Source organism: Pelophylax lessonae (genome assembly GCF_965119305.1).
Source record: "Pelophylax lessonae genome assembly, chromosome: 9".
In the NCBI taxonomy this organism is placed as follows: Eukaryota; Metazoa; Chordata; class Amphibia; order Anura; family Ranidae; genus Pelophylax; species Pelophylax lessonae.
Window position 1 is genome coordinate 1,875,751 of NC_138776.1, and position 72,089 is coordinate 1,947,839.

A 72,089-nucleotide genomic window follows, 5' to 3' on the forward strand; every position below is an offset into this window, starting at 1 on the left:
AGTCCACACTGCTCAACCGGTGGGAAAGCTGGAATGAGTTCAGGCTTTAGTGTCTCCGTACTTTCTCTGTTGAAGCATACATATGTAGCTCCCTCTAGTGTGCTAGAATTGTAGATAGATTTTTGTTTAGTGAAGGTACATTTTTGCAGGCTTGGCTGGCAGCCAAGTCTGTCTGTGTTTTTTCCTGGGTTGGGTGGAGATCCAGGGAGAGCTGGATGACTCACCGTTCGCATCACTGAGACCTCCCCCCTACCTACTTCTCAAACTTACTGGAAACTTCCAGAAGAATGGGAGGGGAGGTAAGGTGGAGCTGCCTGGAGTATTCTGAGGGCCCTGACCAATCCCCAACCTGGGTTGGCAGGGAGCAGGACCCCTCAAAAACTCTGGGTCAGCCCAGCTGGGGAGAAGTATGTTCGAGGTTGAAGCTGGAGATGGAGTGTTAGGCTGTCGGTGGCCTATAAGGGAGCTCCCCAGTCTGGGGGGGGGGTTGATCTTGGGCCTGGGATCGAGTGCGGACAGGACCCATTTCAAGACACACATAGGTGCCCTGGCCAGGATCCACAGGAGCAAAGAGGGGGCAGAGGGATAATATTGCCAGGCAAGTCTCCAGGAGGGCTGGTGAGTGACACACAGTCATGAGGACTGGATGGAGCAGTCTGGGATGGATGCAGAGCCATTCAGGAGGACTGTGGTGGCATGAGCAGGAGAAAGGGGCAGCCAGAAGGGCTTACAAGGCCTGAAGAAGTGGTGCTGGGAGCAGTATCCACAGATAGGACAGCTATCACCATAGACTTTTATTCTTGCTACACCAAAGGGGCCCGCAGTCCCTGCCTGCAAAGGGCATTTGTCCAGATTCAGCTGAGACGGTGCTGGATCTGAAACTTGTGTTAGCTGGTCCTGGGAATTGTTGTTCTGCAATTAAGATTTTGCTGGAAGTAGAATAGAAAAGTGTGCGTACATACCGGGGTGTATATAGTTCTAGTCCCTCACAAGTTCTGCTGACCAAATGGACATCCCATATTATCCCTTCCCTATCCAAGTTAAATTCCCCGGAAAAAAACAAACAAACAAAGCTGCAAGGACTGTTTCTTGAATTTGAAGTGAGTGAAAAATCTGCATGCCTGGCTTTGCAGGGTGGGAGATGACCACATTCACCAGCAGCCCCTATGGGGGTAGCGCTACACATATTAGTATAATCCAAAATACGGCAACCTTAATCGGCTACATCATCAGTACAGAGTAAAATATGCTAATGCATGTCAGGACCTGGATCTCCTGCTGGTGGCACTGTGGTTCCCTGGGTGGAGGATTGTAGTTCCAGTATCCACAAGCAGTTATCTCCCAGCAGCCAGCAGATTCCAGTAATAAGGCTCCACCTAGTGCTGGCTGATGGGAGGGTATTTACTTCCTCCTTTTCTAGTGCCTTACGCTTAGGGTTGTGCAACATTTATTTTGATCCTGACCCTGAGCTTGCTCCTGCCCTGCATCCTGTACCTTGCTGCCTGTTATCTGCTCCCCTTTTTTTCTGATCCCAGTCCTGGTTCCCCCTTCCCATCTGCTCCCTTCTTCTCCAGTTTCCTCTGTTGGTCTGTCTTCCTTAATTTGTATATTTTGTATATAGCTTGTTTCTTTGTGCTTTTGCTCAGTCAGGTTGTTAGGTATTTGTCACTGGGGTATTTTTTTCACTTGTATCTTTATGTTATGCTGCGATTTGCTGGTGTTTGGAAGTATTTTGTTTCACTAAAGGCAAACACAGTCTGGTCCCAGTTTCCTACGTGGATTTGGCCATCTCTGCTGTTGACTTCTGACAATGCATTTCGGCCGTCAGCTTAAAACGCATTAGCGTATTTTACTCTGTACTTACAACGAAGACAATAAAATGTACTCTATCATTATATGTGTAGCACCTTTAGTGTGCTAGATTAGGTAGGTATATAGGGTATTGTAGTGTAGGTAAATGTAGGAGGGTTAGTGAAAGGGGCAGGCAGGCTGGCAGTGCCAGAAGAGGTGGTGCTGGAAACAGTAGCCATAGGAATATAGCTGGACAATGGGACCTTCTTCTCTACACACCAGAGGGGTGTTCTAAGTCCTAACATCCCCCAAAGGGTGTTCCCAGTCCCAACATCCCCCGAGGGGTATTCCCAATCCCAATATCCCCTGAAGGGTGTTCCCAGTCTCAACATCCCCCGAAGGGTGTTCCCAGTCTCAACATCCCGAGGGGTGTTCCCAGTCTCAACATCCCAAGGGGTGTTCCCAGTACCAACATCCCCTGAGAGGTGTTCCCAGTCCCAACAACCCCTGAAGGGTGTTCCGAGTCCTTACATCCCCGAGGGAATTTCCCAGTCCCAACATCCCAGAGGGATGTTCTCAGTACAAACATCCCCTGAGGGTTGTTCCTAGTCCCAACATCCCCCCAAAGGATGTTCCCAGTCCCAAAATCCCTCTGAAGGGTGTTCCTAGTCCCAACATCCCCCAAAGGTGTTCCCAGTCCACACATCCCCCGAAGGGTATTCCCAGTCCCAACATCCCCGCTAGCGGTGTTCCCAGTCTCAGCATCCCCCCAGGGGTGTTCTCAGTCTCAGCATCCCCTGAACCTCCCCGCTAGGGGTGTTCCCAGTCTCAGCATCCCCCGAGGGGTGTCCGCAGTCCCAACATTCCCCGATGGGTATTTCCAGTCCCAACATCCCTCGAAGTTTGTGTTCCCAGTCCCAATGTTCCCTGAAGGGTGTTCCCAGTGCCAACATTCCCTGAGGGGTGTTCCCAGCCCTAACATCCCCCTAGGGGTGTCCCCAGTCCCAACGTCGCTCAAGGAGTGTTCCCAGTCTTATTACCCAAAAACAGTCCACCCTACGGCTTGCAGCAGCTGGCAGTTCATCGTGCCATTAAGATTTGACAGTATTTATCCCTGACATAGGTCTCCTATTGCTTCTCATTGTGATTCTAATAACATTTATTGCTCAAAATTGTTTGTGGACCAACTTGGCTGTCATTTTTGTATTGGTTCCCATGGAAGCTTTGACGTCATTACGCACAAGCGCTGCCCTGCCTTGGCAACGATACAGTTCATGCAAGGTCTTCCCTGGACAAGAATGAAGTGACTGTACGTCACCCAGACACTCTGAGCTAGGGAGTGCATGATAGGCAGGCAATGCATATGCTAGGCAAGTAAAGCATATTTCAAGTAAACAATGCCCATGCTAGACAAGAAAAGCACATCGTAGGCACACAATGAACATGCTAGACAAGAACAGCACATGCTAGGCAAGCAATGCACATTCTAGGGAGACAGAGCACATAGTAGGCAAGCAATGCACATGTCTAGACAAACAGGGCACATTCTAGGCAAGCAATGCACATGCTAGGAAAACAGTGCATATTATAGAAAAGCAATGGACATGCTAGGTAAGCAATTTGCATGCTGGGCAAAAAATGTAAATGCTAGGAGAGCAATGGACATGTTATGCAAGCAATGCGTATGCTAAGTAAATAACTCACATGGCAAGCAAGTAATGCATATGCAAGGCGCACAATGGATATGCTAGACAAGAAAAGCACATGCTAGGCAAATGGTGCACATGCTAGGAAAGCAATAGACTTGCTAGGCAAGCAATCTGCATGATGGGCAAACAATGTACATGCTAAGAAAACAATGGATGCATTAGGCAAACAATGCACATGCTGGGCAAGCAATGGACATGCTAGGCAAGCAATTTGCATGCTAAGAAAGCAAAGGATGCACTAGGCAAACAATGCACATGCTAGGAAGCAATGAACATGCTAGGTAAGCAATTTGCATGCTAAGAAAGCAAAGGATGCACTAGGCAAACAATGCACATGCTAGGAAGCAATGAACATGCTAGGTAAGCAATTTGCATGATAGGCAAGCAATTTGCAATCTAAGAAAGCAAAGGACGCACTAGGTAAACAATGCATATGCTAGGAAAGCAATAGACTTGCTAGGCAAACAGTGCACATGCTAGGCAAGCAATTTGCAGTCGAAGAAAGCAACGGATGCACTAGGCAAACAGTGCACATGCTAGGAAAGTAATGAACATGCTAGGCAAACAGTGCACATACTAGGCAAGCAATCTGCATGCTGGGCAAACAATGTACATGCTGGGAAAGCAATTTGCATGCTAAGAAAAAAAAAACAGACGCACTAGGCAAACAATGCACATTCTAGACAAGCAATGGACATGCTACGCACGCAATTTGCATACTAAGAAAGCAACAGATGCACTAGGTAAACAATGCACATGCAAGGAAAGCAATGGACATGCTAGGTAAGCAATTTGCATGATAGGCAAGCAATTTCAAATCTAAGAAAGCAACGGATGCACTAAGCAAACAGTGTACATGCTAGGCAAGCAATGGACACACTAGGCAAACATTGCACATGCTAGGAAAGCAACGGACACACTAGGCAGACATTGCACATGCTAGGCAAGCAATGGGCATGCTAGGCAAACAGTGCACATGCTAGGCAAGCAATCTGCATGCTGGGCAAACAATGTACATGCTGGGAAAGCAATTTGCATGCTAAGAAAACCACGGACGCACTAGGCAAACAATGCACATTCTAGGCAAGCAATGGACATGCTAGGCACGCAAATTGCATACTAATAAAGCAACAGATGCACTAGGCAAACAATGCACATGCAAGGAAAGCAATGGACATGCTAGGTAAGCAATTTGCATGATAGGCAAGCAATTTAAAATCCAAGAAAGCAACAGACGCACTAAGCAAACAGTGCACATGCTAGGCAGGCAACGGACACACTAGGCAAATATTGCACATGCTAGGCAAGCAATGGTCATGCTAGGCAAACAGTGCACATGCTAGGCAAGCAATCTGCATGCTGGGCAAACAGTGCACATGCTAGGCAAGCAATCTGCATGCTGTGCAAACACTGTACATGCTGGGAAAGCAATTTGCATGTTAAGAAAGCAACGGACGCACTAAGCAAACAGTGCACATGCTAGGCAAGCAATGGACACACTAGGCAAACAGTGCACATGCTAGGCAAGCAATGGGCATGCTAGGCAAATAGTGCACATGCTAGGCAAGCAATCTGCATGCTGGGCAAACAGTGCACATGCTGGGAAAGCAATTTGCATGCTAGGAAAGCAACGGACGCTCTAGGCAAACAATGCACATTCTAGGAAACCAATTGACATGCTAGGCAAACAGTGTACATGCTAGGCAAGCAATGGACACACTAGGCAAACATTGCACATGCTAGGAAAGCAACGGACACACTAGGCAGACATTGCACATGCTAGGCAAGCAATGGGCATGCTAGGCAAACAGTGCACATGCTAGGCAAGCAATCTGCATGCTGGGCAAACAATGTACATGCTGGGAAAGCAATTTGCATGCTAAGAAAACCACGGACGCACTAGGCAAACAATGCACATTCTAGGCAAGCAATGGACATGCTAGGCACGCAAATTGCATACTAAGAAAGCAACAGATGCACTAGGCAAACAATGCACATGCAAGGAAAGCAATGGACATGCTAGGTAAGCAATTTGCATGATAGGCAAGCAATTTAAAATCCAAGAAAGCAACAGACGCACTAAGCAAACAGTGCACATGCTAGGCAGGCAACGGACACACTAGGCAAATATTGCACATGCTAGGCAAGCAATGGTCATGCTAGGCAAACAGTGCACATGCTAGGCAAGCAATCTGCATGCTGGGCAAACAGTGCACATGCTAGGCAAGCAATCTGCATGCTGTGCAAACACTGTACATGCTGGGAAAGCAATTTGCATGTTAAGAAAGCAACGGACGCACTAAGCAAACAGTGCACATGCTAGGCAAGCAATGGACACACTAGGCAAACAGTGCACATGCTAGGCAAGCAATGGGCATGCTAGGCAAATAGTGCACATGCTAGGCAAGCAATCTGCATGCTGGGCAAACAGTGCACATGCTGGGAAAGCAATTTGCATGCTAGGAAAGCAACGGACGCTCTAGGCAAACAATGCACATTCTAGGAAACCAATTGACATGCTAGGCAAACAGTGCACATGCTAGGCAAGCAATGGACATGCTAGGCAAACAGTGCACATGCTAGGCAAACATTTGCATGATAGGCACGCAATTTGCATGCTAAGAAAGCAACGGATGCACTAGGAAAACAGTGCACATGCTAGGCAAGTAATGGACATGTTAGGCAAATAGTGCAAATGCTAGACAAGCAATGGACATGCTAGAAAAACAGTGCACATGCTGGGCAAGCTGTGAACATGCTAGACAAGCAATCTGCATGCTGGGCAAACAATGTACATGCTGGGAAAGCAATTTGCATGCTAAGAAAACAACGGACGCACTAGGCAAACAATACACATTCTAGGCAAGCAATGGACATGCTAGGCACGCAATTTGCATACTAAGAAAGCAACAGATGCACTAGGCAAACAATGCACATGCAAGGAAAGCAATGGACATGCTAGGTAAGCAATTTGCATGATAGGCAAGCAATTTCAAATCTAAGAAAGCAACCTACGCACTAAGCAAACAGTGCACATTCTAGGCAAGCAACGGACACACTAGGCAAACAATGCACATGCTAGGCAAGCAATCTGCATGCTAGGCAAACAGTGCACATGCTAGGCAAGCAATCTGCATGCTGGGCAAACAGTGCACATGCTAGGCAAACAGTGCACATGATATGAAGAGTAAAGTGCGCTGGTCTGTGATATGCTGCTACCAGATGAAAAAATATGTGATAGAATAATTGATGGTGCGCTATATCAAAACTTATAAAGTGTGTATTCCAATCAATACAAAACAATTCCAAATATAAACAAAATATATATACAGAAATGGTGAAGAAAAGTCCCACGACACAACTGTGTCGATAGTGAGACCACCAACAGTGATGGTGACAAGTGAATGTGTCTTCTATACAATACAAATCAATGTATAAATGTAAATAAACAGTGCATAAGTCCCAACACAATTTTATCAATGGTGAAACCACCAGCAATGGTGAGGTGCTGACAGGTGATAGTTAATTCGCTTCGTGAATTGAAGTTCCCTCCACCTGTTGGAAAGCCTCCTTACCGGACGGAATAGGGCAAGTGCTTTTCTATAGTGAAAATAAACAATCCTGGTGCCCAAACTGAACAAAGTGCTCCCCGCCGTGCATTCACAAGAGCCCGTCAGGCCTCTTACCAGATCAAATGGGTATATCAAGCACTGCTCACTGCTCTCAGGTTCAACCGATATTGGCAGCCACAATGGATGTAGAAGTCATATACCACTCCACTGTTCACAGTCGGGTAGATTTCTGTGTTCAGATAGTACTCATGGCCACTTGTTATGGGTGATTATGAGGATCATTTCACTCCAGCATTAACATGTAAAAGAATAACTGCCCATGGTGCATTACCCTTGATATTGCTTTATTGAATAAAAATTGCACTTACATGTATGCGGAATAGACTTCACATAAAGTTAGAAAGCGTTGAAGGATTCCTAGATGCCTGGGTCCGGCTGCAGCTCGGATCCTAAGCGACGTGGTGACGGCACGCCTCCTGCCTTTGTTCAGTTTGGGCACCAGGATTGTTTATTTTCACTATAGAAAAGCACTTGCCCTATTCCGTCCGGTAAGGAGGCTTTCCAGCAGGTGGAGGGAACTTCAATTCACAAAGCGAATTAACTATCACCTGTCAGCACCTCACCATTGCTGGTGGTTTCACCATTGATAAAATTGTGTTGGGACTTATGCACTGTTTATTTACATTTATACATTGATTTGTATTGTATAGAAGACACATTCACTTGTCACCATCACTGTTGGTGGTCTCACTTTTGACACAGTTGTGTCGTGGGACTTTTCTTCACCATTTCTGTATATATATTTTGTTTATATTTGGAATTGTTTTGTATTGATTGGAATACACACTTTATAAGTTTTGATATAGCGCACCATCAATTAAACAGTGCACATGCTAGGCAAGCAATGGGCATGCTAGGCAAATAGTGCACATGCTAGGCAAGCAATCTGCATGCTGGGCAAACAGTGCACATGCTGGGAAAGCAATTTGCATGCTAGGAAAGCAACGGACGCTCTAGGCAAACAATGCACATTCTAGGAAACCAATTGACATGCTAGGCAAGCAATGGACATGCTAGGCAAACAGTGCACATGCTAGGCAAAAGATTTGCATGATAGCCAAGCAATTTGCATGCTAAGAAAGCAACGGAGGCACTAGGAAAACAGTGCACATGCTAGGCAAGCAATGGACACGCTAGGCAAATAATGCAAATGCTAGACAAGCAATGGACATGCTAGAAAAACAGTGCACATGCTGGGCAAGCAGTGAACATGCTAGGCAAGCAATCTGCATGCTGGCCAAACAATGTACATGCTGGGAAAGCAATTTGCATGCTAAGAAAACAACGGACGCTCTAGGCAAACAATGCACATTCTAGGAAACCAATTGACATGCTAGGCAAACAGTGCACATGCTAGGCAAGCAATGGACATGCAAGGCAAACAGTGCACATGCTAGGCAAAAGATTTGCATGATAGGCAAAAGATTTGCATGCTAAGAAAGCAACGGATGCACTAGGAAAACAGTGCAAATGCTAGACAAGCAATGGACATGCTAGAAAAACAGTGCACATGCTAGGCAAGCAATCTGCATGCTGGGCAAACAATGTACATGCTGGGAAAGCAATTTGCATGCTAAGAAAACAACAGACGCACTAGGCAAACAATGCACATTCTAGGCAAGCAATGGACATGCTAGGCACGCAATTTGCATACTAAGAAAGCAACAGATGCACTAGGCAAACAATGCACATGCAAGGAAAGCAATGGACATGCTAGGTAAGCAATTTGCATGATAGGCAAGCAATTTCAAATCTAAGAAAGCAACGTACGCACTAAGCAAACAGTGCACATTCTAGGCAAGCAACGGACACACTAGGCAAACAATGCACATGCTAGGCAAGCAATCTGCATGCTAGGCAAACAGTGCACATGCTAGGCAAGCAATCTGCATGCTGGGCAAACAGTGCACATGCTAGGCAAGCAATCTGCATGCTGTGCAAACACTGTACATGCTGGGACAGCAAATTGCATGTTAAGAAAGCAACGGACGCACTAAGCAAACAGTGGACATGCTAGGCAAGCAATGGACACACTAGGCAAACAGTGCACATGCTAGGCAAGCAATGGGCATGCTAGGCAAATAATGCACATGCTAGGCAAGCAATCTGCATGCTGGGCAAACAGTGCACATGCTGGGAAAGCAATTTGCATACTAGGAAAGCAACGGACGCTCTAGGCAAACAATGCACATTCTAGGAAACCAATTGACATGCTAGGCAAGCAATGGACATGCTAGGCAAACAGTGCACATGCTAGGCAAAAGATTTGCATGATAGCCAAGCAATTTGCATGCTAAGAAAGCAACGGAGGCACTAGGAAAACAGTGCAAATGCTAGACAAGCAATGGACATGCTAGAAAAACAGTGCACATGCTGGGCAAGCAGTGAACATGCTAGGCAAGCAATCTGCATGCTGGCCAAACAATGTACATGCTGGGAAAGCAATTTGCATGCTAAGAAAACAACGGACACACTAGGCAAACAATGCACATTCTAGGCAAGCAATTGACATGCTAGGCACGCAAATTGCATACTAAGAAAGCAACAGATGCACTAGGCAAACAATGCACATGCAAGGAAAGCAATGGACATGCTAGGCAAACAGTGCACATGCTAGGCAAGCAATCTGCATGCTAGGAAAACAGTGCACATGCTAGGCAAGCAATCTGCATGCTGTGCAAACACTGTACATGCTGGGAAAGCAATTTGCATGTTAAGAAAGCAACGGACGCACTAAGCAAACAGTGCGCATGCTAGGCAAGCAATGGACACACTAGGCAAACAGTGCACATGCTAGGCAAGCAATGGGCATGCTAGGCAAATAGTGCACATGCTAGGCAAGCAATCTGCATGCTGGGCAAACAGTGCACATGCTGGGAAAGCAATTTGCATGCTAGGAAAGCAACGGACGCTCTAGGCAAACGATGCACATTCTAGGAAACCAATTGACATGCTAGGCAAACAGTGCACATGCTAGGCAAGCAATGGACATGCTAGGCAAACAGTGCACATGCTAGGCAAAAGATTTGCATGATAGGCAAGCAATTGGCATGCTAAGAAAACAATGGACACACTAGGCAAACAATGCACATTCTAGGCAAGCAATGGACATGCCGGGAAGCAAATTGCATACTAAGAAAGCAACAGATGCACTAGGCAAACAATGCACATGCAAGGAAAGCAATGGACATGCTAGGTAAGCAATTTGCATGATAGGCAAGCAATTTCAAATCTAAGAAAGCAAGGTACGCACTAAGCAAACAGTGCACATTCTAGGCAAGCAACGGACACACTAGGCAAACAATGCACATGCTAGGCAAGCAATCTGCATGCTGGGCAAACAGTGCACATGCTAGGCAAGTAATCTGCATGCTGGGCAAACAGTGCACATGCTAGGCAAGCAATCTGCATGCTGTGCAAACACTGTACATGCTGGGAAAGCAATTTGAATGTTAAGAAACCAACGGACGCACTAAGCAAACAGTGGACATGCTAGGCAAGCAATGAACACACTAGGCAAACAGTGCACATGCTAGGCAAGCAATGGGCATGCTAGGCAAATAGTGCACATGCTAGGCAAGCAATCTGCATGCTGGGCAAACAGTGCACATGCTGGGAAAGCAATTTGCATGCTAGGAAAGTAACGGACGCTCTAGGCAAACAATGCATAGTCTAGGAAACCAATTGACATGCTAGGCAAGCAATGGACATTCTAGGCAAACAGTGCACATGCTAGGCAAAAGATTTGCATGATAGCCAAGCAATTTGCATGCTAAGATAGCAACGGAGGCACTAGGAAAACAGTGCACATGCTAGGCAAGCAATGGACACGCTAGGCAAATAGTGCAAATGCTAGACAAGCAATGGACATGCTAGAAAAACAGTGCACATGCTGGGCAAGCAGTGAACATGCTAGGCAAGCAATCTGCATGCTGGGCAAACAATGTACATGCTGGGAAAGCAATTTGCATGCTAAGAAAACAACGGACGCTCTAGGCAAACAATGCACATTCTAGGAAACCAATTGACATGCTAGGCAAACAGTGCACATGCTAGGCAAGCAATGGACATGCTAGGCAAACAGTGCACATGCTAGGCAAAAGATTTACATGATAGGCATGCAATTTGCATGCTAAGAAAGCAACGGATGCACTAGGAAAACAGTGCACATGCTAGGCAAGCAATGGACATGTTAGGCAAATAGTGCAAATGCTAGACAAGCAATGGACATGCTAGAAAAACAGTGCACATGCTGGGCAAGCAGTGAACATGCTAGGCAAGCAATCTGCATGCTGGGCAAACAATGTACATGCTGGGAAAGCAATTTGCATGCTAAGAAAACAACGGACGCACTAGGCAAACAATACACATTCTAGGCAAGCAATGGACATGCTAGGCACGCAATTTGCATACTAAGAAAGCAACAGATGCACTAGGCAAACAATGCACATGCAAGGAAAGCAATGGACATGCTAGGTAAGCAATTTGCATGATAGGCAAGCAATTTCAAATCTAAGAAAGCAACGTACGCACTAAGCAAACAGTGCACATTCTAGGCAAGCAACGGACACACTAGGTAAACAATGCACATGCTAGGCAAGCAATCTGCATGCTAGGCAAACAGTGCACATGCTAGGCAAGCAATCTGCATGCTGGGCAAACAGTGCACATGCTAGGCAAGCAATCTGCATGCTGTGCAAACACTGTACATGCTGGGAAAGCAATTTGCATGTTAAGAAAGCAACGGACGCACTAAGCAAACAGTGGACATGCTAGGCAAGCCATTTGGCATGCTAGGCAAATAGTGCACATGCTAGGCAAGCAATCTGCATGCTGGGCAAACAGTGCACATGCTGGGAAAGCAATTTGCATGCTAGGAAAGCAACGGACGCTCTAGGCAAACAATGCACATTCTAGGAAACCAATTGACATGCTAGGCAAGCAATGGACATGCTAGGCAAGCAATGGACATGCTAGGCAAAAGATTTGCATGATAGCCAAGCAATTTGCATGCTAAGAAAGCAACGGAGGCACTAGGAAAACAGTGCAAATGCTAGACAAGCAATGGACATGCTAGAAAAACAGTGCACATGCTGGGCAAGCAGTGAACATGCTAGGCAAGCAATCTGCATGCTGGCCAAACAATGTGCATGCTGGGAAAGCAATTTGCATGCTAAGAAAACAACGGACACACTAGACAAACAATGCACATTCTAGGCAAGCAATGGACATGCTAGGCACGCAAATTTCATACTAAGAAAGCAACAGATGCACTAGGCAAACAATGCACATGCAAGGAAAGCAATGGACATGCTAGGCAAACAGTGCACATGCTAGGCAAGCAATCTGCATGCTGGGAAAACAGTGCACATGCTAGGCAAGCAATCTGCATGCTGTGCAAACACTGTACATGCTGGGAAAGCAATTTGCATGTTAAGAAAGCAACGGACGCTCTAGGCAAACGATGCATATTCTAGGAAACCAATTGACATGCTAGGCAAGCAATGGACATGCTAGGCAAACAGTGCACATGCTAGGCAAAAGATTTGCATGATAGGCAAGCAATTTGCATGCTAAGAAAACAACGGACACACTAGGCAAACAATGCACATTCTAGGCAAGCAATGGACATGCTAGGCACGCAATGGACATGCTAGGCAAACAGTGCACATGCTAGGCAAAAGATTTGCATGATAGGCAAGCAATTTGTATGCTAAGAAAACAACGGACACACTAGGCAAACAATGCACATTCTAGGCAAGCAATGGACATGCTAGGCAAGCAAATTGCATACTAAGAAAGCAACAGATGCACTAGGCAAACAATGCACATGCAAGGAAAGCAATGGACATGCTAGGTAAGCAATTTGCATGATAGGAAAGCAATTTCAAATCTAAGAAAGCAAGGTACGCACTAAGCAAACAGTGCACATTCTAGGCAAGCAACGGACACACTAGGCAAACAATGCACATGCTAGGCAAGCAATCTGCATGCTGGGCAAACAGTGCACATGCTAGGCAAGTAATCTGCATGCTGGGCAAACAGTGCACATGCTAGGCAAGCAATCTGCATGCTGTGCAAACACTGTACATGCTGGGAAAGCAATTTGCATGTTAAGAAACCAACGGACGCACTAAGCAAACAGTGGACATGCTAGGCAAGCAATGGACACACTAGGCAAACAGTGCACATGCTAGGCAAGCAATGGGCATGCAAGGCAAATAGTGCACATGCTAGGCAAGCAATCTGCATGCTGGGCAAACAGTGCACATGCTGGGAAAGCAATTTGCATGCTAGGAAAGTAACGGACGCTCTAGGCAAACAATGCACATTCTAGGAAACCAATTGACATGCTAGGCAAACAGTGCACATGCTAGGCAAAAGATGTGCATGCTAGGCACACAATTTGCATACTAAGAAAGCAACAGATGCACTAGGCAAGCAATGCACATGCAAGGAAAGCAATGGACATGCTAGGTAAGCAATTTGCATGATAGGCAAGCAATTTCAAATCTAAGAAAGCAACGTACGCACTAAGCAAACAATGCACATGCTAGGCAAGCAACGGACACACTAGGCAAACAATGCACATGCTAGGCAAGCAATGGACATGCTAGGCACGCAATTTGCATACTAAGAAAGTAACGGATGCACTAGGCAGACAATGCACGTGCTTGGCAAGGAGGGCCCCATATTATGTCACATAGAGCATCATGGCTTTCTTAAAGGAAACATGTCATAGGAGGAAAAGCTGGCATCGCTCGGCACTCCTTCTGGAAAAGCTTGTTGCTTGGCTGTCATTCTATCCTGGAATAGGTCGGCAGATAGATACTTCTGCTGCTCTGCATACAGGTTGAAGGTTAATGAAGCCGAGAGGTCAGCATAACAGCCAGGCAACTAGCATTTTTTAGAAGAATGGAAAAACTATCCCTGTCTATCATGCCAGGAAATGTAAACTGCAAGAAGGAAATGACTGTTTGTTATATTTTGGTTTCTCTTTACATTTATGTTCACGCATTGCACGCACATACAATCTATGAATGAGAAATCATTTTCTGTTTCTACGCAAATTCCCAGAAACATTTATTTATTTTTTTCTAATGTGCATTTTGGCTGCTGCGTCGCTGCCCCCTGCTGGATCGGCACAATATTATCACCTTACATTGCTGCAGGCTTAGTATGCGACATCAAGGCCAGAGCTCATTCATTAAGCCTGAATAATTATTATAGGCATTTATAAAGCGCCAGCAGCACTTTACATATATTTTACATTCACATCAGTCTCTGCCCTCACAGAAATTACAATTTCACATGAATATAAAATAATATGGACAGGAGGAGCCAATTATCACACCGCCATGTTAATGTTAGGAGAAAACCCACAAACAAACTAAAGGTTTCCCAGCACACTTACCGGCCAGCTCGCAAAAGAACCAAATTATCCTGTCTAACAGTTTGCGTTAAAAACAGAGGGTTTGGTTTGCACACATTTACAAATACAGTTTCTCACAAAAGTAAGTACACCCCTCCCATGTGACAACACTGAAGAAATGACACTTTGCTACAATGTAAAGTAGTGAGTGTACAGCTTGTATAACAGTGTAAATTTACTGTCCCCTCAAAATAACTCAACACACAGCCATTAATGTCTAAACCACTGGCAACAAAAGTGAGTACACCCCTAAGTGACAATGTCCAAATTGGGCCCAAAGTGTCAATATTTTGTGTGGCCACCATTATTTTCCAGCACTGCCTCTTGGGCATGGAGTTCACCAGAGCTTCACAGGTTGTCACTGGAGTCCTCTTCCCCTCCTCCATGATGACATCACAGAGCTGGTGGATGTTAGAGACCTTGCGCTCCTCCACCTTCCATTTGAGGATCCCCACAGATGCTCAATAGGGTTTAGGTCTGGAAACATGCTTGGCCAGTCCATCACCTTTACCCTCAGCTTCTTTAGCAAGGCAGTGGTCATCTTGGAGGTGTTTGGGGTCGTTATGTTGGAATACTGCCCTGCAGCCCAGTCTCTGAAGGGAGGGGATCATGCTCTGCTTCAGTATGTCACACTACATGTTGGCATTCATGGCCGGCAGCACTCATGCAGCCCCAGACCATGACACTCCCACCACCATGCTTGAGTGTAGGAAGAAACACTTGTCTTTGTACTCCTCACCTGGGTGCCCCCACACACGCCTGACACCATCTGAACCAAATAAGTTTATCTTGGTCTCATCAGACCACAGGAGATGGTTCCAGTAATCCATGTCCTTAGTCTGCTTGTCTTCAGCAAACTGTTTGCAGGCTTTCTTGTCCATCATCTTTAGAAGAGGCTTCCTTCTGGGATGACAGCCATGCAGACCAATTTGATGCAGTGTGCGGCGTATGGTCTGAGCACTGACAGGCTGACCCCCCACCCCTTCAACCTCTGCAGCAATGCTGGCAGCACTCATACGTCTATTTCCCAAAGACAACCTCTGGATATGACGCTGAGCACGGCACTCAACTTCTTTGGTGGACCATGGCGAGGCCTGTTCTGAGTAGAACCTGTCCTGGTAAACCGCTGTATGGTCTTGCCCACCGTGCTGCAGCTCAGTGTCAGGGTCTTGGCAATCTTCTTATAGCCTAGGCCATCTTTATGTAGAGCAACAATTCTTTTTTTCAGATCCTCAGAGAGTTCTTTGCCATGAGGTGCCATGTTGAACTTCCAGTGACCAGTATGAGAGAGTGAGAGCGATAACACCAAATGTAACACACCTGCCCCCCATTCACACCTGAGACCTTGTAACACTAACGAGTCACATGACACCGGGGAGGGAAAATGGCTGATTGGGCCCAATTTGGACATTGTCACTTAGGGGTGTACTGACTTTTGTTGCCAGCGGTTTAGACATTAATGGCTGTGTGTTGAGTTATTTTGAGGGGACAGTAAATTTACACTGTTATACAAGCTGTACACTCACTACTTTACATTGTAGCAAAGTCTCATTTCTTCAGTGTTGTCACATGAAAAGATAGAATAAAATATTTACAGAAATCTGAGGGGTGTACTTACTTCTGTGAGATACTGTATGTGTACACATGTGTGTGTTTTTTATATATTAGCCATCTTTGGCATGCACTATGTTTTTTATGATGTATAAAAAAATAAAATGTTTTAACAAACAACCAAGCTGTTCCATGTGAGCGCCTTTAAAATCCACCATCAGCAGAGTGCGGTCCTGCAGAGTTTTCTATTCTATAATTGCCTGGATGTGGCTCGGGGGAAAGGTCCCCTCTTCTATTTTTCGGATAGTCCTTAATTAAGCCAAATGGCTTTTGTTTGGCAGCTTTCTGCAAAATGGGAACCCCGCTATAGACAGGGGAGGACTGGGCCAGGGGACAGGGGGGGGCAATTGCCCCCTGGGCCGCTCTGATGCCACCGCTTCTGCCACAGACATGCCTAAAGGATTCCTGGTGGAGAGAAGTAAAAAGTCTCTGCCACTGACCTACTGAGTGCGGGATGAAGACAAGGACAGAGCACAGGCATCTCTCCCAGCATGGACGGTGTAAACTGTGTCTGAGCAGAATCCGGTTCCATGACTAACTTGAGACTCTCCTCCCCTGGGCCAGCCCCAACTGAGCTGTTCCAGCTCCCCCCAACTGCCCCCTGCTGGCCAGGTTGGGAAACCAGATTCTGCCGATGAGTAGAGAGTACCTGGAGCTGGGCTTCAGCCTGGAATGGGGGTCAGATGGGAAGAGGGAGGGGGGCCGAGTCGCTGCACCATGGGCCTCTGGTTTGTACTTGCCCCCCGGGCTGAAAGTTGCCAGTCTGGCCCTGACTATAGACATGAGAGCACAGAGACCGCTCTGGTGTTGAAATGTCCTCACAATCAGAAGGGTGCAGGTTAGGTCCGTAGTCCCGACAGCTGTGCAATTAAGAAGAAGGCAACCGCGCACCAACTTGAGAGTGATAGTAAATGATAAAAACCTTTTATTGAAAATCCATAAAATCCAAAACGACAAACCAGGGACAGGAGGGTAAAAAACAGTTGACGCGTTTCACGAAACTATGTTCGCTTAGTCATAACCGTGTGGATACATGTGGAGATGCCAACTAAATAATGAAACTGCAGCCAAAAGACCGGAAAAACCAATCAACGTTAATTGGGTAAGTGAAAGGCTGCTAACCATGAAAGCTAATTGCAACATGGGCTTCTGGCAAAAATCTTTTTCACACATGGAAGAAAAGAAGAGCGAACCCCACATGAAAAAGAGAAAGAAAAACAGAAAAAAATATTATGGTATTACGGTTATGACTAAGTGAACATAGTTTCGTGAAACGCGTCAACTGTTTTTTACCCTCCTGTCCCTGGTTTGTCTTTTTGGATTTTATGGATTTTCAATAAAAGGTTTTTATAATTTATTATCACTCTCTAGTTGGTGTGCGGTTGTCTTCTTCTTAATTGCACAGCTGTCGGGACTACGGACCTAACCTGCACCCTTCTGATTGTGAGGACAGGGCCAGATTAACGTAGGGGCTATTGGAGCTGCAGCTCCAGGCCCCTACCTTTTATATAGGCCCCGGGTTGGCCATATTCACTGTTACCGCTCTTCTGTCACTTGTAAACACAGAAGTCTGGCTTCTATGCTCGCTTCCCCAGGCAGCACCCTCAGAACCTCCCCACACAGCGTGAAGGCCGGACAAGGAGGGACAGTTGGCGATGCATGGATGTGTTTATGGGCTTCAGAGACAGCATCCCATGTTGAATTAGGCATGCATGGCTGCACCCTTCCTCCTCTGGGTGCATGGCAAGGCACGGCCCTTAAGGCCCTTCAAAATCCTCAGCACCAAGCCCATGATGCTCTTAATCCGGCCCTGTGTGAGAACATTTCAACACCAGAGCGGTCTATGTTCTCTCATGTCTATTTGGCTGCTATTCCGTTTTTGTACCTCGGTGAGTCCGTTTATATTTTTACTATCCTACTAAATTACACAGTAATATACGGTGTACAAACCAGAGACATGGAGGATTCTGTCAAAGGTCGGTCTCTCAGAAAACCGAACACAAATCCATTGAGGACAGGCACTTTAGAAGCAAGATAATGACGATGATCATCCCAATTCCTTGGGGGTTTCTTTTAAAAAATTGGAAAAACTTAGGCTCCGTTCACATGTAGGCGTTTTGGGGCGTTTTTGGGGCGTTTTTCTGCTCTAGGATCAGCTCTCAAAACGCCCAACAAGACAAATCCTATTCATTTCAATGGCCCCTGTTCACATCTGAGCGGTTTGATGCTGTGAGCAAAACGCCCAACGCTCAAAAAAGTACATGAGCTTCTTTTTGGGCAGATTACAGGCGTTTTCCATTGGTTTCTATTCAATCTAAAAACGCCTGCATAAAAAACACCTGTAAATCGCGGTAAAAATCACTGTAAAAAACGTGCGAAAACGCTACGCTCAGGTGTGAATGTAGCGGCTCCTTTTCACCGCATTGCGATCCGCTCCGGCACTTTTTTTTTTCACGGAACGGATGACATTTGTGTCATCCGCTCCGTGTGCCCGCATATCATCCCATCCGTTTGCGGATGATATGCAGACATAATGTAAGTCTATGGGGATTGCGGATGACACCACTGACAGCCGATTTTCCTTCCTTTCCATTTTTTCAACGGAACAAAAATAGGGTTCTGTTCCATTCCAAAAAAACGGAACAGAACTGACAGGAAGAAAATCGGATGTCAGCGGATGGTATTCCCCTGAAATCCGCAATGCCATTGACTTACATTATGTCCGCAAAAAAATAGGATGATTTGCGGACAAGCGGAGCGCCCGTGTGAAAGGACCCTTATGGTCAAAGAAGTGAGGTCTTATTGGGAAAAGGTCACGCTGACAGAATACATTGATGTGGAGCGTATCCCTCGGGATTACATATCAAAAAATTCCCCTCATTTGACCTTTTCAACGAGGATTTAACCACTTAAGCCCCGGAAGATTTTACCCCCTTCCTGACCAGGGTTTTTTTTTTGTGATTTGGCCCTGCGTGACTTTAACGGACAATTGCGCGGTCGTGCGACGCTGTACCTAAACGAATTTGACGTCCTTTTTTTCCCACAAACAGAGCTTTCTTTTGGCGGTATTTGATCACCTGTGCGATTTTTATTTTTTGCGCTATAAACAAAAAAAGAGTGTTTATTTTGCAAAAATAACAATATTTTTTTATATGAAATTCCCCCCAAAAAAATGTAGAAATCAAAATTTTTTAACATTTTAGGCCAATTTGTTTTCTGCTACATATGTTTGGTAAAAAAAAATCGCAAAAAGCGTATTTTGATTGGTTTGCGCAAAAGTTATCGCGTTTACTAACTAAGGGAAAGATTTCTGTCATTTTTGTTGTTTTTTATTTTAACGCGTAATGGCGGCGATCTGCGATTTTTTTTGCGGGACTGCGACATTGCGGCGGACAGATCGGACCCTTGACTGACATTTTTGACACTTTTGGGGGTACCAGTGACATTACTACAGTCATCAGTGCTATACATATGCACTGTCACTGTACTAATGACACTGGCAGGGAAGGGGTTAACTTTATTGGGGAAGGAGGGGTTAAGTGTGTCTCTAGGGGCGTGCTTCTAACTGTGATTGGACATGGCTACTGGTGTAAGAACAGAGATCAACGGTCCTACATAGTAGAACTGTCTGATCTCCATTCTTACACCAGGGAGAATGACAGGCGGCTTTGTTTACATCAGCCGCCTGCCTTTCTCCCTTCACGGCGAACGATCGCGAGTGACCGGCGGACATCGGGTCCGCCGGTCACACGCACAGACTTCCCAGGGAACGAGCCGGGGCGGGCGCGCGCCTCCACGGGCGTGCGCTTGCCCGCTATTGGCTCACAAGCTAGTGACAGGTGAGTAACGTACCGCTACGTCACTTTGCCTGGCCGGGGCTGACTGCCGCAGTATATGTACTTGTGGCGGTCGGCAACCGGTTAAAGAAACTATACACTCCCCTTACTGTATTTGGGTACAGTATACCCTGGATTTTTGTTCATGTTTTTGTGCACATGTCCATACTATGTGTACTTATTTTTGTACACATTACATCATATATCAAATTTTTGCTTTATTATTTTTATTATTAGTTTTTCATTCCTTCGCCCTTCAGGTGTAGTATTGTTCTTCATAGGGTGTTTTACACTCGCATTTCCACTGCTTGTTGCTTAACAATATATGGAAAATAATTATTTTTCTTTAATATTTTTTTGTGTTCATCTGTTTATGTGTGGCTGTGTGTACACGTGTCCATCTCTTTTCACTATTTATGCTCAACAATGCGGACTATATATGTAATTTTTGACTTTCCCCATCATTCTCTCTTTGGATGAAATGTGAGTGAGTGCCGGTTCGCACTTGTGCGGTTTGTGAGATCGCATGTGATTCGGAGGGCACTGCTCCTTCATTGCATGCAGTCTCATGTGCGGATGCGAGTTCGGCCATACACTTTGTATGGCTGGATTCGCAGCGCATCCGCAGCAAACTTGCACATGGGGCTTTTTTGAGCGGTGTGCGATCGTAACTGGGGGTGTCGTTAACTTTTATTGGTGCCCCCAGTATATCGCATATGGCAGTGCGGGAACACGCGGCATATTCACAGCGTTCCCGCGTCGCACAAGTGTAAACCGGCACTGATTGTCTGCTTCATCTTGTTTGTTTATTTCATTTTGGTTCTCTTTTGGTATCTCAAATTTGCCACTTTATATCTATGTGTATACATCTTGAAGTTTGCATACACAAACGCTGTTTTCAGCGATATGCTATACATACATAGATATACAGTAAAACCTTGGATTGGGAGTAACTTGGTTTAAGAGCGCTTTGCAAGACAAGCAACATTTTCAAATAAATTTTGACTTGATATACAAGCGATGTCTTGATATACAAGTAGCCTCAAGTCACAGCTGAGTATAAAAGAGAAGAGAGGCGCCTCTAAGTGTAGCAATATGGTTAAATTTAATGAAGGTACAGCATTTAGCAATTCACATGGTTGATGATTGGAACAGGCACATCTAAGTATGCAGGCATCAGGGGTAAAGCTGTCCACATAGACCATCCTCCACACCGCCATCTACGTCATCCCTTCCATGCTGCCCCTCGCTTTCAGATCGCTTTACTGCAGGGTGGTCTTCCCGGTCAGGATTACAGACTGGCAGCCGGCGATGCAGAAGACAGTCTATGTGGACAGCTTTACCCCGGATGCCTGCATACTTAGATGTGCCTGTTTTATTCATCAACCATGTGAGTTGCTAAATGTTGAACCTTCATTAAATGGAACCATAATGCTACACTTAGAGGTGCCTCTCTGTGCCTACTCTGTAGCTCCTGCTGGATGTTGCCTCCTGTCCCTTGTGGAAGCGGCTATTTGTGGATGGACATTTTATGGTTATATAACCTCTCACAATGCTATAATCTTTTTCTATGGACTATAAACTGAAGGATTTATGAATAAATGGTTGTGGAACGAATCATCTGAGTTTCCATTATTTCTTATGGGAAAATTCGCTTTGATATAAGAGTGCTTTGGATTACAAGCATGTTTCCGGAACGAATTCTGCTCGCAATCCAAGGTTTTACTGTATATACATCGCTCTATATTCTGTATATATATATATACCTTGCTAGGAAACGTGTTGTTGTACTCCTTGGTCACTTAATGGTTTCTCTGCTCTTTTAAGGATGAATTTTTAGGATGAATTTTCGTCTAGATTATCTTCACCTGCCTATGATCGATTTTTCATTTTTTGTTTTCTCTCTTTTCTTTTCTTTTTTTTTTTTTTTTCTTCCATCTGTAATATTTAGTGTCTCTGCATGTATATATGAAGATTCTATTTATTAGTGTATTATGTCTGTACAATGCGTGACCCAATGCGGATACATGTGTAGATGTTACCCTATTCATTTATCATTATCGTCTTATTATATACACATGAAATTGGGTACTTTATATTTTCAGCAATCTGCCAGATCTTCTTTTTTTTCTCTTCTCTCTTTTTGTCTCTTTTTTCTTTTCCTTATTTCTTGTATTTTTCTTTTTTCCTTTTGGATTGTTTTTTATTATTTTTTGGTTTTATTTTTTTTCTGTTTTTCTTTCTCTTTTTCATGTGGGGTTCGCTCTTCTTTTCTTCCATGTGTTAAAAAGATTTTTGCCAGAAGCCCGTGTTGCAATTAGCTTTCATAGTTAGCAGCCCTTCACTTTCACTTACCTAATTAACGTTGATTGGTTTTTCCCGGTCTTTTGGCTGCAGTTTCATTATTTAAGCCCCGTACACACGTAGCGATTGTTGGCCGTAAATTTTCGGCCAACGTCCGAACGGCCGATTGTAGGCTTGTTAGTATGATGCTTCCGACAACTGACTGCAACTTTTCGGCCGAAAAAAATCTGGTGTGCAGACTATAAAATTTTTGTTGGCCAACAACAGAACGGCCGATTTTCCGTCAGTCAGTACAGATTTCGGCAGACAAAAATCAGATGAGCAAGACTGGGCATGCTCAGAGAAGAAAAAACACACGGAAAGTCAACCATCACATGACATCACTTCTGAAGTTGGTTTTTGTTGGCCAACAAAAGTCCAGTGCAAGTCTAGAGCACATTTCAACCAACAAACAACACTGGACAAAAGACGGACGATCGGTCGGCCAACAATCAGTGTGTGTGTACGGGGCTTTAGTTGGCATCTCCACATGTATCCAAACAATTATGACTAAGCGAACATAGTTTCGTGAAACGCGTCAACTGTTTTTTACCCTCCTGTCCCTGGTTTGTCGTTTTGGATTTTATGGATTTTCAATAAAAGGTTTTTATCATCTACTATCACTCTCAAGTTGGTGTGTGGTTGCCCAGTGGCGTCACTAGGGTGGGGCCAGAGGGGGCCACAGCCCCTCCAAAATTAGTCTGTGCCCCTCCATGTGCCCCCCCCAATTAATATGAGCACACTATACTGTACACACTGACAGGGCCGCCATCAGGGGGGTACAGCCGATACAGCTGTAGGGGGCCCGTGCACAGGGTTGCTATTGTCGACTGTGTGTCCGAGTAGGAGCGGCCAAGCACGGAGCCAGTGATGTCATGGCACTGCTCGGCGCCTTTTACAAATAGTTGAGGACTGAAGGGGGCGTGGCCGAACACGGCATGAGAGGAAGAACCGGAGCTCCAGTCCCGCTGTAGCCTGTAGATCTTCTTGGCCGCAATACTGCCTGGATATGCTGCTCCATCCTCTGCCAGTCTGCCTGCAGCTGCTCTCTGTCCCACTCTGACCTCCGGTGCAGTCTCCTCGGGATGTCATCCTGTCGGGCTGGTGGGAGGAGACTGCACCGGAGGTCAGAGTGGGACAGAGAGCAGCTGCAGGCAGACTGGCAGAGGATGGAGCACCATATCCAGGCTGTATTGTGGCCAAGAAGAAGGAGAAAAGATGGAGGGGCTGTCCCTCTCTATGCTCTGTATAAGTCCAATGTGGAGGGTCTGCAAACACTGCCCCCCTATGATCTGTACAGGCCCAGATCTATGTGCAGATGTGACAACTCACTCAGGTCCTCCCTGCTTCTGTGATGTGACCAGCCTGGCAGTGGCACGGTGGAAAGACACGGCACCGGCTCAGCACTGGCACAGAGGAAACACCACACTGAGAAGATGGACACAGTGAGCATACAGGGCAAGTCTGCTAAACCAGTCTAAAAGTCTCGTGTCCTATGTCTCTGCTAATCTCTTGCACCATGTCCGCCATCTCTGACCATCTCCTGTACAATATCTGCAGTCTCTAAACCGTCTCCTGTACTATGCCCGCTGTCTCTATACCGTCTTCTATAGTATGCCCGCAGTCTCTGACCGTCTCCTGTACTATGTCTGCAGTCTCTGACCGTCTCCTGTAGTATGCCCGCTGTCTCTGACCGTCTTCTGTAGTATGCATGCAGTCTCTGACCATCTCCTGTATCATGTCTGCAGTCTCTGACCATCTCCTGTATCATGTCTGCAGTCTCTGACCATCTCCTGTATCATGTCTGCAGTCTCTGACCATCTCCTGTATCATGTCTGCAGTCTCTGACCATCTCCTGTATCATGTCTGCAGTCTCTGACCGTCTCCTGTACTACATCTGCAGTCACTGACCATCTTCTGTAGTATGCCCGCAGTCTCCGGGTGTCTTCTGTAGTATGCCCGCAGTCTCTGACCGTCTTCTGTAGTATGTCTGCAGTCTCTGACTGTCTCATGTAGAATGTCTGCAGTCTCTGACCATCTCTGTAGTATGCCCCCTGTCTGACTTTCTCCTGTAGTATGCCCGCTCTCTCTGACCGTCTCCTGTAGTATGCCCGCTGTCTCTGACCGTCTCCTGTAGTATATCTAATGGGAGAGAGGCAACCCTACTCAGACATGGCAGGGAAAAGTTCTGTCAGGGGAGAGGAGGCTGAGGGGATAGAGGCTATGAGGAGATATGAGGGACAGAGACTGCCTGTGAAAAGATGGAAGCTCCTGAGGCGACAGAGCTTTTATAAAGCAGCGTGTCCTCCCCACAATGTCCTCCTCTCTCTGAAGGTGGGTGCACTGAAGGACTCAGTGGGACAGCCAGTGGGCGGGCCCTAGAGAATGTTGGTGGTCAGCCCAGGGGGGGCCCTGGCCTAAAGCTATGTAAGGGGCCTCAAAATTTCTGATGGCTGCCCTGCACACTGACACTGTCTGTGACTGTCACAAAATTGTCCCGCCGCCGCTCAGCGCCTCTAACACACAGCAGGACGGCGAGCGGGCTGGGCGGACCGGCGCCCGGACGAACGAGCGGAGGGGGCGGAGCACAGCGGAGCGGCATGACGTCAGGGAGAGATGCGCACCAGCCTGCCCCAGCCTGGCCGAAAGCGCTCACGGGAGTGGCGTGACTGGCGGCGGGCGTGGGCTGTTGTCCAGTGTGTATGTCCACAGTGTGAGAGTGTCTGTCCTGTCGGGGACCGGGAGTCACTGTCCGGGACGGGCGGGACTCGGGACCAGAGTGGACCACTGACCAGACGGTGAGGCCGCGAGGCGGCCGAAGGCAAGACCCACTGGGCCAGGCGTCTCTCTGGATTGGAGTCTGAGTGGAGTGGACTGGCAGCCAGCAAGCATAGGCCTTAAGGCCTAAGACCAGCCCAGCAGCAGTGAGTGACCAAGAGCAAGCCAAGGCCAAGCACTGCAGAGGAGGAGTGGAGGATTCTTGCAAACTGTCTGAGGAGCAGTGGAGCATGCAGGAGGAGTGACTGAGGAGCCAGCCAGGCCAGCAGCCATCAGCACTGCAGCAGCAGGACACCAGGAGCAGCACTGGGGTGGCACTCTGCCTGGGAGGTGAGTAAATGCCCAGCCCAGCCATTTGTAATGCATCATACCACCCTCAAGCACATCCAACAATTGTCAATGTGGAGGGACAGTGCTTGACTTGCCAAGCTGACAGAATCTTTACAGCTCAACAATGCTGTAAAATTCTGTCAGCATGTCAGCCCACATTGTCATTTTCAGGGGTATGAGGGTGGTATGAGATGCAAATGTGCAATGGTCTCACATTGAGTCCACTGCACATTTGCATCTCATACCACCCTCACACCCCTGAAAATGACAATGTGGGCTGACATGCCGACAGAATTTATTTTACAGCTGAGCTGAACTGCTCCACTAGTGCCACCTCTAAAAACCAATGTCCCCAGGCCTGCTTCTTGTGTGCTGGCTCACTGTGTCTGGTTCCATTGCTGCGTACTGCTGCCTCGCCTTACAGGTGACTCCGCTAATGCTGTCCGCATGCTCTGGGCCTTCAAATATATAAACATTAAATATACGTGACTGATGCCCATTGTCAGGAATATTTCATGTTTATGTCTTTATTTGGCCAATTTTTCACAAATGTTTCATGTTTTATGCTATTGAAGGCCCCGAGTGTGTGGATGACATCAGTGGAGTCACCGGTAAGGCGAGGCAGCAGCACGCAGCAGAGGAGCCAGACACAGCCAGCACACAAGGAGCAGGACCGGGGTCATTTAGAGGTGGCAGGTACAGTGGGTACAGAAAGTATTCAGACCCCTTAAATTTTTCACTCTTTGTTATATTGCAGCCATTTGCTAAAATCATTTAGGTTCATTCTTCTTCCTCATGAATGTACACATAGCACCCCATACTGACAGAAAAACACAGAATTGTTGACATTGTTGCAGATTTATTAAAAAAGAAAAACTGAAATATCACATGGTCCTAAGTATTCAGACCCTTTGCTCAGTATTTAGTAGAAGCCCCCTTTTGATCTAATACAGCCAGGAGTCTTTTTGGGAAAGATGCAACAAGTCTTTCACACCTGGATTTGGGGATCCTCTGCCATTCCTCCTTGCAGATCCTCTCCAGTTCTGTCAGGTTGGATGGTAAACGTTGGTGGACAGCCATTTTTAGGTCTCTCCAGAGATGCTCAATTGGGTTTAAGTCAGGGCTCTGGCTGGGCCATTCAAGAACAGTCACGGAGTTGTTGTGAAGCCACTCCTTCGTTATTTTAGCTGTGTGCTTAGGGTCATTGTCTTGTTGGAAGGTAAACCTTCGGCCCAGTCTGAGGTCCAGAGCACTCTGGAGAAGGTTTTTGTCCAGGATATCCCTGTACTTGGCCGCATTCATCTTTCCCTCGATTGCAACCAGTCGTCCTGTCCCTGCAGCTGAAAAACACCCCCACAGCATGATGCTGCCACCACCATGCTTCACTGTTGGGACTGTATTGTAGGTGATGAGCAGTGCCTGGTTTTCTCCACACATACCGCTTAGAATTAAGGCCAAAAAGTTCTATTTTGGTCTCATCAGACCAGAGAATCTTATTTCTCACCATCTTGGAGTCCTTCAGGTGTTTTTTAGCAAACTCCATGCGGGCTTTCATGTGTCTTACACTGAGGAGAGGCTTCCATCGGGCCACTCTGCCATAAAGCCCCGACTGGTGGAGGGCTGCAGTGATGGTTGACTTTCTACAACTTTCTCCCATCTCCTGACTGCATCTCTGGAGCTCAGCCACAGTGATCTTTGGGTTCTTCTTTACCTCTCTCACCAAGGCTCTTCTCCCCCGATAGCTCAGTTTGGCCGGACGGTCAGCTCTAGGAAGGGTTCTGGTCGTCCCAAACGTCTTCCATTTGAGGATTATGGAGGCCACTGTGCTCTTAGGAACCTTAAGTGCAGCAGAAATCTTTTTGTAACCTTGGCCAGATCTGTGCCTTGCCACAATTCTGTCTCTGAGCTCTTCAGGCGGTTCCTTTGACCTCATGATTCTCATTTGCTCTGACATGCATTGTGATCTGGAAGGTCTTATATAGACAGGTGTGTGGCTTTCCTAATCAAGTCCAATCAGTATAATCAAACACAGCTGGACTCAAATGAAGGTGTAGAACCATCTCAAGGATGATCAGAAGAAATGGAAAGCACCTGAGTTAAATATATGAGTGTCACAGCAAAGGGTCTGAATACTTAGGACCATGTGATATTTCAGTTTTTCTTTTTTAATAAATCTGCAACAATGTCAACAATTCTGTGTTTTTCTGTCAGTATGGGGTGCTATGTGTACATTCATGAGGAAGAAGAATAAACTTAAATGATTTTAGCAAATGGCTGCAATATAACAAAGAGTGAAAAATTTAAGGGGGTCTGAATACTTTCCGTACCCACTGTAAGTGGAGCAGTGAGTCCACTGCACATTTCCTTTCTCGTACCGCCCTCACGCCCCTGAAAATGACAATGTGGACTGATCCGCTGACAGAACTTTACAGTTGAACATGGCAAACATGTATAATACATGTCTGTAAGTTTGCTCTGTCCAGCTGTAAAATTCTGTCAGCGTGTCAGTCCACATTGTCATTTAATGTTTATGCTTTTATTATCCATTGTCATTAATATTTCATGTTTATGCATTTGATGCCCATATTGGGGGGGGGGGGGTGTATATATATATATAATATATTGTGTGCATATGTATATGTATTAGGGATGAACCAAAATTTCGGCCACCGAAATTATCGGCTAAAAATGAGCCTATCCCATTTCGGCCGATAATGGGTTAACATGTGTATTGTATTTTCAACAAATAAAACAAAGTGAATTTGTAACAAGGCCTCTGGAGTGCATTCTATTCTAGATAGATAGATAGATAGTGTGTGTGTATATGTGTATGTATATATATATATATATATATATATATATATATATATAGCATTTTATAGTTGGCCCCCCTACTTTTGTCCCTGTCCCCCCATGTGCTCCCCCTAAATATGAAAGCTGGAGACGCCACTGCGGTTGCCTTCTTCTTAATTGCATTGGCCCTGACTATAAACAGGGGGGTCACCAATACTGAAAAGCCCACGCGTAGTTCAGCCAGGAGAACCCCCAAAAAAACATTCTTTGAGTACAAACATATTTTTTCAAATCTGTCAATGGCAAACGTGAAAAAAAAAGGCATGCAACATGTTTTGGGGGCCCATAGGATGATGGTAGCATCAGTGGGAGTCTGCACAGACACAGTAAGCGAGATCCTGCAATCCTTCCTAAAATCCCTACAAAAATACGGTTACATTTTACCAAAATCAGATATAGGAAAACAAAGTAGACTTTACAACGAGCTCATTTCCCGGATAATGTAGACATTTTAGACCGTGTGCACTTTTTGCCTAGCATTGCACTTTAACACTATATATTTATATATACAGTATATATATTGTGACAGGAAGTCAGGTAAATCTGTGGATGTAGTCACAGACAGGAGATACATTTCCACCTGGTTTAGAAAATTCACCAATTACTATAGGGTGTCGGCTGCAGAGATAGCCAGCAGGAAGTTGAAAACCATTCAGCTGTTCAGAATGAGGAAATGAAGGCCTCTATAATTTGTCCAAAGGAAGTCTGAGGATTGCTGCCTCCTGACGCTGTGTGAAGCTGGGGAGAGGAGGACAGTCATGTGTGCCTCCCGACGCTGTGTGGGCATGGGAGAAGGTGTGCCCCCTGAACCTGTGTGGGCATGGGGAAGACCTCCTGGAGCGATGTGCGCTGAGGAGGGTAACAAGTGTGAAGACTACTCAAGGATCGTTTCTATGTGAAAAGAAACCAATGGACATTTCCTGTGTGAAGGGGAAATTAATTAAGACTGAAGACTACTCAAGGTGAGGTCTTGGACTATTTCTATGTGGAAAGAAATAAATTCTCTGTTTGCTATGTGAAGAGACAAACAAAGGAATGTCCTCTATGTGAAGAGAAAAGGGACATGTTCTATGTGAAGAGAAAAGGGACATGTTCAATGGACATTTGTTGTGTGGAGTGAAAATAAATGGACTATTGAGTGTCTGCTGTAGGATCAGCAAAGTTTGCCCAACAGTAGGTTGGAGACAGACTTCATTAGATAGGTTCCTGTGTGTGAGAAGGTAACCGCCCACAGTGGCAAGGATTTATTTTGTGTTTTTTTTTTATTTTGATGTTTTTGAAGCTTGCACTTGTGTGAAGAAAATTGCATGAATAAATCAAACTGTTTGCAACCACTTCTCGGCTATCTCCCTGTGTAACAAACCCCCTCAATGGGTCATCCATACCTGCCACCGAGCTAATCTCCCACAATATATCTATACAAAGCACACGTGAGCTGAAACATTGTAGAAAAAATATATGTACAATATTTATTACAAAAAATAATATGGCCATGAAATATCTCAGTCTTCACAAAGTTCCTCCACAGTGTAAACATGAATAATGAAGTAGAAATTCTCCAGTTCTCTTTAAGAAGTCGACAGCAAAGGTGGTGGCAGAATACGAATCAATCTTCCAAAGAGACCTTTCTCTGGCTGGGAGCCGGGAGACTGGTAAGTGTGGCCAGAATGGCCAGATGAGACAGACGCCTCTATAAGAAGGAGAAAAGAGAAGTGAGCACACAGGAGGTAATGAGGTAAAAGGGTTCCATAATGATATCTTTAAAGGTGACAATTTCCGACTTTCTGCCAGCAAAATCCTGCGTAAAAAGTAGTCTCAGTTTGAGTTCAGATGCATACAATGTACAGAATGCCAAAGTCAATTTGTGCCGCTGCTGGCTATAGATTGTCAATGTTTAGATCTCTCCCCTGGCCCCAAATGTGGCAGGCAGCAGGGAGGAATACTTCCCCATCATTGGTGTCAGTGGGAGGAATAGTGCCCCATCATTGGTGTCAGTGGGAGGAATAGGGTCCCATCATTGATATCAGTGGGGGGAATAGTGCCCCATCATTGGTGTCAGTGGGAGGAATAGTGTCCCATCATTGATATCAGTGGGAGGAATAGTGCCCCATCATTGGTGTCAGTGGGAGGAATAGTGTCCCATCATTGGTGTCAGTGGGAGGAATAGTGTCCCATCATTGATATCAGTGGGAGGAATAGTGCCCCATCATTGGTGTCAGTGGGAGGAATAGTGTCCCATCATTGATATCAGTGGGAGGAATAGTGCCCCATCATTGGTGTCAGTGGGAGGAATAGTGTCCCATCATTGGTGTCAGTGGGAGGAATAGTGCCCCATCATTGGTATCAGTGGGGGGAATAGTGTCCCATCATTGGTGTCAGTGGGGGGAATAGTGCCCCATCATTGGTATCAGTGGGAGGAATAGTGTCCCATCATTGGGTGTCAGTGGGAGGAATAGTGCCCCCTCATTGGTGTCAGTGGGAGGAATAGTGCCCCATCATTGGTGTCAGTGGGAGGAATAGTGTTCCATCATTGGTGTCAGTGGGGGGAATAGTGTCCCATCATTGGTGTCAGTGGGAGGAATAGTGTCCCATCATTGGTGTCAGTGGGAGGAATAGTGCCCCATCATTGGTGTCAGTGGGAGGAATAGTGCCCCATCATTGGTGTCAGTGGGAGGAATAGTGCCCCATCATTGGTGTCAGTGGGAGGAATAGTGTCCCATCATTGGTATCAGTGGGAGGAATAGTGCCCCATCATTGGTATCAGTGGGAGGAATAGTGTCCCATCATTGGTGTCAGTGGGAGGAATAGTGCCCCATCATTGGTGTCAGTGGGAGGAATAGTGTCCCATCATTGGTGTCAGTGGGAGGAATAGTGCCCCATCATTGGTGTCAGTGGGAGGAATAGTGTCCCATCATTGGTGTCAGTGGGAGGAATAGTGCCCCATCATTGGTGTCAGTGGGAGGAATAGTGTCCCATCATAGGTGTCAGTGGGAGGAATAGTGTCCCATCATTGGTGTCAGTGGGGGGAATAGTGTCCCATCATTGGTGTCAGTGGGAGGAATAGTGTCCCATCATTGGTGTCAGTGGGAGGAATAGTGTCCCATCATTGGTGTCAGTGGGAGGAATAGTGTTCCATCATTGGTATCAGTGGGAGGAATAGTGCCTCATCATTGGTATCAGTGGGGGGAATAGTGTCCCATCATTGGTGTCAGTGGGAGGAATAGCGCCCCATCATTGGTGTCAGTAGGAGGAATAGTGTCCCATCATTGGTGTCAGTGGGAGGAATAGTGCCCCATCATTGGTGTCAGTGGGAGGAATAGTGCCCCATCATTGGTATCAGTGGGAGGAATATAATATTGCTGTAGAGAAGTGTGCACAGTAGGGATCTGCATGAATTGTACACACAATGGACACAGACATACCCGTCGGTTTTGGATGGAAATGGTGGTGATGACTATCAGGCCGAGGATGAGGAGAAGGCAGAGGAGGAAGACGACGTACGTCTGCCATGACGATAAGGAACCGAACTCAGCAGTCTGGGCGGCTGGAATAGGAAAGTTACAGAATGATGAATGGAAACGCTCTGATAATCATTTATTTTTTTATTTATATAAAGCGGTTTTGTAAATATTTCCCTCATCATCACCAGCAGGGGGAGCCGAGTACCCCATCCCCCAAATTCCCCCAACACAAATGCTCCTCCCCAAGTAAAGTCACCCCCTCCTATTAAAAATCCTTTACCAATAAAATTTCCCCTGTGAGTACACCCCCCCCACACACACACACTCCAAATCCCCCCTCAAAGCACAAAACCACCCTCTAAATGTCCCTTCCTAGCACAAATCCCTCTCCCTCCAAACAAAAATGCTTTCCCCCCTAGTACATTCCCCCCCCCCCCCCTTTTCACCATATAGACGCTTCTAGCACAAACCTCCAAATTCCCCCTCCAAGAACAAATTCTCTTCCCCCACCCCCCTCCTAAAACCAACACCCCCCCCCCCAAATCATAACTCCTATTACTTTTCTTACCTCCTGAAATCCCCCAAATTGCCTCTCCCAACACAAATCCCCTCTCCTTTAATCTCCTTGAAGCGCCCCCACCTCAAATGAAAACCACAGAGCTCAGGGCAGCCGCCCCCCCTGCTCACTGCTTATCACGGCTGTGTTGCTGGTAGAGTAGGACCATAAAGCTGGCCATACACAAGCCAAAATATCCAGCAAACTCATTTTCGAAAAAAACGAAAAATCAGTGGTGAGTGCAGACGATCGTGCCATCATGAAATGACCGAATTTCGAAACGATAAATCGTTCAATGGACATAAATGAATCAGTTTTTCCTTCAGTTTGTCACATAGGCCGGGGGCAAACAGGTCGGCCGAGAAATGCATTAACCTTTCAATTAGATAAGAGGGGGGAGGCATGAACACTCAACAAAGGACGACAAAATGGAGGCATAAAGACCCAACAAGGGAAGACAAATGGAGGCATGAAGACCCAACAAAGGAATACAAAATGGAGGCATAAAGTCTTAACAAAGGAAGACAAAATGGAGGCATAAAGACTCAACAAAGGACGACAAAATGGAGGCATAAAGTCTTAACAAAGGAATACAAAATAGAGGCATAAAGACCCAACAAAGGAAGACAAATGGAGGCATAAAGACCCAACAAAGGAATACAAAATAGAGGCTTGAATACTCAACAGAGGAAGACAAAATGGAGGCATACAGACTCAGCAAAGTAAGACAAAATGGAGGCATAAAGTCTTAACAAAGGAAGACAAAATAGAGGCCTGAAGACCCAACAAGGAAAGACAAATGGAGGCATAAAGACCCAACAAGGGAAGACAAAATAGAGGCCTGAAGACCCAACAAGGGAAGACAAATGGAGGCATAAATATCCAACAAAGGAAGACAAAATTAAGGTATAAAGACGCAACAGGGGAAGACAAAATGGAGGCATACAGACTCAGCAAAGTAAGATAAAATGGAGGCATAAAGACCCAACAGAGTAAAACAAAATGGAGGCATAAAGACCCAACAGAGGAAAACAAAACGGAGGACAGAGGAGCTGAGAAAACACAATGGAGATAGAAGAATCCATAAAAGGAAGAGAAAATTGAGGCAGAAATATACAGTTGAAAAAGACAAAATGAAGGCAAAAAGAGCCAACAGGGGAGGACTAAATGGAGCCAGTAGAGGAAATCTAAATGAAAGCAGAAGAATCTGGCAGATAGAGACATACTTTAGGCCGAAGGATTCAGCAGAGGAAAAGAAAATGGAAGCAGACAGAGACGTCTTGGGCTAAGTTACAGCCGGAGTCAGATTTGTCTCTGAATAAATCTTCTGTTCTTCTCAGTCCTCGGAATTTGCTTGGAGAACGGACACCATATGGATAATCGTTGGGCGTATAACCAATTACAATGTAACAATAATCTATGAAGTCGGGATAAAGGTGATATTTACCATGTACATAGAGCCAGTGTTCAGCTTTTCCCAGAATCCCGTTCTTCCCATAAACAGAACAGATCCAGATCCCAGAATCCTCTCTGTGGATGGCAGGTAGGTTCAGTACGGCTCCTCTCCTCACATTCTGATGCTGTGTGGAGTTTAGAGGTCCTCTCCATTCATAGCGCTCACCCTGGGCTGCACCGGTGACATTACAGGCCAATCTCAGGGAAGAGCCCTCCTTGGCAAAGGTCGGTCCTGGAGGAAACACTGCAGAGACCAGAGAAGAACCTCATCTAGATGATTGCACATAATTCAGAAAATACAATTTAATGCTTATGTTTAGCGGTTATCATTCCTGATTATTCCTGGGAATTTCGGGGTTCCCACCCAACTTTGGGTGCATCGGCTCTGTTACATCCCCCATAATATAAACCAAAAATTGGATGAACGTTCTTAAAACAACAATTGTTTACCTAAAATCTACGCGTGTGACCAGCATTAGTCATTTTTGGAAACACATACACTTTAATGGAAACGGAGTAGCAATAAGTAACATGGCTGACCTTGGATAACCTTCAGGGTGATGTTCCTGGTCATCAGCTGACTCCTGTAAGTGACGTCACATCTGTAGGTTCCGGCATCCTCTGGGGTCACGTGTCGGAGTGTCAGGACTTGCTTGTCACCTCTGATGGACTCGGTGGCTTTGCTCCATTGCACAGTTAGTGACCATTCTACAGGGACCTCAGTGACATTACAGGGGAGCTCTACCCGAGAACCAACGGGGGCGTACACAGAGATCTGGGGGGGCCCAGACACACCTGATGGAGGCAAACACAGATCACTTACTAAAGAGTTAATAAAGAGTACCAAACTACAGGAGGTCCCAAAAGTCTCCATACATTGGAAAAATGAACAATCTCATATTATATTTATATATTTTTAAATATTTTTTATACTTTCATATAAACTAAAAGTCAGTTCACACTGGGGCGGCACGACTCTGCACGACTTCGGGGGCGACTTGTGCATTACCATGCACCACGACTTCGGAGCGACTTGCATGGACTTCACATAATGGAAGTCTATGCAAGTCGCTCCGAGGTCGCTTTGAAGTAGTACAGGACCCTTTTTCTAAGTCGGAGCGACTTGTGTCGCTCCTATTAGAATGGGTCCTGTAGCGGTCAATGGACCGCGAGGGAGTGCGACTTGTCAGGCTGACAAGTCGCCTGACAAGTCGCGGCAGTGTGGACCGGCTCTAAAAGAAAGTCAATGTCAAAGGAAGCAAATTGAAATGTTTTGTAACATTGTGTAATGAAATAAAGATACGTTAAGCTACAATTTCCCATTCTTCCCTGTGCATGGCCACACCCTGGATAATGGTTTGGGGTCAGTTACCTTTTAGGTTTTTACATTTTTAACTTTATGTTTTATATTTCTTTCTTTTTTTTTGCTACCTGTATGCAATCTTTGTTATCCAAACACCTAACTAATTGAACTAATTGAATTTAAACATTTAATGCAGGGTACATCGATGACACAAGATTCTCAGAGCACTGTGAGTCAATGAGAGACGATGGCAGAAGTTGTTTTCCTTCAGATTCTCTCTCCCTGATTGTACCTCCATGAGGGTCCATCTGGAAAGACAGACACTAAGGCAGGCCATAGACGGAGCAAATTTCTTTCCTGCAACCACGGCTCCAGGGGGGGATTGGGCCAGGGGGCAGGGGGGCAATTGCCCCCTGGGCCACTCTTATATCCTGTAAAAAGGCTGCACCACTTCTGCCACAGACATGCCTAAAGGATTCCTGGAGAAGACAAGTAAAAAGTCCCCACCACTGACCTACTGAGAGCCGGTTGAACACAAGGACAGCATTGATGGTGTAAACTGTGTCTGAGCAGAGGCCCGTTTAATGCCCCACTGCAGACTCTCCTCCCTTGGACAGCCCCAAACAAGCTGTCCCAGCTCCCCCCAACTGCCCCCGGCTGGCCAGGTCAGGAGCTGGGTATTCAGCAGGTGAATAGGAAGTGCCGGGAACGGAGCTTCAGCCTGGAATGGGGGTCAAGAGGAGGAGAGGAAGAAGGAGAATGGGAGGAGGGCTGAGTCGCTGCACCATGGGCCTCTGGTTTGTACTTGCCCCCTGGGCTGAAAGTTACCAGTCTGCCCCTGCGTGGCTCAAATCCTCCATCAGCACAGACAGTGCTGACAGGAGAGTCCCTACTGCTGAGTCATTGTGCAAGGGGAAGCCGACCCCGCTGGGAGAGCACTGTGATTTCTGCTAGCGGCTATAACAGCGCATCCCATGTAAAATCCGGCAAGCTGGATCGATCAATCAACTTGGGTACATTCAGCCTTTTCATACATGGTTTGAATCTCGACCAGTTCCCGGTGAACCGGCCAAGATTTGGACCATCTATGTCCGGCTTTAGGGAGGGAGTCACTGCCCTGTGTGTTTCAATGTCAGCTTGAACTACAGGGCTCTGTAGACTGACTTTTTCTTACAGCAGAGCAGCTAAGAGAAGACAGATTAACATGTGAGAAGCATGCAGCTATTTATCTGAAACAAAATCTGAAACTTATTCAAAATATTTTTTTAATATATATCTTAGATTGTAAGCTCTCAGGATCAGGACTCTCTGATTCCTCTTGTACTAAATTGTATTGTAACTTTACTGTTTGCCCCCATGCAGGGCTGCACTGACTTTGGACTTGATAAAACACAGAGGACCAACTCCAGCAGATGACACGGCTCCCCAAATCATCACTGACTGTGGAAAATTTTGCATTTAATTTTGAAATCAAGGTCCCAGAGTCTGGAGGAGGAGTGGAGAGGCACAGAATCCAAGTTGCATGAGGTCCAGTGTGAAGTTTCCACAGTCAGTGATGATTTGGGGAGCCGTGTCATCTACTGGTGTCGGTCCGCTGTGTTTTATCAAGTCCAAACTCAGTGCAGCCCTCTAGCAGGAAATTCTAGAGCACTTCATGCTTCCCTCTGCTGACCGGCTTTATGGAGATGCTGATTTCATTTTCCAGCAGGACTTGGCACCGCCCACACTGCCAAAACTACCAATACCTGGTCACATGATCATGGGATCACTGTGCTTGATTGGCCACCAAACTGGCCTGACCTAAACCCCATAGAGAATCTGTGGGGGATTGTCAGGAGGAAGATGAGAGACACCAGACCCAACAATGCAGAGGGGGTGAAGGCCGCTATCAAAGCAACCTGGGCTTCCATAACACCTCAGCAGTGCCACAGGCTGATCGCCTCCATGCCACGCCGCATTGATTCAATAATTCATGAAAAAGGAGCCCCGACCAAGTATTGAGTGCATCCTATACTGTACATGGACAGACTTCTCCTCCTAGACTGTACATGGACAGACTTCTCCTCCTATACTGTACATGGACAGACTTCTCCTCCTATACTGTACATGGACAGACTTCTCATCCTATACTGTACATGGACAGACTTCTCATCCTATACTGTACATGGACAGACTTCTCATCCTATACTGTACATGGACAGACTTCTCCTCCTATACTGTACATGGACAGACTTCTCATCCTATACTGTACATGGACAGACTTCTCCCCCTATACTGTACATGGACAGACTTCTCCTCCTATACTGTACATGGACAGACTTCTCATCCTATACTGTACATGGACAGACTTCTCCTCCTATACTGTACATGGACAGACTTCTCATCCTATACTGTACATGGACAGACTTCTCATCCTATACTGTACATGGACAGACTTCTCCCCCTATACTGTACATGGACAGACTTCTCCTCCTATACTGTACATGGACAGACTTCTCCCCCTATACTGTACATGGACAGACTTCTCCCCCTATACTGTACATGGACAGACTTCTCCTCCTATACTGTACATGGACAGACTTCTCCCCCTATACTGTACATGGACAGACTTCTCCTCCTATACTGTACATGGACAGACTTCTCATCCTATACTGTACATGGACAGACTTCTCCTCCTATACTGTACATGGACAGACTTCTCCTATACTGTACATGGACAGACTTCCCATCCTATACTGTACATGGACAGACTTCTCCTATACTGTACATGGACAGACTTCTCCCCCTATACTGTACATGGACAGACTTCTCCCCCTATACTGTACATGGACAGACTTCTCCTCCTATACTGTACATGGACAGACTTCTCCCCCTATACTGTACATGGACAGACTTCTCATCCTATACTGTACATGGACAGACTTCTCCTCCTATACTGTACATGGACAGACTTCTCCTATACTGTACATGGACAGACTTCTCCCCCTATACTGTACATGGACAGACTTCTCCCCCTATACTGTACATGGACAGACTTCTCATCCTATACTGTACATGGACAGACTTCTCCTCCTATACTGTACATGGACAGACTTCTCCTCCTATACTGTACATGGACAGACTTCTCCCCCCCCTATACTGTACATGGACAGACTTCTCCTCCTATACTGTACATGGACAGACTTCTCCTATACTGTACATGGACAGACTTCTCCTCCTATACTGTACATGGACAGACTTCTCCTATACTGTACATGGACAGACTTCTCCCCCTATACTGTACATGGACAGACTTCTCCTCCTATACTGTACATGGACAGACTTCTCCTCCTATACTGTACATGGACAGACTTCTCCCCCTATACTGTACATGGACAGACTTCTCCCCCTATACTGTACATGGACAGACTTCTCACCCTATACTGTACATGGACAGACTTCTCCTCCTATACTGTACATGGACAGACTTCTCATCCTATACTGTACATGGACAGACTTCTCCTCCTATACTGTACATGGACAGACTTCTCTCCCTATACTGTACATGGACAGACTTCTCCTCCTATACTGTACATGGACAGACTTCTCCTATACTGTACATGGACAGACTTCTCCTCCTATACTGTACATGGACAGACTTCTCATCCTATACTGTACATGGACAGACTTCTCCTATACTGTACATGGACAGACTCTTCACTAAGACAACATTTCTGTATTAAATATCCTTTTTTTATTGGTCTTATGTAATATTCTAATTTTCTGAGATACTGAATTTTGGGGGTGTCACTCGCTGGAAGCCAAAATCATCAAAAACGTCATCTGGGTACAATGTAGCATGACCGCGCAATTGTCGTTCAAAGTGTGACAGCGCTGAAAGCTGAAAATTGGCCTGGTCAGGGGGCATGGGGGAGTTTCCGTTAGTGAAGTTGTAAAAGATGGGTGGAGCTAAAACAGCTAAACACACTCACATTCACCGAAGTTGTCCATTTGGTGAATAGGGACAAGCTGAGTGAATGAATACATGGACATAGGGGGAATAGGGACAAGCTAGGTGAATGACTACATGGGCATAGGGGAATAAGGAAAAGTTAATTGAATGAATACATGGATAGGGGGGAACTGGGACAAGCTAGGTGAATGAATACATGGACATAGGGGAATAGGGACAAGCTGGGTGAATGAATAAATGGATATAGGGGAAAAGGGACAAGCTAGGTGAATGAATACATGGATTTAGGGGAAAAGGGACAAGCTAGGTGAATGAATACATGGATTTAGGGGAAAAGGGACAAGCTGGGTGAATGAATATATGGACATAGGGCAATAGGGACAAGCTGGGTGAATGAATACATGGACATAAGGGCTCTTTCACACGCTCCGCCTCCGTAGGCGGATCCGTGCTGCTCAGCTCCGTCTCCGCTTGCAGTGCAGAGAGGGAGGTGTCAGAGCCCCCGCTGCTCTCTATGGGGAATTGGATGAGAGCGGACCGACTGTCCGCTCTCATCCGATCCCATCCGATCCGATCCCCAGGACGAATGGAAAATAGGGTTTCCATCCGTCCGGATTTCACGGACAGGATCGGATGCGGATGTCAGCGGGTGTCAGCGGACATGTCACCGCTGACATCCGCTGCTCCATAGGGCTGAATCCGATCAGATCCGCCTAAAAAACTGACAGGCGGATCTGATCGGAAAGCCCGTGTGAAAGAGCCCTAAGGGAAAAGGGACAAGCTGGGTGAATGAATAAATGAACATAGGGGAAAAGGGACAAGCTGGGTGAATGAATACATGGACATAGGGTAATAGGGACAAGCTAGGTGAATGAATACATGGATATAGGGGAAAAGGGACAAGCTAGGTGAATGAATACATGGATATAGGGGAAAAGGGACAAGCTGGGTGAGTGAATACATGGACATAGGGGGATTGCTCACCAATAACACTGCAACCTGCAGCCACAACATGTGATTCGTTATTACAAAGTAAGGCCAACAAACCACGTGGACTAGAATGACACTGATACTAAGATAGGAGTTATAAATAATAGTAATAACCATTGAGAAGTGTACAATGCTGTCAGCTGGCAATGAATTCAGCGCCACTTACTGAGTACTCTGAGGATCAGACTGGCTCTCCCGCCATCCACCTCACAGGTCCACTCACCCCGGTCAGCTTGGCTCAGCCTGCGGATGTACAGGATAGGACCGGCTTTTGAAATCCTATCTGATGGGAGGACGGACACCCCACGGCGGGACCAGCGATAGGAGTAGAACGATTTTTTTGGGTCGGTGACGCCACACGTGAGGTTAACGGCGCCATTCTCCGGGAGGGGACCGGACTGGGACTGGGTGACTGCAAGAGAAGAACAATCAACTAAAGACAAAAGAAAGGAGTACATTCCAATATTGTCACATTGATCACTACTGTATTTACTAAGAACCCCACCACTGAGCTTCAAGAGTAACTCTGCTCTTGTAGAAAAACCCCTCCCCCTCTTTTGTGTGATTTATATACATTACATTATTGTAACAAACTTTGTTGCAGATTCCTTCCCTTTTGTTATTCTGATGAAATAGCTGTTTGTTTCTCTGTGTCCATGTGCCGAGCGAATGTGAATGGGAGTGACTTTAGAATTATCAGTCACCTGCTGCACCTGCAGGGCTCTAATGAGGAAAGTGGCGGAGTCTGCATCCCTTTCGATGTGATTTCCTATTGGAAGTATCTCACCAGAAATGAAATTTGTGTTGCAGGGGATCCCTAAAATCTGACTTGGACATAAAATATCCAGGTGTATCACATAAAATATACCTATGATATAAATTATACACCCGCCATTTCTATGTAAGTGGGCAAACTTACACAATCTGCAGGGATCAAATCAATATTTTCCTTACAGTATCAGCACACTGAAGAGCTCCTCTCTCCGTCACTCCGCTCTCTCCTCCTATTAGCATGATCCTTGTCAGCACATGAGCAACACAACCGATCGTCCCCATTGGGGAGACTTCCAATCACTTCCTGTGCCGGTGACCACAGCTGGGCTGATGCTGAGTTGCTGAGTGAAGAGGGGTGAAGCTGAATTCCCAGACCCCGCCCCCTTCCCTCAACTGAAATCACTGTGCGCATCATCAGAGAAGTCCCCTTTTTTGTCTCTCAGCCTCCAAATCTACAAATTCCTTTTTTTTTTTTGTTGCTGTGATGTGACTTCCTGTTAGAGAGTGGCTATGTTCCTTCTCCATGACCCCCCTGTATGTAGGAATGTAGCCACCTTCTCTTGCTCGCTCCAAACTTGGACCACGGCCTATAGGGTTTGTAGTGTGCATAGAGCAGTGTAGATGACCACAACTAAGGTGTACTGCTTGGTCTATACAAATGGCGGCGAGGGGGAGAATGAGTGGTTCAGGAGCACAAAGTGGCAGAAAAACTAAGTAAGAAAACAGGAGGAGGGGGGGGGGGTTCTGTAGTCCTAGGCTGAGAACATTGCTCCTTCATACATACAGTATGGTGAGTGAGTGTTGTCACCCTTCATACAGCTAGTGTGCTCAGCAGGTGAAAATAAGAGGAAAGGAATGCAGCCACCACATGAGGACTGGTGAGAGGCGACAGATCGCATTTCTGTTCCTCAATAAACATTAATTATGCTGGCATCCCCCCTGTTTGAGCAGATTATACTCTATCTATCTATCTAACTACCTATCTCTCTACAGTACCTCACAAAAGTAAGTACACCCCTCACATTTTATTCTATCTTTTCATGTGACAACACTGAAGAAATGAGACTTTGCTACAATGTAAAGTAGTGAGTGTACAGCTTGTATAACAGTGTAAATTTACTGTCCCCTCAAAATAACTCAACACACAGCCATTAATGTCTAAACCGCTGGCAACAAAAGTCAGTACACCCCTCAGTGAAAACGTCCAAATTGGGCCCAATTAGCCATTTTCCCTCCCCGGTGTCATGTGACTCGTTAGTGTTACAAGGTCTCAGGTGTGAATGTGGAGCAGGTGTGGTAAATTTGGTGTTATCGCTCTCACTCTCTCATACTGGTCACTGGAAGTTCAACATGGCACCTCATGGCAAAGAACTCTCTGAGGATCTGAAAAAAAGAATTGTTGCTCTACATAAAGATGGCCTAGGCTATAAGAAGATTGCCAAGACCCTGAAACTGAGCTGCAGCACGGTGGCCAAGACCATACAGCAGTTTAACAGCACAGGTTCCACTCAGAACTGTCCTCACCATGGTCCACCAAAGAAGTTGAGTGCCGTGCTAAGCGTCATATCCAGAGGCTGTCTTTGGGAAATAGACGTATGAGTGCTGCCAGCATTGCTGCAGAGGTTGAAGGGGTGGGGGAGGGGGTCAGCCTGTCAGTGCTCAGACCATACGCCGCACACTGCATCAAATTTGGTCTGCATGGCTGTCATCCCAGAAGGAAGCCTCTTCTAAAGATGATGGACAAGAAAGCCTGCAAACAGTTTGCTGAAGACAATGGACTAAGGACATGGATTACTGGAACCATGTCCTGTGCTCTGATGAGACCAAGATAAACTTATTTGGTGTCAGATGGTGTCAGGCGTGTGTGGGGGCAACCAGGTGAGGAGTACAAAGACAAGTGTGTCTTCCTACAGTCAAGCATGGTGGTGGGAGTGTCATGGTCTGGGGCTGCATGAGTGCTGCCGGCACTGGGGAGCTACAGATCATTGAGGGAACCATGAATGCCACCATGTACTGTGACATACTGAAGCAGAGCATGATCCCCTCCCTTCAGAGACTGGGCCGCAGAGCAGTATTCCCACATAACGACCCCAAACACCTCTAAGATGACCACTGCCCTGCTAAAGAAGCTGAGGATAAAGGTGATGGACTGGCCAAGCATGTCTCCAGACCTAAACCCTATTGAGCATCTGTGGGGATCCTCAAACAGAAGGTGGAGGAGGGGAAGGTCTCTAACATCCACCAGCTCCGTGATGTCATCATGGAGGAGGGGAAAAGGACTCCAGTGACAACCTGTGAAGCTCTGGTGAACTCCATGCCCAAGAGGGTTAAGGCAGTGCTGGAAAATAATGGCGGCCACACAAAATATTGACACTTTGGGCCCAATTTGGAGATTGTCACTTAGGGGTGTACTGACTTTTGTTGCCAGCAGTTTAGACATTAATGGCTGTGTGTTGAGTTATTTTGAAATATGAGGGGTGTACTCACTTTTGTGAGATACTATATATATATATATTATATAAATCTGTATTAAAAAAAATGTATATAAACCAAAAATAAATAAATAAAATATATATGTGTATAAGCTTAACATACATATCTGTATAAAGTAAAAATTATATATATCTTGTTAAACAAAAAATATATACATGTGTTTAAACAAAAATGTATGTATGTATGTATATATACATTATTTATATAAAAAATATATGATTGTGTATAAATTAAAACATATCTATCAGTGCAAACAAAAATATATATACATATTTGTATAAACAAATAAAATATAGATGCATATAAATTATAGGTAGAGTATATACTGTATGTATGCGTATATAAAAAAAATCTGTACAAACAAATAAAATATAGATGTACAGTATATAAATGAGAAAAACATGTATTTAAACAAAAACCAAAAAATATATATATATATATATATTTTTTTTTTTTTTTTACTTGAAAATTTACTCTTGGGCTTTCATTTTGTATTTTTCGATTTTTTTTTTTTTTTTTGCAGGTTAGGGACCAATCACACGATGCAATTAAATGTGTTGGTGTGACGCAGAACCATAAATTCTGGCGCTGCGGTGGACCCGTCTGACATCTCTGAAAATATCGCACGCACAGCGTTTGGTCAGATGCGGTGCGCTGGGCAGCCCATTCAAATAAATTGTCTCCCCCCCCCCCCAACACAACGCATGTTAAGCCATGATGCCACTTGCATGAAACGCATGGCAGGCTGGTGTGATCAGGCCTTTATACTGCAGTGTTTCACATGATCTCTTCTTGTTACATTGTTTCTCCCCTTTCATGGTCATACACATACAATGTATCATTTATCCTCCTGGCATGTCTGTGACTCCATTCATAGGGGGCCTTTGGTGGGAAAAGACCCCCGCGGTGTGAGGTGGGTGTGATATTATTTTGCAGAACATGTTTCCCACCCGCATCTATTTTTTCCTCTCCTCGCCCCTCTCACCTTATTCACTTTCTTCCACTCCCCCCCCCCCCCTTTACATTTTCAGTTAATTTCTTTGACATAAAGGAAATTGTGAAGCACCCCTCCACCCCCGCCATCAGGGACCCCCGTCCCCTGCCACATCTTTGATGTTTCACGCAGCTTGCGCAATCCCCCCCCCCCCCCCCCCAGTGTGAGTCAGTGGAGCCCCCAACACACATCTGACAATAACAGGATGTATGGGGGGGAGGGGGGAGACATCTGTAGTGTCGCATGCCTGCGTCTTATCTCATGCTATTATTATGGGTGACGAGTATAGCACCAGCCTAGGCTGTGGTGATGTATGCAGATGGTAGAGATGAGTGTAGAGGACGGTGGATGGGACGGATGGATGGCTCAGTGTTTCCAGTGTAATATGCGTTTTCCCCCGGCTGCTTTCAGTATCGGATGAATCCCTACAGTACATCCCACAGTAATGTGCCCCTGCCCACTGAGCCAGCTGTCACCGGCGTGCGCCATGGCGCTGTGTGGGTCTCAGGACGTAAATCTTCTATCTATTTATATCTCATTAAAAGGGTCAGCCCACCCACCAGTCATATGTCAGCGTTCAGTATCTGCTGAGGGGCCCATTCACACGAGACGCATAATACAACATGGCGGGGGAAGGGCGCTCTTCCAGCTCATCGCATAGTTCCAATTTATTTATTTTTTTATTTGAAAGTTACACTGTATCAAAGTCTCCGCACTGCAGGGCTTTGCATAGCAACGCCATGCGGTGACCTGCTGTGCCCTGCCTAGCAACACCATGTGGTGACCTGCAGTGCCCTGCCTAGCAACGCCATGTGGTGACCTGCATTGCCCTACCTAGCAACGCCATGGGGTGACCTGCAGTGCCCTGCCTAGCAACGCCATGTGGTGACCTGCAGTGCCCTGCCTAGCAACACCATGTGGTGACCTGCAGTGCCCTGCCTAGCAACGCCATGTGGTGACCTGCAGTGCCCTACCTAGCAATGCCACGCGGTGATCTGCAGTGCCCTGCCTAGCAACGCCATGTGGTGACCTGCAGTGCCCTGCCTAGCAACACCATGTGGTGACCTGCAGTGCCCTGCCTAGCAACGCCATGTGGTGACCTGCAGTGCCCTACCTAGCAATGCCACGCGGTGACCTGCAGTGCCCTGCCTAGCAACACCATGTGGTGACCTGCAGTGCCCTGCCTAGCAACGCCACGCGGTGACCTGCAGTGCCCTACCTAGCAACATGAATGCCTACATGTACTGTGACATACTGAAGCAGAGCATGATCCCCTCCCTTCAGAGACTGGGCCGCAGGGCAATATTCCAACATAACAACCCCAAACACCTCCAAGACAACCACTGCCTTGCTAAAGAAGCTGAGGGTAAAGGTGATGGACTGGCCAAGCATGTCTCCAGACCTAAACCCTATTGAGCATCTGTGGGGCATCCTCAAACAGAAGGTGGAGGAGCACAAGGTCTCTAACATCCACCAGCTCTGTGATGTCATCATGGAGGAGGGGAAGAGGACTCCAGTGACAACCTGTGAAGCTCTGGTGAACTCCATGCCCAAGAGGGTTAAGGCAGTGCTGGAAAATAATGGTGGCCACACAAAATATTGACACTTTGGGCCCAATTTGGATATTGTCACTTAGGGGTGAACTCACTTTTGTTGCCAGCGTTTTAGACATTAATGGCTGTGTGTTGAGTTATTTTGAGGGGACAGCAAATTTACACTGTTATACAAGCTGTACACTCACTACTTTACATTGTAGCAAAGTCTCATTTCTTCAGTGTTGTCACATGAAAAGATAGAATCAAATATTTACAGAAATGTGAGGGGTGTACTTACTTTTGTCAGATACTGTATGTAGTGAATAGCCTAAAGGACTTCTCATAGTGGACGAGGACTCACCTTTGATGGTCCTCAGTGTCACAGTGCACACTTGTTTGCTGTCGCCGTAGTGCGCTGTTCCCTGATATATCCCAGCATCCTCCTCTTTCACATGTTTTAGTTGCAGGGAAAACACTCCGCTCTGGATGGCAGATTGAGGGACCGCCGCCCGGGAAATGGCGGATTGAACCGTGTATGTGATGCCACCCGGGGTCACCCTGACCACCGTCCTGATTCCAGAAAGAAAAAGAAAAAAAATCATTATGACCACGCAATTTATATTGCACCAACAAATCTGGAGGAATAAACACAGGAAGTTCAAGAAACAAAAGTGTCATTGCCCGCATCCTCCACCAATAAAAAAAGAAACAAAAGTGTCATTGCCCGCATCCTCCACCAATAAAAAAAGAAACAAAAGTGTCATTGCCCGCATCCTCAACCAATAAAAAAAGAAACAAAAGTGTCATTGCCCGCATCCTCCACCAATAAAAAAATTAAAAAAAAAAGAAACAAAAGTGTCATTGCCCGCATCCTCCACCAAAAGAAAAAAAACAAAAAAAAAGAAACAAAAGTGTCATTGCCCGCATCCTCCACCAATAAAAAAAGAAACAAAAGTGTTATTGCCCGCATCCTCCATAAATAAAAAAACAATAAAAAAAAAGAAACAAAAGTGTCATTGCCCGCATCCTCCACCAAAAAAATAAAATAAAATAAAAAACAAAACAAAAAAAAGAGACAAAAGTGTCATTGCCCGCATCCTCTACCAAAAAAATAAAATAAAATAAAAACCAAAACAAAAAAAAAGAAACAAAAGTGTCATTGCCCGCATCCTCCACCAAAAAAAAAAAAGAAAAAAAAAAAAAAAAGAAACAAAAGTGTCATTGCCAAAATCCTACACCAAAAGAAAAAAAACAAAAAAGAAGAAACAAAAAAAAGAAACAAAAGTGTCATTGCCCCCATCCTCCACCAATAAAAAAAAAAAAAAAAGTGTCATTGCCCGCATCCTCCACCAAAAAAACAAAAATAAGAAAAAAGCAAAAAAAAGAAACAAAAGTGTAATTGCCCGCATCCTCCACCAAAAAAAATAAAATAAAATAAAAAAAAAAAAAAAAAAAGAAACAAAAGTGTCATTGCCCGCATCCTCCACCAAAAAAATAAAATAAAATTAAAAAAAAAAAACAAAAAAAAAAAGAAACAAAAGTGTCATTGCCCGCCTCCTCCACCAATAAAAAAAGAAACAAAAGTGTTATTGCCCGCATCCTCCACCAAAAGAAAAAAACAAAAAAAAAACAAAAGTGTAACAGCAAATGATATCACATAAATAAAAAATAAATTCTAGTGATATTAAAGGCTTTAAATAACAAACTTGTGATACTTACCGGCTCTGTGTAATGGTTTTGCACAGAGCAGCCCCGATCCTTCTATTCTGGGGTCCCCCACTGTCACTCATGACCCCTCCCTCATGCCGAGTACCCCCACAGCAAGCAGCTTGCAATGGGGGCACCCAAGCAGGCTCGTTCTCGAACCGCGGATCTGTGTGTCCAATCAGACAGAGAGCCGTGGCTTGGCCCTGCCCCCACCTCTCTTTTCATTGGTTCACTGGCTGTGATTGACAATAATGAAGAAAATGAAAAAATAGTGGCACACTGCAGCAAAGTCAAAATATGAAAAGTGCTTTATTGGTCACCAAACAAAAAACAAAGGGGAAAGTAGTTGACGCGTTTCACACGGATAGCTCGTGCTTACTTATAAATGTGATTGACAGTAGCAGGAGCCAATAAATCCCACTGCCGTCTCAGCCAATAAGGGGGGAGAGTCCTTGGAGAGCCGAGGTTCTCATGCACATTATTGGATCGTAGGGGGCTCAGGTAAGTATTAGGTGGGTGAGGGGGGGAGGGGCACACAGAATTTTTTTTACCTTCATGCATAGAATGCACCTTCTGCCTTTACAACTACTTTAACCCCTTCAATACTGGGCACTTTAACCCCTCCCTGCCCAGACCCATTTTCAGCTTTCACACTTTGAATGACGATTACACGGTCATGCTACACTGTACCCATGGGACATTTTGTATCATTTTATTCACACAAATAGAGATTTATTTTTTCTATATAAACAAAAGGAATGCAAAAATGAAAGAAAATAAATAAATACATTTTTGTTTGTTTTCGTTATAACATTTTGAAAATAAATAATCCTTTTTCATAAATGTTTACCAAAATGTATTCTGCTCCATTTCTTTGGTAAAAAAATAACCCAAATCAGTGAATATTATTTATTCTGTAGGAAAGATACAAAGTCCACAAACTATGAGATATGGGGGGGGGGGGGGGTGTTAAAATCACACCGGGACTTCTGAGTTTATACATTATATCACCAAAAGTATTGGGACGCCGGCCTTTACACACACATGAACTTTAATGGCACCCCAGTCTTAGTCTGTAGGGTTCAATATTGAGTTGGCTCCACCCTTTGCAGCTATAACAGCTTCAACTCTTCTGGGAAGGCTGTCCACAAGGTTTAGGAGTGTCTATGGGAATTTTTCACCATTCTTCTGTCTACTGACACGTCCACTGCTCTACTGACACCGTCCACTGCTCTACTGACACCGTCCACTGCTCTACTGACACCGTCCACTGCTCTACTGACACCGTCCACTGCCCTACTGACACCGTCCACTGCTCTACTGACACGTCCACTGCTCTACTGACACCATCCACTGCCCTACTGACACCGTCCACTGCTCTACTGACACCGTCCACTGCTCTACTGACACCATCCACTGCCCTACTGACACCATCCACTGCTCTACTGACACCGTCCACTGCCCTACTGACACCGTCCACTGCCCTACTGACACCATCCACTGCTCTACTGACACCATCCACTGCTCTACTGACACCGTCCACTGCCCTACTGACACCATCCACTGCTCTACTGACACCGTCCACTGCTCTACTGACACCGTCCACTGTTCTACTGACACCGTCCACTGGTCTACTGACACCATCCACTGCTCTACTGACACCGTCCATTGCCCTACTGACACCATCCACTGCTCTACTGACACCATCCACTGCTCTACTGACACCGTCCACTGCCCTACTGACACCATCCACTGCTCTACTGACACCATCCTCTGCTCTACTGACACTGTCCACTGCCCTACTGACACCATCCACTGCTCTACTGACACCGTCCACTGCTCTACTGACACCGTCCACTGTTCTACTGACACCGTCCACTGGTCTACTGACACCATCCACTGCTCTACTGACACCGTCCACTGCCCTACTGACACCATCCACTGCTCTACTGACACCATCCACTGCTCTACTGACACCGTCCACTGCCCTACTGACACCATCCACTGCTCTACTGACACCATCCTCTGCTCTACTGACACTGTCCACTGCCCTACTGACACCATCCACTGCTCTACTGACACCATCCACTGCTCTACTGACACCGTCCTCTGCTCTACTGACACCATCCACTGCCCTACTGACACCGTCCACTGCTCTACTGACACCATCCACTGCTCTACTGACACCTTCCACTGTCCTACTGACACAGTCCACTGCCCTACTGACACCGTCCACTGCCCTACTGACACCGTCTACTGCTCTACTGACACCGTCCACTGCCCTACTGACACCATCCACTGCCCTACTGACACCATCCACTGCCCTACTGACACCATCCACTGCTCTACTGACACCGTCCACTGCCCTACTGACACCGTCCACTGCTCTACTGACACCGTCCACTGCTCTACTGACACCATCCACTGCCCTACTGACACCATCCACTGCTCTACTGACACCGTCCACTGCCCTACTGACACCATCCACTGCCCTACTGACACCATCCACTGCTCTACTGACACCGTCCACTGCTCTACTGACGCCATCCACTGATGCAAGCATGTGTGTTTAAGCTTTGGGGAGCACACCCAAATGCAGAAGGCTGCGCACCCCTATGGCCCTCATATATTGGGAAATTGTTAATCCCTAGTACTGACGTCCAATCGCATTTCTTGAGACCCGAAAACGCCCGGACAGAACAAATACTCTCAAAATCACTCCTTTTTGCAAAGTAGAAACTCCAAGGTGTTCAGTAAGAGGCACGGCGGGTTTTTTAAGTTGCATGGTGGGAACCATTATGGTGAAGAGGTTCCGCCACATCCAGAGGAAAGGGGAGCACTCCAGCAGGGGAGATAACAGGAAGCAGAAAATAACGTTTGCATATTGTTAGTGAGAGCCGATCCTCACCTGTTATATCTCTTCCAGTGTATGGAGGTGGCTGGGAATTTTGAATGATGTCCGGCTTCCAGCAAATCCCGTCTCATGCGACATGGCAGAGTAACCGTCCCGCCCACAATTCCGGTGACACGATCAGCGGACACTGCGAATGGACACACAGAATGACATCACAGAATGTACATGGAATGGTCTACAACCCAGGGGCCACACCTCCAGCCCTTTGGTGCTTGCCATGTGGCCTATGGGGCCCCTGCAGCCATCAGTACAATCTTTGTAACGGCAGTGATCTCTAGCAGTCTCATGTAACACAATCCCAACATATTATTTGCATGTTCTCCCTGTGTATGCATGGATCTCCTCCGGGTACTCCGGTTTCCTCCCACACTACAAAGCCATGCTGGGAGGGGAATTGGCTCCTGTCTATATTGGCCCTGTATCTGTATATATGAATGTGAGTTAGGGACCTTAGAGTGTAAGCTCCTGAGGGCAGGGACTGGTATGAATAATAAATATATGTAAAGTGCTATGTAAAATTGATGCTTTATAGGAAGCTTTAGTAAATAAACATTAAAATAAATAAATACATAATATACATTATATTAGAATATAAAATGTGGCCCTTTGGGGGTGTCAGGGGCCACAGATGAAGCTTGTAATTTGACAACCACTGATCAATAATATCAACACCCTAAACCCCGATAATCTTCCCCTGGAAATTCTATTATGATACTATTCATCTCTGTGTCACATTTCATTATTATTATTATTATTATTATTATTATTATTATTATTATTATTATTTTATTTTTGTTATTATTATTATTTTTTTATTATTATTATTATTATTATTATTATTATTATCATTATTTTATTTTTATTTTTTTATTATTATTATTATTATTATTTTATTTTTTATTATTATTATTATTATTATTATTATTTTTATTATATTATTTTATTATTGTTATTATTCTTATTCTTATTATTTTATTTTATTTTTTATTATTATTATTATTATTTTATTATTCTTATTATTTTATTTTATTTTTTATGATTATTATTATTATTTTATTATTCTTATTATTATTATTATTATTATTTTATTTTATTTTTTTCATTATTATTATTATTATCATTATTATTATTATATGTATCAAATGTGCATTCAGGGTTCTTTATAGGCACACTTTACATTGTTTTATTTATTCATTTTGCTATAGGTGGAGCTCAATGGATGTGCGACTTTCTTCAACCTAAATAGTTACCCACTGTATGCAGGAGAAATTTCATGTTTTAGGTGACAATTCACTCAACATTACTATTTATGTAGTTATTTTTCCACTTGGTGTTTTATTTTATGTTTTCTTTTAAATAATATCTTCAATTCAGAAATGGCTTTATGGCATGGGTCAGCTTTGTTTAATGCATGTTATTTCTCATGTGTTACCTTTTTTACCCGGGAAGTTTTTTCGACAGTCTTTTATTCATTGATGGCACAGTCCAACACCTTTTGAGGTACACCTCAATATTTTTGCAGTCAATGAATGAACATTTTTGTAATCTATGTAATTTGTCTATGTAATTTTTTAAAGATTTTCATATGTACTTTTTCTATTATATACAGAATTTCACTTGTAAAGATGTCTATAAGTCTCCTGAAGAAGCCATTTTTCCATGGCGAAACATGTTGAGCTGACACCACCAAGTGTTTCTCTTTCCTTCTTTTTTTTTATGGTTTTAAAGATATATGTTTGTACTTGAAATTAATAAAATGCAATATTTTTTATAAAAAGAAAATGATTTTTCTCCATCATTATATTTAAATATACTCTTTATTGTGCACCTTTAAAGTCCCACAAACTCCCCTTGTTGTCCTCATTTACTACTTAAGGGATGTGGTGCATATTTGTCAAATGTTTATTTATTAGCATGCAACAGAAAACAATAATTAGTTACGTAGTTAGGTTAAAAAAAAGACACAAGTCTTTTGTAATGAAAACGGTATTATAAGTAGTAATCAGCATGGATTCATGAAAAATCTTTCTTGCCAAACCAATCTATTAACCTTCTACGATGAAGTGAGCTGCCACTTAGATAAAGGTAAGCCTGTGGATGTGGTGTATCTGGATAAAGGAAGGCCTGTGGATGTGGTGTATCTGGATAAAGGAAGGTCTGTGGATGTGGTGTATCTGGATAAAGGAAGGCCTGTGGATGTGGTGTATCTGGATAAAGGAAGGCCTGTGGATGTGGTGTATCTGGATAAAGGAAGGTCTGTGGATGTGGTGTATCTGGATAAAGGAAGGCCTGTGGATGTGGTGTATCTGGATAAAGGAAGGCCTGTGGATGTGGTGTATCTGGATAAAGGAAGGTCTGTGGATGTGGTGTATCTGGATAAAGGAAGGCCTGTGGATGTGGTGTATCTGGATAAAGGAAGGCCTGTGGATGTGGTGTATCTGGATAAAGGAAGGTCTGTGGATGTGGTGTATCTGGATAAAGGAAGGTCTGTGGATGTGGTGTATCTGGATAAAGGAAGGTCTGTGGATGTGGTGTATCTGGATAAAGGAAGGTCTGTGGATGTGGTATATCTGGATAAAGGAAGGCCTGTGGATGTGGTGTATCTGGATAAAGGAAGGCCTGTGGATGTGGTGTATCTGGATAAAGGAAGGTCTGTGGATGTGGTGTATCTGGATAAAGGAAGGCCTGTGGATGTGGTGTATCTGGATAAAGGAAGGCCTGTGGATGTGGTGTATCTGGATAAAGGAAGGTCTGTGGATGTGGTGTATCTGGATAAAGGAAGGCCTGTGGATGTGGTGTATCTGGATAAAGGAAGGCCTGTGGATGTGGTGTATCTGGATAAAGGAAGGTCTGTGGATGTGGTGTATCTGGATAAAGGAAGGTCTGTGGATGTGGTGTATCTGGATAAAGGAAGGTCTGTGGATGTGGTGTATCTGGATAAAGGAAGGTCTGTGGATGTGGTATATCTGGATAAAGGAAGGCCTGTGGATGTGGTGTATCTGGATAAAGGAAGGTCTGTGGATGTGGTGTATCTGGATAAAGGTAAGCCTGTGGATGTGGTGTATCTGGATAAAGGAAGGTCTGTGGATGTGGTGTATCTGGATAAAGGAAGGTCTGTGGATGTGGTGTATCTGGATAAAGGAAGGCCTGTGGATGGGGTGTATCTGGATAAAGGAAGGTCTGTGGATGTGGTGTATCTGGATAAAGGTAAGCCTGTGGATGTGGTGTATCTGGATAAAGGAAGGCCTGTGGATGTGGTGTATCTGGACTTTACAAAGTCCTTTGACACCGTTCCCTACAAACGCTTACTGTACAAACTAAGGAAGGTAGGTATGGACCATAAGGTGAGTACCTGGATAGAGAACTGGCTCCAGGGGAGAGTCCAGAGGGTGGTGATTAATGGGGAGTACTCGGATTGGGCGGGTGTGGAAAGTGGGGTCCCCCAGGGTTCTGTCCTGGGGCCAATCCTGTTTAATTTATTCATAAATGATGTAGAGGAGGGGATATCTAGTACAATCTCAGTATTTGCAGATGATACTAAATTAGGCATGCCAATATCTTCTATGCAGGATGTGGAAACCTTACAAGCGGACCTGAACAAAATAACGGGGTGGGCAACTACATGGCAGATGAGGTTTAATGTTGAAAAATGTAAAGTAATGCACTTGGGGGCCAAAAACCAGAAAGCAAGCTACTCACTAGGGGGGAACCTCTGGGTGAGTCTAGGATGGAGAAGGACCTTGGGGTACTGGTAGACAACAGGCTTGGCAGTGGCATGCAATGCCAAGCCGCTGCAAGCAAAGCCAACAGAATACTGGGATGTATAAAAAAGGGGATTCACTCCAGAAATAAAGAGATTATTCTCCCACTCTACAAGACTCTGGTCCGGCCACATCTGGAGTATGCTGTCCAGTTCTGGGCACCGGTCCTCAGGAAGGATGTGCTGGAACTGGAAAGAGTCCAGAGAAGGGCAACAAAAATAATTAGGGGAATGGAGGACATCAGCTATGAGGAAATACTACAAGCACTGAACTTATTCTCTCTGGAGAAGAGACGATTGAGGGGGGATATGATATCAATGTACAAATACTGTACTGGTGACCCTAGCATAAAGAACAAACTATTCAGAGAAAGGAGATACAATAAGACACGTGGCCACTCACTAAAACTTGAGGAAAGGCGGTTTAACCTTAAAGGTCGTAAGGGGTTCTTCACTGTAAGAGCAGTAAGGATGTGGAATTCTCTTCCGCAAGCAGTCGTATCAGCAGGGAGCATTGATAGTTTCAAAAAACTATTGTTTATTGTTACAATGTACAACATACAGGGGTATACAATGTACAACATACAGGGGGTATACAATGTACAACATACAGGGGTATACAATGTACAACATACAGGGGTAAACAATGTACAACATACAGGGGTATACAATGTACAACATACAGGGGTATACAATGTACAACATACAGGGGTATACAATGTACAACATACAGGGGGTATACAATGTACAACATACAGGGGTAAACAATGTACAACATACAGGGGTATACAATGTACAACATACAGGGGTATACAATGTACAACATACAGGGGTATACAATGTACAACATACAGGGGGTAAACAATGTACAACATACAGGGGTATACAATGTACAACATACAGGGGGTATACAATGTACAACATACAGGGGTATACAATGTACAACATACAGGGGTATACAATGTACAACATACAGGGGGTATACAATGTACAACATACAGGGGTATACAATGTACAACATACAGGGGTATACAATGTACAACATACAGGGGTATACAATGTACAACATACAGGGGGTATACAATGTACAACATACAGGGGTATACAATGTACAACATACAGGGGGTATACAATGTACAACATACAGGGGTAAACAATGTACAACATACAGGGGTATACAATGTACAACATACAGGGGTATACAATGTACAACATACAGGGGTATACAATGTACAACATACAGGGGGTAAACAATGTACAACATACAGGGGTATACAATGTACAACATACAGGGGGTATACAATGTACAACATACAGGGGTATACAATGTACAACATACAGGGGTATACAATGTACAACATACAGGGGGTATACAATGTACAACATACAGGGGTATACAATGTACAACATACAGGGGTATACAATGTACAACATACAGGGGTATACAATGTACAACATACAGGGGGTATACAATGTACAACATACAGGGGTATACAATGTACAACATACAGGGGGTATACAATGTACAACATACAGGGCGTATACAATGTACAACATACAGGGGTATACAATGTACGACATACAAGGGTATACAATGTACAACATACAGGGCGTATACAATGTACAACATACAGGGGTATACAATGTACGGTTAAAAGCAAACACACACACACACATCATAGGTTGAACTGGATGGACTGATGTCTTTTTTCAACCTCACTAACTATGTAACTATGTAACAAGTCCATCTAGCTCAACTAATTAATTTGACTTCAATAAGACTTGTTTCATTAATGTATTAATGTTATAATAAAAAATGTAACTTATTACCAGTATTGTTATATTAGTATTTTTATTATTATTAGTGTTTAATAATAACAATATTAATACCACTAATAATAATAAAAATAGTAATCTGTTTAAAAAAATAATAATAATAAAAAAATATCTAATAATGAAACAAATCGTACTGAAGTCTAAAGGACCACCCCAGAGGTCAGGGGGGCTGTCAGGTAGGACCACCTCAGTGGTCGGGGGGAGAGGGGGCTGTCAGATAGGACCACCTCAGTGGTCGGGGGGAGAAGGGGCTGTCAGATAGGACCACCTCAGTGGTCGGGGGGAGAAGGGGCTGTCAGATAGGACCACCTCAGTGGTCGGGGGGAGAGGGGGAGAGGGGGCTGTCAGGTAGGACCACCTCAGTGGTCGGGAAACGAAGGTCATTTTGGCACTAATATAGTCAGTTGGGGAGGCCAGTGATGACACCCCACATGCCCCCATTTATCTGGAGCTATTGCATACCATCACCCCCCCCCCCCCCACTTCAATCATAACTGCACAACGAACATACAAAAGGCAGCGAATGTTACTTTCTCTGGGGGTGAATCAATCCCTTTCATATAAAACACACAACCTGGAAGATTCACCTGCAGAGAATGACTGCTGAATGTCAGATTGATTGTGAATATGTTTCCTATAAAAGACAAGCATGCAGCTACAGGGAGCACAGACAGTTCTCATTGCAGAAAATGATGAGTGTGGCAACCCAAGCACCCCTCCTTACCTGTGCAGAGGGCAGAGAGCAGGAAGAGAGCAGCTGGCTGCAGGTACATGTTGGCTGTGGCGCTGTGTCCCGTCTCCCTCTATATATATATATATATATACACACACATATATATACACACCCTCACAATGTGCTGACAACAAGTGACACTCCGCCAGAGACTGGAAAATCTACATCTGCTGCTCACACATGTCACTGCCCCGGAAAATGTGAGAAAGATGTTTACTAGAGAGAGACATCGCCTACAGGGGACACCAGCCAGCCTGGGGACTACAACCCCCAGCAGTGTCACCCAGGGCAGGGACTACAACCCCCAGCAGTGTCACCAGGGCAGGGACTACAACCCCCAGCAGTGTCACCCAATGCAGGGACTACAACCCAGGGACTACAACCCCCAGCAGTGTCACCCAGGGCAGGGACTACAACCCCCAGCAGTGTCACCCAGTGAAGTGCCTACACCCCAGGGACTACAAGTCTATATACCAGCAGTGTCATCCAGTGCATACAGTCTAGGGACTACAGCCCCCAGCAGTGTCACCCAGTGCAGGGACTACAACCCCCAGCAGTGTCACCCAATGCCTACAGCCCAGGAACTACCAGCCCCAGCAGTGTCATCCACTGCATACAGTCATGGGACTACAACCCCCAGCAGTGTCACCCACTGCAGGGACTAGAGCCCCCAGCAGTGTCAGCCAGTGCAGGGACTAGAGCCCTCAGCTAGTGTCACCACATGCAGTGCCTACAGCCCAGGGACTACAACCCCCAGCAAATGTCACCCAGCGCAGTGCCTACAGCCCAGGGACTACAACCCCCAGTAGCGTCACCCAGTGCAGTGCCTACACCCCAGGGACTACAACTTCCAACAGTGTCACCCAGTGCAATGCCTACGGGGGACCAGGACCCCAGCCAGCCCATGGACTTCAACTCCCAGCAGTGTAACCTAGTGCAATGCCTATAAGGGACCAGGAGCCCAGCCAGCCCAGGGACAACAACCCCCAGCAGTGTCACTCAGTGCAGTGCCTACACCCAAGGGACTACAACACCCAGCAGTGTCACCCAGCGCAGTGCCTACTGTGGACTGGGACCTCAAGCAGCCCAGGGACTACAACCCCCAGCAGCGTCACCCAGTGCAGTGCCTACATCTTAGGGGCTACAAAACCCAGCAGTGTCATCCAATGCATACAGTCCAGGGACTACAACCCCCAGCAGTGTCACCCAGTGCAATGCATACAGCCCAGGGACTACAGCCCCCAGCAGTGTCACCCAATGCCTACAGCCCAGAACTAACAGCCCCAGCAGTGTCACCCAGTGTATACAGTTCTGGGACTACAAACCCCAGCAGTGTCACCCAGTGTATATTGTTCTTGGACTACAACCCCCAGCAGTGTCACCCAATGCCTACAGCCCAGGAACTAACAGCCCCAGCAGTGTCACCCAGTGTATACAGTTCTGGGACTAAAACCCCCAGCAAATGTCACCCAGTGCAGTGCATATTGGGGACCGGGACCCCAGCCAGCCCAAGGACTACAACTCCCAGCAGTGTCACCCAGCGCACCTAAAAAGGCAATGTGCATTTTTTAAATATGCTTATTGGGTTTTTTAGAGCGTTTATACAGTTGTGGACCATCGTGAGTTTTTGCAACATGCGTTTTTGTGCGTTTATAGCAAATTTGCCGTGCAATAAAACGTGTGGCAAAACGCGCATCTGCTAATCGCCGCGGTTGAAAATGCATATCGCGTGTTTAGCGCGTTGCGATGAAATTTAATGCGTTGTATAATGCGCTTTGCATGCGTTTTTATCCCAGGTCACCATGGAAGAATGGAGAAGTGACTTAAAAAACGCACTTATAAAAACGTGCGGTGCGTTTTCGGTGCACTTCCATTGATTATAACAGAAAGTGCGTTTTTGGAGCATTTTTCAAGCAGGGTACTGAAGATTTAGCAAGCAGAACTTATTATAAGACAAATGTCGCATTTTTAGCGCGGTTTTGTGTTGCGTTAAAATTAGAGTTGTACATGCATTATGTGCACTTTTTCATCTGCAGGAAAACGCATCTAATAAATGCATCAAAAGCGCACATAAAATGGTCCCCATTAAGTGCCGGTTCACTGCTCACACCGGTGCGCTGCGTTTCTAGGCCCCGTTTGCACTTCACATACTAGAATCGTGCGTTCCGCCTCACTTTTAGCCTTTCCTGTGCGTTTTGTCGCACGTTCAGGAAGTGCAAAGTGTGAATGGGACTTTAGGGACCCAATACACCCGCGCACTTCATAAACCCGATATGCATTTTGCTTTTTTAGGGGTATTTTTAATGCGCTGCGTTAGAAATTTAACACAAAACATAATGCAGCAATTTTTGACTGTCTTGTGAAGTTGCTAACCGCCTGGCTGCCTTCGGCTTCAATACTTTCTAAGAGACGAACATGTAGATGGGGGAAGGGTAGAGAGACCCCAATGGGTGTAAATGAGCGACTCAGAAAGGACTGCGATTATGAGAATGAGAAGAAGAATGAGAAGACGCAGGTGGCCTCACATTGTATGAATCAATAGAACAGCGTGGGAAATGTCAGGAATTTCCCAGAATCCCTCAGTCCTCCCACCACCACCATACCTCTAATATAACCAATCACTGGGGGGTATTTGGGCTACAGACACTCCCCTACACCAGAGAGTACAGACACCGGGGGACTTCACCCCCCTAAACCCAGAGAGTACAGACACCGGGGGACTTCACCCCCCCTAAACCAGAGAGTACAGACACTGGGGGACTTCACCCCCCCTACACCAGAGAGTACAGACACCGGGGGACTTCACCCCCCTAATCCAGAGAGTACAGACACCGGGGGACTTCACCCCCTAAACCCAGAGAGTACAGACACCGGGGGACTTCACCCCCCTACACCCAGAGAGTACAGACACCGGGGGACTTCACCACCCTAAACCAGAGAGTACAGACACCGGGGGACTTCACCCCCCTAAACCAGAGAGTACAGACACTGGGGGACTTCACCCCCCCTAAACCAGAGAGTACAGACACTGGGGGACTTCACCCCCTAAACCCAGAGAGTACAGACACCGGGGGACTTCACCCCCCTAAACCAGAGAGTACAGACACCGGGGGACTTCACCCCCCTAAACCCAGAGAGTACAGACACCGGGGGACTTCACCCCCCTAAACCCAGAGAGTACAGACACCGGGGGACTTCACCCCCCTAAACCAGAGAGTACAGACACCGGGGGACTTCACCCCCCTAATCCAGAGAGTACAGACACCGGGGGACTTCACCCCCTTAATCCAGAGAGTACAGACACCAGGGGACTTCACCCCCCTAAACCAGAGAGTACAGACACCGGGGGACTTCATCCCCCCTAAACCATAGAGTACAGACACCGGGGTACTTCACCCCCCTAAACCAGAGAGTACAGACACCGGGGGACTTCACCCCCCTAAACCCAGAGAGTACAGACACCGGGGACTTCACCCCCCTAAACCCAGAGAGTACAGACACCGGGGGACTTCACCCCCCTAAACCAGAGAGTACAGACACCGGGGGACTTCACCCCCCTAAACCCAGAAAGTACAGACACTGGTGGACTTCACCCCCCTACACCCAGAGAGTACAGACACCGGGGGACTTCACCCCCCTAAACCAGAGAGTACAGACACCGGGGGACTTCACCCCCCTTAACCAGACAGTACAGACACCGGGGGACTTCACCCCCCTAAACCCAGAGAGTACAGACACCGGGGGACTTCACCCCCCTACACCCAGAGAGTACAGACACCGGGGGACTTCACCCCCCTAAACCAGAGAGTACAGACACCGGGGACTTCACCCCCCTAATCCAGAGAGTACAGACACCGGGGGACTTCACCCCCCTAATCCAGAGAGTACAGACACCGGGGGACTTCACCCCCCTAAACCAGAGAGTACAGACACCGGGGAACTTCACCCCCCTACACCCAGAGAGTACAGACACCGGGGGACTTCACCCCCCTAATCCAGAGAGTACAGACACCGGGGGACTTCACCCCCCTAATCCAGAGAGTACAGACACCGGGGGACTTCACCCCCCTAAACCCAGAGAGTACAGACACCGGGGGACTTCACCCCCCTAAACCAGAGAGTACAGACACCGGGGGACTTCACCCCCCTAATCCAGAGAGTACAGACACCGGGGGACTTCACCCCCCTACACCCAGAGAGTACAGACACCGGGGGACTTCACCCCCCTACACCCAGAGAGTACAGACACCGGGGGACTTCACCCCCCTAAACCAGAGAGTACAGACACCGGGGGACTTCACCCCCCTAATCCAGAGAGTACAGACACCGGGGGACTTCACCCCCCTACACCCAGAGAGTACAGACACCGGGGGACTTCACCCCCCTAAACCAGAGAGTACAGACACCGGGGGACTTCACCCCCCTAATCCAGAGAGTACAGACACCGGGGACTTCACCCCCCTAATCCAGAGAGTACAGACACCGGGGGACTTCACCCCCCTAAACCAGAGAGTACAGACACCGGGGGATTTAACCCCCCTAAAGCAGAGAGTACAGACACCGGGGAACTTCACCCCCCTAAACCAGAGAGTACAGACACCGGGGGACTTCACCCCCCTAATCCAGAGAGTACAGACACCAGGGGACTTCACCCCCCTAAACCCAGAGAGTACAGACACCGGGGGACTTCACCCCCCTAAACCAGAGAGTACAGACTCCGGGGGACTTCACCCCCCTAAACCCAGAGAGTACAGACACCGGGGGACTTCACCCCCCTAAACCAGAGAGTACAGAGACCGGGGGACTTCACCCCCCTAAACCCAGAGAGTACAGACACCGGGGGACTTCACCCCCCTAAACCAGAGAGTACAGAGACCGGGGGACTTCACCCCCCTAAACCAGAGAGTACAGACACCGGGGGACTTCACCCCCCTAAACCCAGAGAGTACAGACTCCCGGGGACTTTATCCCCCCTAAACCAGAGAGTACAGACACCGGGGGACTTCATCCCCCTAAACCCAGAGAGTACAGACACCGGGGGACTTCACCCCCCTAAACCCAGAGAGTACAGACACCGGGGGACTTCACCCCCCTAAACCCAGAGAGTACAGACACCGGGGGACTTCACCCCCCTAAACCCAGAGAGTACAGACACCGGGGGACTTCACCCCCCTCACCCAGAGAGTACAGACACCGGGGGACTTCACCCCCCTAAACCCAGAGAGTACAGACACCGGGGGACTTCACCCCCCTAAACCCAGAGAGTACAGACACCGGGGGACTTCACCCCCCTAAACCCAGAGAGTACAGACACCGGGGGACTTCACCCCCCTAAACCCAGAGAGTACAGACACCGGGGGACTTCACCCCCCTCACCCAGAGAGTACAGACACCAGGGAACTTCACCCCCCTAAACCAGAGAGTACAGACACCGGGGGACTTCACCCCCCTAAACCAGAGAGTACAGACACCGGGGGACTTCAACCCCTAAACCAGAGAGTACAGACACCGGGGGACTTCACCCCCCTAAACCAGAGAGTACAGACTCCGGGGGACTTCACCCCCCTAAACCCAGAGAGTACAGACACCGGGGGACTTCACCCCCCTAAACCCGGAAAGTACAGACACCGGGGGACTTCACCCCCCTAATCCAGAGAGTACAGACACCGGGGGACTTCACCCCCCTAAACCCAGAGAGTACAGACACCGGGGGACTTCACCCCCTTAATCCAGAGAATACAGACACCAGGGGACTTCACCCCCCTAATCCAGAGAGTACAGACACCGGGGGACTTCACCCCCCTAAACCCAGAGAGTACAGACACCGGGGGACTTCACCCCCTTAATCCAGAGAGTACAGACACCAGTGGACTTCACCCCCCTAAACCAGAGAGTACAGACACCGGGGGACTTCACCCCCCTAAATCCAGAGAGTACAGACACCGGGGGACTTCACCCCCCTAAACCAGAGAGTACAGACACCAGGGGACTTCACCCCCCTAATCCAGAGAGTACAGACACCGGGGGACTTCACCCCCATAAACCAGAGAGTACAGACACCGGGGGACTTCACCCCCCTAAACCCAGAGAGTACAGACACCGGGGGACTTCACCCCCCTAAACCAGAGAGTACAGACTCCGGGGGACTTCACCCCCCTAAACCCAGAGAGTACAGACACCGGGGGACTTCACCCCCCTAAACCCAGAGAGTACAGACACCGGGGGACTTCACCCCCTAAACCAGAGAGTACAGACTCCGGGGGACTTCACCCCCCTAAACCCAGAGAGTACAGACACCGGGGGACTTCACCCCCCTAAACCCGGAAAGTACAGACACCGGGGGACTTCACCCCCCTAATCCAGAGAGTACAGACACCGGGGGACTTCACCCCCCTAAACCCAGAGAGTACAGACACCGGGGGACTTCACCCCCTTAAACCAGAGAGTACAGACACCGGGGGACTTCACCCCCTTAAACCAGAGAGTACAGACACCGGGGGACTTCACCCCCCTAAATCCAGAGAGTACAGACACCGGGGGACTTCACCCCCCTAAACCCAGAGAGTACAGACACCGGGGGACTTCACCCCCCTAAACCCAGAGAGTACAGACACCGGGGGACTTCACCCCCCTAAACCAGAGAGTACAGACACCGGGGGACTTCACCCCCCTAAACCCAGAGAGTACAGACACCGGGGGACTTCACCCCCCTAAACCCAGAGAGTACAGACACCGGGGACTTCACCCCCCTAAACCAGAGAGTACAGACACCGGGGGACTTCACCCCCCTAAACCAGAGAGTACAGACACCGGGGGACTTCACCCCCCTAAACCAGAGAGTACAGACACCGGGGGACTTCACCCCCCTAAACCAGAGAGTACAGACACCGGGGGACTTCACCCCCCTAAACCAGAGAGTACAGACACCGGGGGACTTCACCCCCCTAAACCAGAGAGTACAGACACCGGGGGACTTCACCCCCCTAAACCAGAGAGTACAGACACCGGGGGACTTCACCCCCCTAAACCAGAGAGTACAGACACCGGGGGACTTCACCCCCCTAAACCAGAGAGTACAGACACCGGGGGACTTCACCCCCCTAAACCAGAGAGTACAGACTCCGGGGGACTTCACCCCCCTAAACCCAGAGAGTACAGACACCGGGGGACTTCACCCCCCTAAACCCGGAAAGTACAGACACCGGGGGACTTCACCCCCCTAATCCAGAGAGTACAGACACCGGGGGACTTCAACCCCCTAAACCCAGAGAGTACAGACACCGGGGGACTTCACCCCCTTAATGCAGAGAGTACAGACACCAGGGGACTTCACCCCCCTAAACCAGAGAGTACAGACACCGGGGGACTTCACCCCCCTAAATCCAGAGAGTACAGACACCGGGGGACTTTACCCCCCTAAACCCAGAGAGTACAGACACCGGGGGACTTCACCCCCTTAAACCCAGAGAGTACAGACACCAGGGAACTTCACCCCCCTAAACCAGAGAGTACAGACACCGGGGGACTTCACCCCCCTAAACCAGAGAGTACAGACACCGGGGGACTTCACCCCCCTAAACCCAGAGAGTACAGACACCGGGGGACTTCACCCCCCTAAACCAGAGAGTACAGACACCGGGGGACTTCACCCCCCTAAACCAGAGAGTACAGACACCGGGGGACTTCACCCCCCTAAACCAGAGAGTACAGACACCGGGGGACTTCACCCCCCTAAACCAGAGAGTACAGACTCCGGGGGACTTCACCCCCCTAAACCCAGAGAGTACAGACACCGGGGGACTTCACCCCCCTAAACCCGGAAAGTACAGACACCGGGGGACTTCACCCCCCTAATCCAGAGAGTACAGACACCGGGGGACTTCAACCCCCTAAACCCAGAGAGTACAGACACCGGGGGACTTCACCCCCCTAAACCCAGAGAGTACAGACACCGGGGGACTTCACCCCCCTAAACCCAGAGAGTACAGACACCGGGGGACTTCACCCCCTTAATGCAGAGAGTACAGACACCAGGGGACTTCACCCCCCTAAACCAGAGAGTACAGACACCGGGGGACTTCACCCCCCTAAATCCAGAGAGTACAGACACCGGGGGACTTCACCCCCCTAAACCCAGAGAGTACAGACACCGGGGGGACTTCACCCCCCTAAACCCAGAGAGTACAGACTCCGGGGGACTTCACCCCCCTAAACCAGAGAGTACAGACACTGGGGGACTTCACCCCCCTAAAGCCAGAGAGTACAGACACCGGGGGGACTTCACCCCCCTAAACCCAGAGAGTACAGACACCAGGGGACTTCACCCCCCTAAACCCAGAGAGTACAGACACTGGGGGACTTCACCCCCCTAAACCCAGAGAGTACAGACACCGGGGGACTTCACCCCTCTAAACCACCATCACCATTCACTATAAATATGCTTATGAGACCGGGATTGACCTCCAAGTTATAAAGATTCAAGGAGTATAAGGAGTCAAGATGTTTCCGTGTCACAGACATGTATGGAGCTCAACAGCGGCACAGGGTCTACGCGCTTCAACACCACTCACTCCAAATTCATATATGTGGCCATAATGATAAGAAAAGAACTTCAGCCAGGTTTTTTTTTTTTTGACCGGTTCTCATTAATGAGACATCAGGGGTCCTTTAGACCAGTATTCCAGCATGATAACGACCCCAAACACCTCCAAGATGACCACTGCATTGCTAAAGAAGCTGAGGGTAAAGGTGATGGACTGGCCAAGCATGTCTCCAGACCTAAACCCTATTGACCATCTGTGGGACATCCTCAAACAGAAGGTGGAGGAGCGCAAGGTCTCTAACATCCACCAGCTCTGTGATGTCATCATGGAGGAGGGGAAGAGGACTCCAGTGACAACCTGTGAAGCTCTGGTGAACTCCATGCCCAAGAGGGTTAACCACTTGCCGACCACCGCACGACTGCGGCGGTCAGCCCCTCACAGGCAGAGCGACGTAGTAGTACGTCGCTAGCCTGTGAGGGTCTAGGGAGCAAGCGTGCGCCCCCAGAGGCGCGCTCCCGCTCCCGAGTGGTCACGGACCCCCCCCCCGCGCGTGTGATCGGCGGACCCGATCATCCGCAGGTCACTCACGATCGTCGGTGGAGAGGGAGAAAGGCAGGGGGCTAATGTAAACAAGCCGCCTGTCATTCTCCCCGGTGTATGAATAGTGATCATACGGTTCTACTATGTAGGACCGTTGATCACTGTTCATACATCTCAAGCCACAGCCAATCACAGTTAGAATCACGCCCCTAGGGACACACATAGCCCCTCCCTCTCAAAAAAGTTAACCCCTTTACTGCCAGTGTAATTTTACAGTAACAGTGCATATGTATAGCACTGATTACTGTAGAAATGTCACTGGTAACCCCAAAAGTGTCAAAAATGTCAGTCAAGGGTCCGATCTGTCCGCCGCAATGTCGCAGTACTGCAAAAAAATCGCAGATGGCCGCCATTACGCGTGAAAAAGCAAAAACAACAAAAATTACAAAAATCTTTCCCTTTGTTAGTAAACGTGATAACCTTTGGCGCAAACCAATCAAAATACGCTTTTTGCGATTTTTTTTACCAAACATATGTAGCATAAAACAAATTGGCCGAAAATGTTAAAAAATTTTGATTTTTACATTTTTTGGGGGGGAATTTCTTATAAAAAAATTTGAAAAATAATGTTATTTTTGCAAAATTGACGCTCTTTTTTTGTTTATAGGGCATGATCAAAAAATTGCACAGGTGATCAAATACCACCAAAAGAAAGCTCTGTTTGTGGGAAAAAAAGGACGTCAAATTCGTTTGGGTACAGCATTGCACGACCGCGCAATTGTCAGTTAAAGTCACGCAGTGCCGAATCGCAAAATAGGCCCTGGTCAGGAAGGGGGTAAAATCTTCCGGGGCTTAAGTGGTTAAGGCAGTGCTGGAAAATAATGGCGGCCACACAAAATATTGACACTTTGGGCCCAATTTGGAGATTGTCACTTAGGGGTGTACTGACTTTTGTTACCAGCGGTTTAGACATTAATGGCTGTGTGTTGAGTTGTTTTGAGGGGACAGTAAATTTACACTGTTATACAAGCTGTACACTCACTACTTTACATTGTAGCAAAGTCTCATTTCTTCAGTGTTGTCACATGAAAAGATAGAATAAACTATGAGGGGTGTACTTACTTTTGTGAGATACTGTATGTAGTTATTGAGGTTGAAAAAAGACACCAGTCCATCCAGTTCAACCTATGATGTGTGTGTGTGTTTGCTGTAAACCATACATTGTATACCCCTGTATGTTGTACATTGTATACCCCTGTATGTTGTACATTGTATACCCTCTGTACGTTGTACATTGTATACTCCTGTATGTTGTACATTGTATACCTCTGTATGTTGTACATTGTATACCCCTGTATGTTGTACATTGTATACCCCCTGTATGTTGTACATTGTATACCCCTGTATGTTGTACATTGTATACCCCTGTATGTTGTACATTGTATACCCTCTGTACGTTGTACATTGTATACTCCTGTATGTTGTACATTGTATACCTCTGTATGTTGTACATTGTATACCCCTGTATGTTGTACATTGTATACCCCCTGTATGTTGTACATTGTATACCCCTGTATGTTGTACATTGTATACCCCTGTATGTTGTACATTGTATACCTCTGTATGTTGTACATTTTATACCCCTGTATGTTGTACATTGTATACCCCTGTATGTTGTACATTGTATACCCCTGTATGTTGTACATTGTATACCCCCTGTATGTTGTACATTGTATACCCCTGTATGTTGTACATTGTATACCCCCTGTATGTTGTACATTGTATACCCCTGTATGTTGTACATTGTATACCCCCTGTATGTTGTGGTCTTTAAGGTGTCCATCTAATAGTTTTTTAAAACTATTGATGCACCCTGCTGATACCACTGCTTGTGGAAGAGAATTCCACATCCTAACTGCTCTTTACGCAGTTTTAGGTTAAACCGCTTCTCTTCTAATTTTAGTGAATGGCCGCGAGTCCTTTTATGTTCCCTTTCTCTGAATAGTTTGTTCCTTATGCTGGGGTCACCAGTACAGTATTTGTACATTGATATCATATCCCCCCTCAATCGTCTCTTCTCCAGAGAGAATAAGTTCAGTGCTTGTAGCCTTTCCTCATAGCTGATGTCCTCCATTCCCCTAATTATTTTTGTTGCCCTTCTCTGGACTCTCTCCAGTTCCAGCACATCCTTCCTGAGGACCGGTGCCCAGAACTGGACAGCATACTCCAGATGTGGCCGGACCAGAGTCTTGTAAAGTGGGAGAATTATCGATTTATCTCTGGAGTGAATCCCCTTTTTTATGCATGCCATTGCCAGCATTCTTTTGGCTTTGCTTGCAGCAGCTTGGCATCGCATGGCATTGCTGAGCTTGTCGTCCACTAGGACCCCCAGGTCCTTTTCCATTTTAGATTTCCCCAGAGGTTGTCCACTAGTGAGTAACTTGCGCTCGTATTTCTGGCACCCAAATGCATTACCTTACATTTTCCAACATTAAACCTCATCTGCCATGTAGATGCTCACCCCGTTTTTGTGTTCAGGTCTTCTTGTAAGGTTTCCACATCCTGTGAAGAAGATATTGGCATGCTTAGCTTTGTATCGTCCACAAATATGGAGATTGTGCTGGATATCTTATCCTATAGGTCGTTCATGAATAAATTAAACAGGATTGGTCCCAGGACAGATCCTTGGGGGACCCTACTTTCCACACTCGCCCAATCCGAGTACTCCATATTTCCCCGATTAGATCGGAGAAGATTTTTCTTCATTTGAACGCCTGGTCTAACTCGCAGGTGGCCTTAAAACATGGAATATCGCAGATCTATAAAATACTTACGGAGTACATAGAACGGGGAATACCGCCATTCATTATTAATAGGAAAAAGAGTTGGGATCGCGTTTAGAGGAGCAACAAACAAAGTACTGAGAGCGTCCATAAAACAACAGTGGATATAAACACGGTAGAGTTGAATTATAAACGTCTACCTAGGTGGTTTATAACGCCCACCAAGGTGCATAAATATCAGCCAATTCGAGAGGGTGTAGTATGGAGGGTACTATGGCACATATATGGTGAGAATGCCCAAAGATAGGGGACTTGTGATGACCCGAACATACCCCTGTACGGTTCTCACAGAACACCGCAAACATCGGAAAAGTTCGCCAAACTCGAACTTTCGAACGCCATTGAAGTCTATGGGAATTCGAACTTCTAAAATCAAAAGAACTCATTTTAAAGCCTTAAATGCAAGTTTTTCCCCCAAAAGGGTATGGGGACCTGGGTAACGCCCTAAAGAACATATATTAATGAAAAAAAAGCATTTTTAAAGGAGCAGTGATTTAATGATATTTAAAATAAAACAATAAAAATGAAAAATTCCTTTAAATATTGTGCCAGGGGGGCCCCCGCAATGTGCCTGTAAAGTTTTGGATCAGTAGCATGGATAGATCTTTCTACAGGAAAAAATACATTTCTATAGGAAAAAATGTCATTTAAACTAAACCTAACCCTAACTCTAACCCTAACTCCAACCCTAACCCTAACTCTAACCCTAACTAGCCCTAACTCTAACTCTAACCCTAACCCTAACCCTAACTCTAACCATAACTCTAACCCTAACCCAACTCTAACCCGAACCCAACTCTAACCCTAACTCTAACCCTAACTCTAACACTAACCCTAACTCTAACCCTAACTAGCCCTAACATTAACACTAACTCTAACCCTAACTCTAACCCTAACTCTAACCCTAACCCAACTCTAACCCTAACTCTAACCCTAACTAGCCCTAACTCTAACCCTAACTCTAACACTAACTCTAACCCTAACTCTAACTCTAACCCTAACTCTAACCCAAAACCTAATCCTAACTTTAACCCTAACTCTAACCCTAACCCTAACACTAACCCTAACTCTAACTCTAACCGTAACTAATCCTAACAACTCTAACCCTAACTCTAACCCTAACTCTAACTCTAACCCTAACTCTAACCCTAATCCTTACCCTAACCTAACTCTAACCCTAACCCTAACTTTAACTTTAACCCTAACTCTAACCCTAACTAACCCTAACCCTAACTCTAACTCTAACCCTAACTAACTCTAACTCTAACTCGAATCCTAACCCTAACTCTAACCCTAACTCTAACTCTATTCCTAACCCTAACTCTAACCCTAACTCTAACCCTAACCCTAACCCTAACCCTTAGAGTTACCCTAACCCTAACTTTAACCCTAACCCTGACCCAAACTCTAACCGTAAACCCTTAGGGTTAGGGTTAAACCTAACCCTAACCCTTAGAGTTACCTTAACCCTAACTCTAACCCTAACGCTAACCCTAACCCTTAGAGTTACCCTAACCCTAACCATAACCTTTAGAGTTACCCTAACCCTAACTCTAACACTAACCTCAACCCAAAACCCTGAGAGTTATCTTAACCCTAACTCTAACCCTAACCTCAACCCGAACCATAACCCTAACACTAACCCTAACCCTTAGCTTTACCCTAACTCTAACCCTAACTCTAAACCTAACTCTAAGTCTAACCCTAATTTTAACCCTAACTCCAACCCTAACTCTAACCCTAACCCTAACCCTACCTCTAACCCTAACTCTAACCCTAACCCTTAGAGTTACCCTAACCCTAACTTTAACCCTAACCCTGACCAAAACTCTAACCATAAGCCCTTAGGGTTAGGGTTAAACCTAACCCTAACCCTTAGAGTTACCTTAACCTTAACCCTAACTCTAACCCTAACGCTAACCCTAACCCTTAAAGTTATCCTAACCCTAACCCTAACCCTTAGAGTTACCCTAACCCTAACTCTAACACTAACCTCAACCCAAACCCTGAGTTATCTTAACCCTAACTCTAACCCTAACCTCAACCCGAACCATAACCCTAACACTAACCCTAACCCTTAGCTTTACCCTAACTCTAACCCTAACTCTAAACCTAACTCTAAGTCTAACCCTAACCCTAATTTTAACCCTAACTCCAACCCTAACTCTAACTCTAACCCTAACCCCAACTCTAACCCAAACTCTAACTCTAACCCTTAGGGTAAGGGTTAACCCTAACTCTAACTCTAACCCTTAGGGTAAGGGTTAAACCTAACCCTAACTCTAACGTTAAGAGTTACCCTAACCCTAGCTCTAACCCTAACCCTAACTTTAACCCTAACTCTAACCCTAACCCTAACCCTTAGAGTTACCCAAACCCAAACCCTAACCCTAACCCAAACCCTAACCCTGACCCTAACTCTAACCCTTAGAGTTACCCTAACCCTAACTCTAGCCCTAACTCTAACCCTAACCCTAACCTCAGCCCGAACCCTAGCCCTAACCCTAAGAGTTACCTTAACCCTAAACCCTAACTCTAACCCTAACCCTTAGCGTTACCCTAACTCTAACCCTAACCCTAACCTCAACCCTAACTCTAATCCTAACTCTAACCCTAAACCTTAGAGTTACCCTAACCCTAACTCTAAATCTAACCTCAACCCAAACCCTTAGAGTTACCTTAACCCCAACTCTAACCCTAACTCTAACCCTAACTCTAACTCTAACTCTAACTCTAACTCTAACTCTAACACTAACCCTAACCCTAAATCTAACTCTAACCCTAACTCTAACTGTAACCCTAACTCTAACCCTAACTCTAACCCTAACTCTAACCTTAACCCAAACTCTCACCTTAACAAACCCTAACCCTAACTCTAACCATAACCCTAACTCTAACCCTAAACCTAACTCTTAACTTAGGGTTAGGGGTAAGAGTTGGAGTTAGGGTTAACCATGTAAAACATGTAGAACATCAGTTTGATTAGGGTTAGTGTTAGGGTTAAGGCTAACCCTAACCCCAACTCTAACCCTAATTCTAACCCTTAGGGTAAGAGTTAACCCTAACTCTAACTCTAACCCTTAGGGTTAGGTTTAACCCTTACTCTAACACTTAGAGTAACCCTAACCCTAACTCTAACCCTAGCTCTAAACCTAACCCTTAGAGTTACCCGAACCCTAACTCTAACCCTAACCTCAACCCGAACCCTAGCCCTAACCCTAACTATAACTCTAAACCCTTAGGGTTAGGGTTAAACCTAACCCTAACTCTAACCCTTAGAGTTACCCTAACCCTAACTCTAACCCTTAGAGTAACTGTAACCCTAACTAACCCTAACCCTAACTCTAACTTTAACTCCAAACCTAACCTTAACTCTAACCCTAAC

The 72,089-nt window shown here is 46.2% G+C and overlaps 1 protein-coding gene across 1 annotated transcript; it reads right to left on the minus strand.

Moving 5' to 3' along the window:
- Positions 1 to 29,875: 29,875 nt before the first annotated feature.
- LAG3 (lymphocyte activating 3) lies at positions 29,876 to 56,856 on the minus strand. Its single transcript, XM_082268270.1, has 8 exons — positions 56,770 to 56,856; positions 50,444 to 50,576; positions 46,190 to 46,398; positions 40,199 to 40,444; positions 34,328 to 34,582; positions 33,780 to 34,031; positions 31,738 to 31,859; positions 29,876 to 30,005 (listed from the first exon to the last, which is right to left on the minus strand). The coding sequence occupies exons 1-8, from the start codon at positions 56,816 to 56,818 to the stop codon at positions 29,922 to 29,924; spliced, it is 1,350 nt and encodes a 449-aa protein (XP_082124396.1). The 5' UTR covers positions 56,819 to 56,856; the 3' UTR covers positions 29,876 to 29,921.
- Positions 56,857 to 72,089: the final 15,233 nt, after the last annotated feature.

Excerpts from the sequence above, each read along its gene's own strand:
- LAG3 (XM_082268270.1), bottom strand. The coding sequence starts at position 56,818 with ATGTACCTGCAGCCAGCTGCTCTCTTCCTGCTCTCTGCCCTCTGCACA. Across the intron at positions 34,583-40,198 it reads TCTGATCCTCAGAGTACTCA|GTGTGTCTGGGCCCCCCCAG; the intron begins GTAAGTGGCGCT and ends TGCCTCCATCAG. Across the intron at positions 30,006-31,737 it reads TTTCCATCCAAAACCGACGG|AGGCGTCTGTCTCATCTGGC; the intron begins GTATGTCTGTGT and ends TCCTTCTTATAG.